Genomic DNA, 72,089 nt, shown 5'->3' on the forward strand with positions numbered 1-72,089 from the left:
TGCAAGAATACAAGAAATAAATAAAATTAGGAATAGAATTAGATCTCTCATTATAGAATTAGAATAGAATGAGTTGAATACCTAATAAACACAAAAAATACCTAATGCAGTAGGAACGGGCATGAGCACGGTAAGTTAATGGTAGAGAAAGGGCATGGAAGGACCTTCAAGGGCACAAGCATGGAAAATGGGGCATTGATCTATCTTATCTTCACTCTTCATAACTCTCCACTGGCATCTTGGATTCACAACTCTCCAATATCTCAATCAATAAAATGCATAATTATTTATGTCATGTTTTTTTGTGTGTAATCATGTGGGAATATCAATTTTGACACCAACAATGGTATTGTGACATCATTAGGGACAATTGAAAAAAAACATGAAAATCACCCACAATTACCCTGCCATCATAAATTGTCATCGCATTTTGACCCCAAATGTTGTAGTAAAAAGAGTATAGAATATGAGATGTCTATGTTTGGTGAGATCAAAATTTTCATTAGATTATAAGTTCATCAAATAAGGAATGGTATATATGTTACTCAATCTAAGTATGTGAAGGATATATAGAAGACATTTGGTATGGATGAGTCTAATCCATTCAATACACCTATGGTGACTGGAGTGAAATTATCTATGGAAGATATATCTGTAGAAGTAAATGAAACACAATACACATCCATGATTGGAAAACTACATTATGTTGTGGATAGGAGACCAGATATTGCACATGTTGGTATAGTTGCAAGAGTTTTATCTAATCCTAAGGAGACACACATGACTGTTGTGAAGAGGAAATGAAAATATTTGAAAGAAACTGAAGATTTTTGCCAATATAAAAAATATTATGCATTTAATCTTAAAGTCTACATAGATGTTGATTGGGCTGGAAACGTTGATGACAGAAGAAGCACAAGTGGTGGAGCTTTCTTTTTAGGAGAAAGATCAATTACATGGATAAGTAAGAAAAAAGTTGTATTTCATAATCTACTGCTGAAGTTGAATATGTTGTTGTAATCAATTGTTCAAATATTGTATGGATTAAGCAACTACTAGAAGGTATGCAAGAATAGATAATCGAGTCTATTTTACTATTTATTGTGATAACACTAGTACAATAAATATATCAAAGAATATGGTGATGCATGCAAAGACAAAGCATATATCAATTAAGTGTCATTACTTGAGGGAGCAAGTACAAGAGAAACAAGTGAGGCTTGAATGTATGAAGTCTAAAGAAAAAATTGTAGAAATATATACTAAGCCATTGCTTAAGGATGCTTTTGAGTATCTAAGAGCTAAACTAGGAGTCCTACCCATATCCAGAATTCACTAGGTGAAGATGCATGTTGCATCAATTAAGGGATGAACATAAATATCTTTTTGGGGTTGATTAAAGAGTTCACATTTTAGGAACATTTATGAAGTTGTGAAGATGATTGTGATGAAATTGATGTAAACTATACATGCATGGTACAAGGATAACTACAAGGTTTTGTAAGTTTCACATTGGAACTTATAATGATCTTTGGCATTGTTATCAAAGGGAGAGAGAATAAGCCAAAGGGGTGAATATCAGTAAGGAAGAGATGATCCAAAGGAGGAGATAAGAATCAATTCTGGAGAATATTAGTAAGGAAAAGAGTTATTGATTTCAAAGGGATGAAGGTGAAGAGAATCAGAGAATATATGAAGTGAGAGTAATCCTAAAAGAATCAAAGTGAAGTTTAATTGAAAGAAATCATATCCTAAAGGGGAGAAATGTTGGATATTGTTGTTGTTGAAGATACAGACTGAGATACAAAAAACTTGATGATGAAGACAAAGAGTTAAATAAGTTGTATTATTGTCAATGCATACATTTGATTTTCTTATGTAATGTTTTGTAATGTAAAATCACATGTTATTTATTTCCATCAATGTCAAAGGAGGATATTGTTAGCCCCAACTAATGATACAACTACGAATGCTATGAATGTATGTAAAAGAGTCATATCAATTCTTATGTTGTGATTGATATCAAATCTTAGTTGATTGGACATTATGCTATCTCAGTAGAGTGCTATATCAATTTGATTGATGAAGAGGATTTTAAGAAAGTAAATTGAGGATAGAGTTGATATTTATGGTATCCAATGGGCACTTGAATGAGTTGGACAATGATAATGTAATGTTGGTTAGATTGTTTTACAATAATGTAATATTGTATTGTAATGTGTTATACAAGCTACATCGAGTGAGTTTATTATTGACCGAGTGATATATTACTTGAGTAAAATGATATGTTCACCAAGTAACTATAAGAAGAACAAGTTTGTAAAAAAATGGAATCTGAAGTCAATGTTTGGTGGAATAAAGAATGCTCAAGATGTTCAAAAGCGTGAGTCAAAATTTGTTACAAGATCTACAACTAGAAAAATATAATGAAGATTTGATGATGGAGATTGAAGAAGGATAAGGATGAGCACAAATTTATATGAAAGTTTTATTTTATAAGTGAATAAATGCAATGAACCTAAGATCAACGATTGTGATTAAGCGGCAAGAATTGGAAGAATCTGGAAGCACAAGGAATACTATTTAAGTAGTAGTTGAACAAGTTTTTTAGTCATTGATTTTGTTGATGGAGTGGTTAAGCATACAAAAGTGTGAAGTTGTTGAAGGAAAGAAAAAGCTAGGTGAACCAAGTAGAGAAAATAGGAGATCAAGGAGAGTAAAGTGAAAGAGTGAAGATATGAATCAACTAGTAAGAGGTCAAACATAAAAGATTAGAAATAGAGTGTACAGAAAGGAGATCTGATTAAGCAATGTAGTGTTAAACCTAATAGATCAATTTATATTGTTACATTCTAATCATTGTAGCCAAAGAATCTCATTAATTGAGTGGACCCAAGAAGTCTATGAAATCCTATATGGTAACATCGATCAATGATATTTGTAAGTCCTTTAAAGAAAGCCACTCTTTAGATGGGATCAAGGAACTTGATGAGGTCTAGATGATCTTTTGGTGTAAATCCTCTAACAAGGTCACATTAAAAATGTGTATGTAAACGTATAACAAGGTTGGCTCCTAGCATAGCTCACTTTAGAAGAGTGAAAATTTTGGGTTGCCAGTCCTAGGTGGTTTTTCCCTTTACAGGTTTTCCACGTTAAAAATCTTGGTGTCAAATGTGTGATTGTTGTTATGTTGCAAGTTGATTTTCATGCTATTTACTTTTTACTACAACTCAATTAAAACTAGGTTTTATTACTGACATTTGATAATAATAGTAACAATGAATGAACACATCAGAGTAATTTGATTAGAAGTGTTAATTGTGAAGTTAAATGAGATCGTTGAGTGACAATTGCTTATGATGTTTATGAAGTTTTTTTGGTACTGAAGTGTTTGAAGGGACTATAGGATCACTAAACATAACTAATTCACCACCCTCTCTTAGTTATCTAACAAAAGATGCAATTTTGTTTGCAATAATAAAACAATAAATACCAAAGGATTGGAAGATAAGAAAGAGGAAGTACAATCCAAGGGAATTTGATTCTTTTGTCCTTGGGAGTATGATAAAGGAGAACCCATGGGACAAAGGTTCTAAGGAGTATTTTTACTTTATTTTTAATTTTATAAGGTCTATTAGACCATTTATGTGTTAAATGGAATCAACTTAAGTCATTTTGTGAGGCTAATAAGCCAATTTTACATTGTAAAGTCAATTAGGTCCTATTGTTCAACAATGATCAAAGTAGGTTGATTTATGTAAAAGGATTAAACTAATCATATTTGATATGTATTATAGTCATGTATCATGTTTAATGTCGTATTGTCAAGATAAATGAAAATTTGTCAATATGTAATCAAATATTATCATAAAAAGTTGAAAATATATAAATTTGTTGTAGGAAGGAAGGTGAATGGTCACTAGGGGTAGATAAAAAGTTAAAGAACTTGGAAAGGCATTAAAAATATCATGTATTTGTCATGATTTACATGAAGAAATTATTGGAGAAGCTTTAAAGGGAATAGAAATGAAAATAAGTTTTTTTTTTGTAAGTTTTGAAGCTAATTTTATGTGTTATTTTCTTTTTTCCATAAATTCAATTTTTTTTTATTGGTACAAACTCATATGAAAAGATATAGACTTGGAACTTATATTTTTGGAAATTGAGTTAGTTTCAATTTGGTTGCAGTGTGGTTTAATTCCATCATAATTTGAATAAGTTATGGCTCTTTTAGTATAAACTACTCTAAATCTATTTTTTGTGTTATCAGTTTTGGAAAAAGTGCAAAACTTGAATTCTAATCATTAGATAGGATTGTAGCTTTGGAAAAATGTGGTTAGCTCATTCCTTGTCACCCTCATTCAAGGAAGTTTTTATGTCTACAGATTTCTAGAATTTATGAGTGGTTCTTTAAAGAGTTTGGATTATGTGCTAGTTGGTAATTTGGTAAGAAGTTTCCAAAATGTGCAAAATTCTATTTGATTTTGTCAATCCTTAAGTCACTTGCATCACATGTCACATTGAGATGCTATACCTAGTTAACCTTAGCAAAAATGACCATTTTATTAGAAAAGTTTGAAACCACTTATGTAATATAGAGCATGATTGGACCTACCAAACTCTAAGAAATTACAATTTTTGGCTAGAGAATGATCACATCAAAAGTTGTCATGACAACTTTTGAGCAACTTTGTAACTTTGCCTTCTACCCATTCTAGGACCTTGACCACTTGACATATGACGTAAACATTATTAAAATGTCTCAATAGGCAAGGCCTAAGTGCCATCTCAAACATTTAAGCCCTTTGACCTCAATACAATAAAATCTCTAAAAGGTCCTAAATGTGAATTCAATGCCAAATTTGGCTTACAAACTTGTTTTCATGTTACAACTTAGACCCAAATGGCATATAAAACCTTATTGCAATTCTATACATGTATTGTGATCTCCCATGCATGAACTTTTCATCATGATTTGTGAGTTCTCTTGCACCATCATGTCTGAATTCTTAATAACTTTAGCTTGCATATGATGAGATTTAAAGAAAAATAAAACTTTTTTTTTGCATCATATGACAGAAAGATAATTGAAAACCTTGTGCTTTTTCCAAATATTAAACATTCATTAATCTAAAAATATTTGATAAGGAATTTTGAAGATTCTAAAGCAAAAAAAGATTACAATATTCCTAAGCCTTCTATAGACATTGCCTTCGTCGTTTCCTTATTGGGATAAATTGGTGAGGCTTTTAACAAGACTAGGTGGATGCATACATTATCTTCATTGTCCTCCATCGATTTCTTTCCCCTTGTCACTATCATCAAGATAATGAATAAAAGTTTTATAGAACAAGAAGTTAATTTGTCACCAACAATTACCTCATTGAAGGATTTAGGTCTTGGGAGCACCACCTCTTCTCTAGCTTGACTACCCTTGCTAGGGTCATCTAGTAGATGGGACAACCCTTCCATTATTATGCATAGAGCAACAAATCCAAGTACAAAGATAAAAAGTCAAAAGTCCAAGAAAATCCTCAATAACTATGAAAAGTATGAATGATTATCATTGACATGTTAATTTTTTCGTGTCCAATTTGAATGTCACTTGCATTTGTAGGTAAAAAGTATATCAATGATTGATGAACGCAAAAATATACACTTCGATGATATTTTTGTTCTTGTCATGAAGTGTTCAAACATCCATTAAGTTAATGTTGACATTCAAATCATTGTCTTAGTGGGCTCATGTGCTTTTGTAGTCACACATTTGGATTATTTTCATAAGTTCAATATATTTATTAGATTTTATATTGAAATAGTTGTATTTCTTACATTGTTGCTCTTGTCATCAATATTCAAACCTTGGTTGAGTTATTGTGACTATAGATTTTGTGCCCTCGTTGATCCAGTGTACCCATGGATTTGAACCTTTGCATTGGAAGTTGTTGACATTAAAACCATTGTCTTCTTGTTTGAGACTCATTTTGTTTGTGTGATCATGGATAATTGTGCTCGGGAGTTAAATTAGTCAAGTTAATATAGTATATTCATACCAAAGATGAGATCCCCATTTGTTCAAACTATGCAAATTAATACAATATGTTAATACAAAATATGAGAGCCCCATTTGTCCAAATTTTGCAAGTTAATATGACATGTTTATACAAAGACGAGATCCACATTTGTTCAAATTATGTAAGTTAATACGATATGTTCATACACAAGATGAGATCCCCATTTCTTCTAATTAAGCAAGTTAATACAATATGTTCATACAAAACATGTGATCTCTATTTGTTCATTTTTAGCAAGTTAATATGATATGTTCATACAAAAGATGACGCCCCTATTTGTTTGAATTTTGCAAGTCAATATGATATGATCATACAAAAGATGAGACCTCTGTTTGTTCAAATTATTTTAGTTAATATGACATACTAAAGACGAGATCCCTGTTTATTCCAATTAGCCAAGTTAATACAACATGTTCATACAAAAAGTGAGATCCCATGTATTCGAAGTTAGCAAATTAATATGATATATCCATACAAAAGATGCCATCACCATGTACTCTAAATTTTACAAATTAATATGATATGTTCATACAAAAGATGACACCCCCATTTGTTTGAATTTTACAAGTCAATATGATACTATCATACAAAAGATGAGATCTTCGTTTGTTCAAATTATTTTAATTAATATGACATACATACATACATACATACTAAAGACAAGATCCCCATTTGTTCTAATTAATACAACATGTTCATACAAAAAGTGAGATCCCTACATATTTGAAGTTAGCAAATTAATATGATATGCCCATACAAAAGATGTCATCACCATGTACTCTAAATTTTACAAATTCATATGATATGTTCATACAAAAAGAATGACATTTCCATTTGAATAACATTTTCATTTAAAATATTCAATTAAAATATTGGCATAAGAATTATAAAACTTGCTTACTTTTAAAGAAAATTCAAGATGTATAGCTTTTCTTTCAAATTTTTTTATTATAAATTATTATTATTATCAAGAAAACAATTCTATCATCTCCCGAAGCTTGTCACAAGTATCTAAACAAATGTCAAAAAGCTGAAGTAAAACTGTGAATGTGATTTCCTCAAGGATGTACCAAAACCTAAATCTTGGTTGTAATAAAGCTGGGAGTCTCTTTCCCCATTAGGTAGTTGTTGGGTCTCTTGACTGGTAGGTACTCATCTGCCTTGAAGGGAGGGCAAGTGAAGTCAAGTAAACAAAATTGAAGGCTGGTTAAGTGAAGAAAAGAAGAGAAGAGAAAAGGGATATGAAGGGAAAGGGCCTGGAAATAACTCCAGCAGTAACGTGTGTATGGATTCCTCGTCCTCATCCAGCCACCAGATGGTATTATAATTACCCACCTCCAAACAGCACAGATTTTCACTCTCTTCCTTCCTCTTCCTCTTCTTCACAACCAGCAGCTCAAATTCCAAAGGCGGCGTCGTCATCTCCATCTTCATCTTCAGCTTCACCATCTTCATATTCACCTTCAGCATGTCTTCCATATCTCTATGAATGCCCACCTCGCTCCCGGCGCCGTTCTGTCATAGAATCCTGGTTAGTACTTAAACTCTTTTAAATGGGTATGTTGTTCTGGTTTTTTTTCTCTGTTTGATTGTTTGCCAAAAAAAATTGCTGTGAAATTTTTTCAATCTAACATCAAATTAAGTTCCATGATTTCTTTGAAAAACACGAGGTTTTTTACAGTGGTATACTGAATTTATGGGGGCAAATGTGTAAAAGACAGCGTATTTTTTTTTTGTTATGCATTTGGGTTCAGAATTTATCTTTAGTTTACTTAATTAAAAATATCTCGATTATAAAATTTTATTGAAATATGTAAATCTGTCAATGGGTCTTTGGTCTAGTGTTGAACTTAATGGTTCGAAATGAACCCACTACAAATAAGGTCTTGTTGAGTGTGTGATTCCAACATCACGAGGGATGAGGCCGGGTGGACGGGTGAATTTTGGTAGAATGGATACCCCTCAGCCCTTGACAGTGTGTGTTTTTTAAAATGACTTTACGTTTACAAATAGAATTGCAACCAAAGAGGACCTAATCTTAGAAGAAACTTTGTGAATAAGCTTGCTTGAGCACCACCTAGATGTCTTTTAGGTCTTCTATTTTTTTCTTACAAGAGACATGCTATGATGAACCACTACTCACCAAACATGAATGATTAAAAATAATAATTTGAAACTTGACTTCTATTATAGAGGGAGAGGGGGATGTTTTATGTACCTAATTTACTAGTTACAGTTTTCAAGTTCTTTATTGATCTATTTGTGCACCACTACCCGATCTTGTACACAACTACTAGGACCTTTGTCTATAAGATACCAGTCGATTCTTATTGGTATTTTTGGTAAGTAGGTTCTTGCAGCGCTTTGAAATAATCATTTTTTGATGCATGACTTTTTGACAACATCTAAACAACAAACTAGAAAACAAATCTTACCAAGAAGAACATTTCAATTTTTTTCAAATTTCTCTCTCTTTCCTTGCTTAACAAAATCTAGAGTGAGCACCATTGACTTTTTATTTTTCTTACACGGATTTTGCTAACCTCATATAGGCCCTGTTGCCACCATAAAGCATATATGGAAATAATAACACTCATTAGTATAATAGTTATGCGATGCTTTGAAATATATTTTAAAAAATGTGTAAAAAATATTTAAAACATAAACAAAAGATTTTAAGAAACAAATAAGATAAAAAAAATTTAATTAATAAATGATGGTTTCTTGAATAGACTTGATTTGGACTCTTTAAGAACAGTTCAACTTCACAGTAAACCAACTTATAACTTATTGACATATTTTAAAAAATTGATTAAGTGCTATATATGAAAATATAATAGTATATTAATTCTTAATATTTTTAATGAAAATGGTATTTTTAATATTTATTTCATTTTATCAATCTATAAACTAAAATTTCAAAATCAATATGGTTTAGATAACTTATAATATTTTTAAATTATAATAAAAATCTATTTATTTATTATTGTCTAGAGTGACACTTTATTATAATATATAAATTTGATTAGAAATAAATCTTTGTAAGATTTTTATTAAATGTTTATTTTTAGTAATTTTTAAATGGATAAAAAAAATTATTAAAATTTTAATTAATATTGAAAAATTTATGTATTAAGGCAAAAAAGTTAGTTTCAGTTAAGTTCAATGTCTAGTGTTAGAATAAACGTTATTTTGGTCATAGTTTTCGATTAAAAGTACAAATTAAAACTAAATTTGATGAGATCTATAGGTTATCCAACTAATTGAGGTAGTTTCTTTATTCATTTGTCAAGAATTCTCTCTCCTGGCATGTTATATGCATGATAACATATCTAAAAATAAAATAAGAATTGGAAGCAAAGATCTAAGGTTGTGTGGCTTGAAAATGGTGATCATAATATAAAGTTTTTTCATCTTTCCCCTCTTAGACATCCACCTCTTTCAATGGGATGGTACTTCATAAGGAAGAAGATATTGTCTATCCCCTCAAACTTCTTTTCAAAGCATCAAATGAGGTATTAGTCTTTGGATTGTACCTCTCAAGGTAAATTCCTCAAGGTCGTACCTAAATTGATTGCTAATAATATGAATAGAGGTCTCGGTAGAATTCCTTCTGATGGTAAAATCCACAAGGTTATTTTTTGATTTCAAGGAAATAAGGCCCCAAGGCCCAATGATTTTCATATATTTTTATTTGAAACCCTTTTAGGATATCATTTCCAAGGATATGTCAAATATGGCTAAAGAATTCTTTAGAATGGGATTTTATTGAACTGTTTGACTACTACCTTCACTATTCTCATCACCAAAAGCTTGGTGCTTGATCATTTGGAATTTTTCATCCTATCAACATCTATAATTCTTTCTATAAGATCTTTTCCAAGATTCTAGTGTGTATACTCAAGGAGTTTATGCCTTATATTATATATAAACATCAAAATGTTTTTTCCTAGAAGATGAATTCTTGACTGTATCCCAATGGTGCATGAAAACATCCATTCTCCAATGGCAAACAAAGAACTTCTCACTAAACTTGGATCTAGTTAATTGGTAGTTCCTTCTTAGGGCCCTCTCAACCTTTGAAATTTTGGTAAGGTATTGTACTACACCTAAATTTTCTATCATCATCAATGGATTACCTACTAGCTTCTTTCTCAATTATTTTGGTTTGAGGTAAGAAAACTTGTTTCCCTCTTTTCTCTTTATTATTGAGGTGGAAGTTTCTAGTAGAATTATTAAGAAACTCATTAGGGATGGTTCTCTCAATAGATTATCTCCGTATTTAGGGAGGGTATGTTTGCATAAGTAGCTCATGGATGATATGATTATTATGGGTGAATATTTAGTTAAGGAAGATAAGTGGTTCAAACATATCTTGGAGTGATAAAGCTACTTCATGAAAATAAATGAGCCTCCCTAAAATTGATATCTTATTCCTCAATACTTTGGATTGAATGTGTTGGATAAATCAATCTCCCATCATTTACAATCAACTTAAATCCTTCACAAGGGAGAAAAATAGTTCACCAAAAGTAGTTGATTATATTGAGATGTTTTACAGTGTATAATATCCTTACTTAAAAAGGAAACAACAAAAATGGGTAGATGCAACTACCCAAACTAAGCATATACCTAGGTTACCCCCAAGTGCAACTTAAGGAAGAATATTATGAGAAATTGGCAAAATGAAAGATGGGTCTCGACTACTAGCTCACGTTAGTTACCCATGTACAATGAAAATACGGTGCAATGAATATCTCATAAGGGCCAAACTAAAGAAACAAAAAAAATGTAGAAACAATCACACCCACCAAAGACTATATACATCATGTATATATAATCAAATAAACATTGGAAAAAAGAAAGAAAGGAGACAACATGACCCACTCAATAAATAATTACTGGAACAAATGATGAGTGATTGGAGGAAAAATATAGTCCACCTCCTACAAACTACATTTCTTCTCTTGGGGAGAAGATGAACCAAGTACAAATATAGAAATGGCTCCCATTTTTTACACAAATTTCTAGGAAGTGAAATCCAAATGTAGGATAATAATGTCTCTAGAACCTTCTCATGTGTTGTTGAGTCCTTGTAAGATGATTCCACAAACCAATGAGGTACATACCCTATCATAAGAGAAGGTGACAATCAAAGAACCACTATAGATTAATCTTGAACAAGCTCCAAAGAAAAAGATGAAGTGACAATTGTTGCATCCCATAAAATAATAAAATTTAACCCTCAAAAGTGTTGTCAATTTCTAAAACATGAGATTCCAAAAAAAGAATCATTGTATAGAAAATAGGAATCCCATGACAATTGCATGTGCCCAATAGAAAGAATTTTAATCAAACTTTAGATAACTCTCTCTCTCTCTCTCTCTCTCTCTCTCTCTCTCTCTCTCTCTCTCTCTCTCTCTCTCTCTCTCTGAGTATGCTTGTAGATTCATATTTTGACAAAGTAGAGGATAAATGTAGCATTGTAAATTGTAACCTCACACAATTTACACCACTTTCGGAGCCATTTCCTTAGTTTTTTGTGTCCTAGATTATGTACAAGCTCATTTATGGATGAAAGACTAAAAATAGTTTTAATGACCGAATGGTTATTAGAATTGCTATCATGTACTAAAAAGATTTAACCTCTAGGAATATTGGCCTAATTTTCTAGGTTAGTGATGCCTAGGGAACCTTATATAAGAGAATTCTTCTAATTGATTTACATCATCTATCTACATTTAGGAAGCACTCCACAAATAAGCACTCAAGGAACAAGTTTCAACAACCTTTACACACTATTTTGTGATTGATTTCCTTTACGTCTTATCAATTCATGTTAGTGCACCAACAATGTATAGGATTCAAATACTAAAAACCCATATCTAACCTATGCTATATGACAACATGATTTCATTTTAATTTCAAGGTTAATTTTAAAACTAGGGTTTTACCTAGACAAACCCCTATCAACCACAAATTTTCCCTTTTATGTGTAAAGGTGGAAAGATCTGAAGACTTAGGTTTGGGATGAAACAAAGAAAAAAAAACACTGTATACATTAGATTCTTGTAATTTTCTAAAAGAAGGTTCAATGTCACTCCAAGAGACTAGTCCAATACATTTTTGCCATTTCTTTAGAGAAGGTTCTAAGAATTATACTAATTCTAGAGAGAATAGTTTCATCTACATCCAAGATTCTTGGATCTATGTCGCCTCGAGCAAAGTTGACCTCCTAATTTTAGCTCAAAGTTTAGACACAAGTTCCTTTTATTCTCTTCTTTTGTGACTGTTGTTTACATATCAGCTCTATAATAATTTCGTGAATGTCAATACACCTCATTTTCTTACCTTTGGCCCTAGATCTAGCATTCCACCACATACTTTGCTGTATCATTTTCAATTCAAATAAGGAGTGTTGAGTTCACTTTGTATCCTACGAGTCAAGTGGATCCACTCTTCTTTAATATAATTGAAGTGAAAGTTGGCCTAGTTTCCTTTCTTGCATGTATAGGCTAGTGAACCTAATTTCCCTACATTATACACCCCAAGGATGAAATCCAAAACTCACTTTTCTATTTGACTTGCTAAAGAAAAAAATTGATGCAACAATGAAAATGCCACCAATATTCCTTTAGATCTTTGTGCTCTAGTTTTTATGAAATGAAAAACACCTTTGACTTTCATAATCCTTTAGGTACGAAACAACTAAAAAAGCCACGAAGCTTACCAAAATGTTTGTAAAAGCCCAAATTTGTATAGGATATGCCATGTAAATCTTAGAACATTTTTTTCTCCAAATATTTTTTTAATCTTCAACTCATATGAAAATGTGAGAGAATAGCATATTGGATTTTTAGATAACCTATAGAGAGCTCATTAACCCCCCTAGTCTCTAAAATAAGGAAATAAAATATATTGTTGCACTAGTACAACTAAAATACCATGTTAGAACTAAAAGATGTATAACCTAAAATACATATTGAAAATGAATAGAAATAAATTTGTAATTATAAATGATAGAACATCAAAATTATGTAACATAGAGTTACTCTTGAAAAGTGAAATACAAATGTTGCAACAAAGCCCTAAAATAGTCACCATAACCTAAAATATGTACTTGTGCAATTTTCATTTAAATTGTTGACACCTTTTACTCATTGAAACTAATATTCACATTATTCACCATAGTAAAACTTAATTATAAGTAGAGGAATAACATACAAGTATGACAACTAAATAACCAACTATGAAATGAGAACCTACACTAATTTTTTTAATCATATAAAGCAATTGTAAATATATAGTTACATATAGGAAACCATGAAAAGAGCATGATATAATTTTGTAAATCTATTCTAAACTTGAAATGTATTTCCTAAGTTAAACAAGAGCTCTTGGTGAGTTGGAGTCCTTGCCTTTTGAAGAAATGATAGCAATGATGAAGTTGAAAAGTATCATAAGTTAAATTAAACCTGAAATGTAATCTTGAGAATATAAAACAAAAACTATATTATATGGAAGAGAGTAAGTAGAAGGTATATCCTGGAAACATTAATGCCAGATTGAATGACAAAGAGATCAGTGAGATTAAAATTGTTGAAACATGTAGTGGGAACTTAAGTGTTGTGAAAACAAGATTAAACTAAAATTTTATAGCTATATAAAAATATTCAAAAATCAATTGATTGTATAAAAATATAAACATAAAGATATATTGTATTTTATCATTTTAATTTGTGACATTAAATGTTGAATAATATAGAGTAATTAACATCTTACTGTTAAAATGAAAAAGAAGAAAATATCATTAAAAATTAAAATATAAATATGTAAATGTAAAAGTAAAAACTAAATCTATTTAAGAAAGAAAATTTATATAGTCAATATTAATTCATCTTTAAATTAACTTGAAATGAGAAAATAAATTTACACAAGCATATTTAGATTTATCTTAAAATAAATAAATCTATCTTAAAAAATTAAACTTACATAATTAATATTATAAATTAATTTTTAATTATTATAAATCTATCTCAAAAGACAAGTATACATAATCAATATTGTATAAAATATATTGGTCAGGAGTCTGATTTTGTTAGACAGTTGTCATGTATATGTCCTTATATGAATTTGGTGTCACAATTTTACAATATAAATAGTGGTTTATATGTATTTACTTCCTCTTGCACAAATGAGTGTCTAGTGATTTTTCTTGAAAATGATATTACACAGCTTTCACTATACATGTCAACAAATTCAGCATATTTAACAAAAAAAAAGAACTTACCTGCCAAACTTCCTGACAACAATAATTTACTTCTTCTTGCACAAATGAGCATCTAGTGATTTTTCCTGAAAATGATATTACACAGCTTTCACTATACGTGTCAACAAATTCAACATATTTAACAAAAAAAAGAACTTGCCTGTCAAACTTCCTGGCAACAATAACATTTGAAAAACATTTATTTCACTCTTATATTATCATTGGTCATTTTGCCACTTTTTTTATTCCAGAAAATATGATTTTTCCTTAGGAAATTGGTCTAGGCCAATTAGAATTAAGAAATTATTAGGGTGTAAATAAATTAAACTAGTAGTCGCAAGTTTTTGTGTTTGCAACAATAAGTCGATAATTGTTTACTAGTATTTTTTAAACTATAATTTAATGTGCATAAATTAAATTAAATTTTAATTTAAGTAAAATTGAATTCAACTTTAAAAAATAGTTTTTAATAAACTAATTTTTTTTAAAAAATTATTTATAATATTATTTATTAATAAATTATCATCTAAAAAATATTCCCATAAAAATATCATCATGAAAAATTAATAGAAAAATAACATAAAAAATAACACCTATCAAGCTAAGAGCAAAATACAAATTAAAATAATTATAAAACTAAAAACTAAACTAATTAAAGTCTACCATCTTAAATATATGAATAAAATAATCATTAAAAAAAATCTTCATACAAAAATCTATTATGAAAAATCATATATATATATATATATATATATATATATATATATATATATATATATATATATTATTGCCTATTTCTTTTGTAACCATGGGGTTTAAGGCACTCATTCAAAACCTATTTTGGTTACAGAAGTGTACTATGTTATCTGTGAGGCCACCTTGGTCACCTAATTTTGGTTGGTGTCCCACAAATATCCTATTGACTAAACCAAAAAATAATATTTTAAAATAAAACATTAAACTAATTTTAAAAATAATTTAAAAATTAAAACTTTAATCACACAAATATCCTATTAGCTAAAGCAAAATCAATATTTAAAGTGAAAAATCAATATTTAAAGCAAAAATCAATATTTAAAGTGAAAAATCAATATTTAATTTTTTAAAAATTAAAAATTAAAAGTTCAATCACACAAATATCCTATTCACTAAACTAAAAATCAATATTTAAAGTGAAAAACTAAATTTAATAAAAATCAAAAGCTAAATAAAGAAGAAAAGAAATCACTTAAAGTGAAGATAACAACTAATTAATTTTCCAAATAAATAAGAAAAAAATAAGTGTATAAAATGGAGATAAATTAAAATTCATAAATTAAATAAAATCTTATGTGAATAAATTAAATTATAAATATTTTCTAATTAAAATAAAATAAAGTTTTAAGACAAGAGCCTACAACACAATAGTAAATTGTGAGCCTCTTATCTGGGAGGTCTTGGGTTTGAATCTACTTAAGCTTAATAAATAAATATAATAATTAATCACAACACATAATAGCTTCGGCATCTTACCGATCAAATAATAATATATAACTAATTAAGTTACGCAAGAGCCTACAATACAATTGTAACTTGTGAGCCTCTCATGTGAGAGGTCTTGGGTTTGAATTTGCTTAACAAATAAAAATAATTAATTACAATAAGTAACAATAATTAATCTAGGCTTCGATCTTTTACCAATAAAAAAATAACTAATTAAGTTAAATAAATAAATAAAAATAAGAGTTAATAGTAAATATAATAGCTAATTAAGATAAATAAATAGAAATATTTAAATAATGTATCACATATTTTATTATTTTATAGTTATAATTTTAAATTAAATAAATAAGAAAAATAAAAAGTTAATTGTAGATAACAACTAATTAAATTAAATAAATAGAAAAAAATAATAGTTAAAAGTGGAGTGGGATGAAAACCATTCAGAAAATAGTTAACAACAAGGGTTGATAATTTTCTGATCAAAAAAATTATTTTACACATACAAAGTTCCCACACATAGCCTACAAAAATTTATATATTCAAAACATTAGGTTGAAGTATATTTCTTTCATAGAAAAAATTTATTTGTGATCATAGTAGGGGAGAGGGGAGGGAGGTAAGGAACATTAGCTCCTTGCCTTATAGAAGTCATGGACTAATAAAAGATAGACCTCAAACTTGAATTTCAATTATTTATTGCAATGGGTATTATTTATTAGAGAGTATTATAATATAAACTATTTAGATTTATGAGACAACCAAACAAGTCTTATTAAGCTCACAATTTACTGTTGTCTTGCAGGTTCTTGTCTCAAATTAGTCATATTTAATTACTATTAATTATGATAGTTTATTTTTCTATTAAATTAGAAAAAATGAATTTAAAATATATCTAAAAGATAAAATTCATCCACATACAAGAATATTGTTTATGATATTTATATATAATATTAAGGAGAAAAAATATTATAAATTATATTGCACATGATTCTAAGCATATATTTTTATTATCAAACATATTAATCCTTTGTAAACACTTAATTAGATATAATGTAACAAACTCAACAATATTTAGTTATAATCAAAATAATTTTACATAAAAATATTTAATAAATTATTTAAAAGTAATTTAAACAAATAAATCTATAAAAATTCAAATAAAATTTGAAAATTGTGATGATGGCTTATGGAATTAAATAATAATAATTACCATAATCATTAGAATATGACAAATTAATTACTTTTTGTGATATATTGAAAGTTATTTAAAATATATGATAATAAAAAATTAAAGTGTGCTATTATAATGAAAAAAAATGTATATGCTTAAGAAATTGATTTGCACCATTCAAATTACATAGCTTACAAATACATTTACTCAAAAGATCAAAATAAGATGATGATTTTCATGATTGTTTTAGAGTATGACAAATATTTTATGGTTGCATGTTGTTTTTTAATTGATTAGTTGAAATGGGTGCTTAATAATATTTTAATAATATTATTAGTAATTTGTGTTAAAAAGAATGATATAATTTTTTATTATGCTAATTGATATGTATTTGTATAATAAATATCACATTAAGATAGAAAATGTGCATGCTTCTTATTGGGGAAAAATGTGCTGATAATTTTTTTTTATTAGTAGAAAAAATATTACATCTTTTATGACGAGCCTTGTCAATTGTCTTTATACCTGAAGATCTCCTTAATCCTTCCTTGAGAAAGTTTGATACAAAATGACCTCTGTAAATGCATGGTTTTGAGGGAAATTTTGGATGTTGCCCCAAGTGAAGTTGACATCCCAATTTTGGTTGACCTCCTAATTTTGGCTCAAATTTTAGACACAAGTTTCTCTTAGCCTCTTCTTTCTAGGTTTGTGACTATTCTTTACATACCAATCCTGTAATTTTTCATGTATGTCAATAACCCTCATTTTCTTAACTTTGGCCCTATTTTTAGCATTCCACCCACACACAATGCAATATCATTTTCAACTCAAATAAGGAGTGTAAAGTTTGCTTTGTCTCTAGTTCCTACCATCCAAGTGGATCCACTCTTTTTTAATATAATTAAAGTGGGAGTTGGTATAGTTTCCTAGTTTACATGTATAATCTAGTGAACCTTATCTCCCTACATTACACACCCTAAGGACAAAATCCAAAAATCAATTTGCTATTTGACTTGCTAAAGACAAAAATGATGCAACTATTAAAGTGCCTCCAAAATTAATCTCAATTTTTGTGCTCTAATTTTTGTGAAATGAAAAATAAATCTTGAGCCTTTTGGATATGAACAAAACTTTCCCTCAATCTTTTTTTGTTCTTCAACTCAGATGAAAATGTGACAAATTAACATATTGAATTTGTAGATGACCGGTAGAAAACTCATTAGCCTCCTTAGTTTCTCAAATAAGGAACCAAAATATATTCTTGCACTAGAACAACTCAAATGTCATGTTAGAATTTGAAAAGATGCATAACCTAAAGTTTATAGTACACATGAATAGAAATAAATTTGTGATTGTAAATGATACAAATTCTAAAGTACTTAGCATAGAGTTAGTCTCCAAGAGACAATAAAATTGTGGACACTTTTTACTCATTGACACTAATATTCACATTATTAGGCACAAACAAGTTTAATTATAAGTATAGAGAAAGCATGTGAGTATGACATATAAACAAGTGCCACATAGTGGTGTGTATTTGCCTTTATAGTTAATTGTATTTGTATTGACCCTATTGAATATTAATAATATTTTTAATAAATTTAATATAACATGGTTCAAATGTTATACTAATAAATAATTATATTATTGTGGGCATCTAAAAAATACACCATTATTCATAAATTGAATGTGTGGTTGAAAAATTATTGTGGAAAGTTATAATTAATAAATTGTTAGTATAATAATAAATATATAAATAAAAGAGCTTAAAAATTTAAAGTTTGTTTTATGTATTCACAATATAACTAAATATTATGTAAACCATATAATATATCTCACTTTTCAATCGTATGGGATCATAAAAATAAATTAATTGAAAATCTAATTGAACAAGTTTTTAAATTCCTTTAATCAATATATGTTACAAAAGCATATTATTATTTTTAAAATTTGATATTATTTTTGGTTGGAACCAATATATTGACATGTAGTGTATTTTTGTAATTGTTTTCACCTTAATATTCACCTTTTCAACCATTCATATAATTTTCATTAAGGATATAATGTGTTTATAAAATACATAAAAAGCATAATTACTTAAAAATAATCATCTTATAAAATGTGTTTAAGCAATATAACCTAGAAATAAGAAAATAACTGCCTAGTTTAGCACAAATCTAGCCAAAAATTTTGGAATATGGCAAACCCTTCAAAAAAATAGCTTTGGAGAGAGTGAATGAAATAGTATATTGCCTACGAAAAATACAAGTGCCACATATTGGCATGTATTTGTCGTAAGTTATAGTTTAATTAGGTAGAGTAGTAAAGTTGAAAATTTGATAATATTTAATGAAGTAGAAATCAACAATTTAGTAGTAAATTTAATATTCTAATTTTAAAAAAATTTAAGTAGCAAAGCAGAGTAGAGTAGTAAGTACTTAATTAAACTACTAAGTTATAATATAGTTTAATTAGGTAGAACTTAATAAAGTTAATAGTTTAATTTTTTTATTTAGAAAGATAAAAAAATTATATTCTATTTTAAAAATGTATACATTTGAGAAATAAATTATTATTTTTTGATTAAAAAAATCTAATTAATCATATATATGTCATCCTACTATTTTAATTAACTAAATTGTATCTTAGAATATTAATATTTTATTTAAATATATAAAAATATTATATAGAATATTACTCATTAAAAATATAATCATGAGGGATACCACATTAAAAATATATTATTCATATGATATTTTGTGCTAAACAAAATATTTAAAATTGAAATACGTATATTTTCACGAAGTTAAATGATAATGTTTAATCTAATAACAAATATTTTTACCTTTTCATTTATTTATGTATATAGTAGTTGGTTTTTGATAAAATCTAACCTCTAAAAATTGAGTAATGCTTCCTCAAAATCCGCTCCTATAACACCTGGTTGCCCAAATTTTAGTCTATATCTTTGCTTTAGGGTTTTTGAGTCAAGTCAAAAATTAAAGTCTTGAGTTTGAGTCTAGATTTGCCTTAGAATGGTCTTTCTTCTCATCTCCCTTTGAGTTAACCTAATGCGAGAAATCATATGAGCAATACATTATTTCTTAGCTAGGTGGTTAGGTTTTGGGAGGGTTTGTTATGCATTTCCTAATGAGAAGAAGGTCTAAATATCTCTAATGATTCATATTTTTTGTTCCTAATCATGTTGAATACAAGATTCATGTTGAGAAGCAATTCTTTATGAAAACATTTCTTCATCTCTGAAAGTTTCTAACTCCACGGTCAAAGATCTATATCTAAAGAAGGATACATTTTCACAAATATATACAAAACAAATGCAAAACAGAACACTAAAGACTGAAGTTGAAGATTGATATACAGATCATGAGAATAGTTCAGAATCAAGATAAGTTAGATTCAATTCAAAATGGACATTCAAAATGCATAAATTGTGAAGGAAACACGTCAAAGGTGATACAAATTATTTGAAAATAAAATTGATGGTTAATATTTGATCTGCACATATACGTGACAAAGTTGAAAAGTTAATTGAACAAAAGAATGCATGTTATTGGCTAGTTGAAAAGTCAGATGCTTACTTGTCATAGTGGGTCCCATTCAAATATTAAACGAAAGTTAGATGCCTTCGGTCATTAGATCAAAGAAGATCTACGGAGGTCGTAATGTCACTATATAAAGATGCTCATTTGTTAATTTATGTGACAAAGCAACATAAAGACACATGTTTGGTGGGCCATTACATTTCACAAAGTGCAGTCAGAGTCTAGTCACGAGGTGCCAATGAGGCAAAATAGTCTGATGTAATACAATGAAATTTTGTCATTTGCCTACCACGGTGTATCTAGCTAGAAAGAGGGACCTGCACTGTGAAACAAAGAAACCTAAAATTATTTTGTTATCACCATTAGATCAGAAAGAGGTCCACATATATCACTATTTCGCTATGTGAAGTTGCCCAATTGTTACTCTATGCGGCATAGTGACGAGAAGACATGTGTATATGGAGGGACTTGCGGAGGAAGTTATAAAGGAAGTCATAACATTTTAATCTTGACTATTGATTTCAAATCAATGATGTGAATTCAAAAATGCAGTGACCATTGGAATATGAAATATATGGATTTGGCATGAAAAGACAGAAAATGAAGAAGAAATGATTTTCTGTAGGATTTTTTGAGATTGCATGAAGTTGAATAGTCATGGTGTGTTTTTAGGAATATCATGGATTCAAAATCATTAATATAAGAGATAGCACATGCTCATATCATGATACAGATTGGATATTTCCATATATTATTCTCTATTATATGACTGTTGCTTTGCCAAAATTTAGAAATGATAACAACAAACTATAAATGTAATCTCTTTTGAGATAACAAAGGTCGGAAAACTTAAGAGGGAACAATTCTATAATTCCTTTTACATTATTTTCTTTTCATGTTTTGTAGTCCATGCATTAGATAGCTTTGCACTTAGAGTTGAAAGACAATTGTGAATGAGCTTGTAAATAATCAGATGGATTCTACTTCGTTTTGATATTTGTAGTACAATAACTCCATTTGTTGCTTCATGTATGGTTTTGTTTCTTCTCTTGATAGTTTCATACATCTTAGATATTTCATTGAGGATTAAAGGATAATGTATATGAATCTATTGGATACTTGTTGAATTCCATTCCAATCAAGGCTCATAGCCAAAGCAATTCCACTTGCCCTCATATGTATAATCCTTTCTTTCCTACTACTTCATTTAGATGAGTAATTTGCATTTAGAATAGAATTAGAAGTCAAAAAATATCAAGATAATCTACTGCAATCATTCCATTGAGTGTGATATGTTATTCATATGCATCTTGCCTGAGTTGTTTGTGCCTACAAACAACTTGGTTATCCTTCACTTCTCTCAGGTTAAGAGTTTATAATATCAAGAATTTATGATCACATAAAGACATATTCATTGCATATTATTGCAGGAATCATAGGGAGTCGTACCTAATCAATTCATAGGGGAGTGATGGGATACGTACACTGACCCATTTATTGGTAAACATCATTTTGTTTTCTCCAAAGATTGGGTATCAAAGAGTCAAAATTATCAAATCTAATAGGAGAACAAACTGTTAACCAACTTACAAACAACTTGGTTATCCTTTATTGCTCTTAGGTTAAGAGCTTATAATATCAAGAATTTCTAATCACATAAAGACATATTCATTGCATATTATTGAAAGAATCATAGGGAGTTGTACCTAATCAATTCAGAGGGCAGTGATAGGATACATACATTGACCCATTTTTTGGTAAACATCCTTTTGTTTTCTCCAAACATTGGGTATCAAAGAGTCAAGATTATCAAATCTAATAGGAGAACAAACTGTTAACCAACACACCTAAAATATATGAGCCAATAAAGTTCAAGTAAAATAATTTTACAAATTTAAGAAATTAAAAATCTCAGAAATAAACATTACAAAAATTACAAGTTAAAATTAAATAAAAAATACATACTCTAATTGGTCGAGATAGAAAAGATTAATCAATAGTTAAGTGCAAGTGATTACAATAGTATATTGCCTACGAAAAATACAATAACCAACTAGAAAATGAGAACCTACACTAGTAATTTTTACATAAAGTGATTATTTATAAATATAGAGTTACATGTAGGGAACCATAGAAAGAGGGTGCTATTATTTCATCAATCTATTTCAAACTTAGTTATATTTCTTAAGTTAAATAAAAAAGATCTTCAACTTGATATTCAATAATTGTAATGGGTATTATTTATTAGAGAGGATTACACTATAAACCATTTTGATTTATGATACAACCAATCAAATCTTATTGAGCTTAAAATAAATTATTTATTTATATTAAAAAAAATTGCATTGCTTTTAATATTGTAATATTATCAAATTGGTCGAAAGATTTCTAAAATAGATACAGAAAATTCAAAATGACTCTGCTACGAAAAGCAAAAAAAAGTAGGCAACATTCTTTTCGAAAACCAAATATGCTTGTTTTCTCCCTCTGCCTACAATGAACTACTTTGACATCCTTTATTAACTCTCCTCGAAAGACTTAGCACCTAAGCACCATATTGGTCACACCCTTGATACAAAAAATAGAAAAACTTTACCTCCTCCAATACTGGTTTTCAAAACTAATCACCTTGAGCCTTAGGAACAAATGTTTTCCTACTAGAAGAAATCTATATTTCTTGAAGAACAAAGATGGGTTGATAAGTATGTACACAATCTGATCTCGAGACTCGATAAGGAAAATTTATCTTTTGATACCAACCAACACAAGCTCTCATTTGTGTCACTTGTCAAATTTCATGTAGCATCCAAGATAAAGAAGCCATCAAAGGGAAAGCCTAGCACTTCACGAATTTGAAAAAATAGAGGAAGCATGGGTTCATGTGCAAAATGGTAAAAAGCTTCAAAAACCAAGTAAACTGAAACCCAAGATTTGACTCATATTTCTGATAGATTTAGTAATGAAAAGCATTTTAGCAAGCAAACCAATATTTTTGCATGTACCTAATATGTTATTAACTTGGCTCTTCCATGTTATCAAAAGCTTTTATCTATTCTTTGTTAGTTTAGTTAGCTTTGGACAATTGTTTGTCCATTTGTTATTATTTAGCAAGTAATTGTTTTTCTAACTAATTGGTTAGGTTAGAGACAAATATTTGTTAAATAATTGACCACTTTTGGAAACATCTAGAAACCAACTTGGTTAGAGTTGTTAAGTTGTTTTAATCTTGACCGTTGATTGAGAATCAATCTCGACCGTTGATTTCCTGACAAGAGTAGTATAAAAGGAGGTCAGGACGGCATTTGGAAGAACAAAAACGAAATTTTGAGAAACATTTGCAGTGTTAGCAAATGAGTTAGTAAGTTTGTAGTGTTAGTAAACAATCTTGCAGTGTTAGCAAGGGTGCAGTGTTAGTGTGGGAATAATAGTTGGGAATATCAATAGGAGAAATTAGGAGGTTTTCGAAGTTCTACTAGTGAGAGGCAAGGAATTTTGTATCTCTTGATTTGCTGAAGTTTAATATAATTCCTCATCTATAGAACTGGTTTTCCCTTAGGGGTTTTTGCATAGACAATTTGTCCAAAATTATTGTGTTCATTGTGTTGCGCATTTCCTTTAGTATTTTATAAGTGAAGTTGTAGTTGTGTTATTTTTCAATATTAGTTGGGAATTTTTTTCAGTAGTTTAATAATTGTTTACGATAGGAGATTAATAATCAGTGACTGCAATAGTTAATTTTTCACATGGTATCAGAGCATTGTTAAGGGTAGAAGAGTTTTGCCCTAAGAAAGAAATTTTGATCTCTTTAGATTTATTATTGCTTTAATCCCTTGAGATGGCTTTAGCTAGTTTGAGAGATCAAGATAGATTGGATGATGCCTCAAATTTTTATGTCTGGAAGGCCAAAATTTCTTTATTTTTGGAAGAGAATGGTATCAAGGATCATGCTACCATTGTTGTACCTATACCAACAGATGCAACATAGCTTGCAACACATAAGAAGGATGATGCCAAGGTGAGGAGGATTATCCTTGATGGTGTCAAGGATCATATTGTTCCACATATCACAGAGCAAGATACAGTGAAGAAGATGTGGGACGCCATTCTAAATCTATACCAGAATGCTACCACCAATAGAAAGTTGATTCTCAGAGAGAAGCTAAAGAATACCCAGATGAACTAGGGAGAAGATGTCACAAGTTACCTCACCAGGCTCAGACTTGTCAAGGACGAGTTAGCAGCTATTGGAGATAGTCCTAGTGATGACGAGCTAGTGAGATTAGCCCTAAATGGGTTTACTAAACAATGGAGTTTCTTTGTTCAAATTGTCAGTGGATGAGATACTTTACCGAGTTGGGATTGACTACAGACTAATTTCACTCAGGAGGAGTTTAGACTAAGTCTTTTCATTGGCACCAACAAGAGTCAGAAAAATTAGGTGCAATAAGAGAACGTTGCCCTAGTGGGTAAAGGGAAGCAAAGAAGGGATCTAGCAAAGGATCGAATTCACAAAGTGAGAAGAAGAAGAAGGACCTTTCTAAGGTCAAGTGCTTTGGATGTCACAAGTTTGGCCACTATGTCAGTGATTACCTAGAGAGGAAGAAGGGTAAGAAGTAGGTGGTAGCTTCAGCAAGTGCGGAAGAACTATCCAGTAGAATGGAAGATGAGTTTGCACTCATAGCTTGTATGATTAGCTCAACCTCATAGTGTGTTTGGTATATAGATAGTGGGGCATCATTTCATATGACAGGAGTTAGAGAGTACTTCTCTAGTTACAAGGAGGAGGACACTAACATCCATATTTCTATGAGAAACTTCTCCAAACTCAACCTAATTGGGAAAGGGACTGTTTAGTTTCAGAGGGAGAATGGAAAGATAATCCCACTTCATGATGTGTTGCATGTGCCAGGCTTAGGTATGAATTTTATTTCTGTATCAGTTCTTTAGGATAGGGGCTATAATGTACTCTTTAGAGGGACAAATGTGTTAATTAAGCACAAGGATTGGAAATCACCCATAACTATTGGAGTTAAGAGTGGTCGCCTTTATAGATTGCAGTTTGATACTCCTAAGGCACTCATGAGTAGCAGTAATCCTAGAGATCTTGGAGAGCTATGGCATAGCAGGATGGGCCATATTCATCATGGAGCACTTAGATTGCTTTGTGAGATGATAACCGGTGTTCTAGAGGTGAGCACAGAGCATGATGATGTATGTAAGGGATGTGTATTGGGGAAGTTCGCAAAAGCATATTTTCCAACGAGTGACACCAGATCTAAGGGTGTTCTTGATCTAGTACATTCAAATGTTTGTGGATCGATGTCGAAAAAATCTCTTAGAGGATATGAGTACTATGTTACAATTATTGATGATTTCTCTAGAAAGACCTAGATATACTTCTCGAAGACTAAGGATGAGGTCTTCAGTCGATTCCAAGAGTTCAAGGCTCTTGTGGAGAATTTGATAAGAAAGAAGATAAAGGTTCTTTAGTCAAACAATGGAGGTGAGTACAAAGGAAATCTCTTCTAAGAGTTTTGTACCAGAGAAGGAATCAAGAGAGAATGGATTGTTCCTTACAATCCACAACAGAATGGAGTTGTTGAGAGGAAGAACTATTCTATTTTAGAGGCAGTAAGAGCTATGCTACATGACCAGGACATTCCCCATTACTTATGGGCAAAGGTGTGTAATATAGTAGTCTACATCCAGAATAGAGTTCCACACAAGGTGCTAGGGAAGATGACACCAGAGGAAGATTTCATAGGGAAGAAGCTAGATGTTGGTCACTTCAGGATATTCGGGAGTTTGGCATATTTTCATATTCCTAGAGATACACATACAAAGTTAGATCAAACTGCAGAGTGGGGGTACTTTGTTGGGTATAGTGAGACCTCAAAGGCATATAGGATTTTCATTCTGAGGACTAAAATAATTATTGTCAGACATGATGTCAAGTTCATGGAGGACAAGCCATTTAGAAGATCCAAAGATTTTCCAGCAAATGATTAGAGTGAGCAGCCAACAGAAGCTCCAAGACTGAGTCAAGGGCAACAGAGCTCAAGTACAATTACCAGTACAAGTGTCGACTCAGGTAGTGAAGATTCATAGAGTATGGAGCAATAGGTGCAACAAGAAATGCATCTAGAGGACTTAGAGGTTGACATTTCATCCTCTACAGTTGGCAGCAGGAACCATGAGGTTCTAGATACACAAAGGGATACTCAGGAGTTTGTGGGAGCTCCTAGGAAGAGTACTAGATAGTAGAGACAACCAGCCAAGTTCAATGACTATGTGGCATTAGTTAGTCAGTTGGTAGATAGTGAGCCTTCTAGCTATCAAGAGGCTGCAGAGCATCAGGTATGGCAAGATGCTATGGTTGAGGAGTATTCCTCAATAATGCAGAATGATGTGTGGGAGGTAGTTCCTAGACCAATAGATAAAGCAGTTGTTGGATCTGTAGGGCCCATTTGTCGTTGCACCAAAAGCCATGACTGTTAGTGAACATGGAACACCACATAATTAACCACCTGTGGGTAGGGGAGCACATCACATCACCCAAAAATATCCCCCTCGACGTGCATACCAGGTGCTTACGCGGGTCGGGAAGGCACCGGGGAGATTTGAACCCATGACCAAGCCAAAACCAGGCTCTGATACCAATTGTATGGCCCATTTGCCGTTGCACCAAAAGCCATGACTGTTAGTGAACATGGAACACCACATAATTAAACACCTGTGGGTAGGGGAGTGCATCACATCACCCAACAGGATCACATTGGATCTATAAGATAAAGCATAATGCAAATGGTAGCATTGAGAAATACAAGGTGTGGTTCGTGGCAAAGGGGTTCTCTCAGAAGGAGCGAATAGACTATGAGGAGACATTTGCTCCAGTTGCCAGGTATACTTCTATACAAGTTGTAATCTCACTTGCAACATGGATGGGATGGCAGATCCATCAAATGGATGTCAAGACAACATTCCTTAATGGTAAGTTGAAGGAGGAGGTATACATAGAACAACCAGAAGGCTTTGTAGCACACAGCAAAGAGACCCATGTGTGCAGATTGAAGAAAACATTGTACAGACTCAAGCAGGCTCCTAGAGCGTGGTATGAGTGCATTGATACATACTTGCAAAAAATGGGCTTTGTGAAGAGTGAAGCAGATGCTAACCTCTACTACTTGATGGTTGGGGGTGAGACTCTCATTCTTTTTCTTTATGTGGATGACCTATTTCTTACAGGTTCACTAGGGCTTATAGTGGACTGTAAGAGGAACCTTGCAAAAGAGTTCGAGATGAAGGATTTGTGACTTATGCACTACTTTCTAGGCATGGAAGTGTGGCAGATAGATGGGGAGATTTTTCTTGGTCAAGGGAAATACTGCATTGAAATATTGAAGAAATTCAGGATGGAGGATTGCAAAGCCATGTCTACACCCTTAATCACAAATTGGAGGAAGGTAGATACATCCAGGGAGAAGGATGTAGATCCCACTTTATATAGATAGTTGATTGGTTCCCTTATGTATTTGGTCAACACTAGGCTAGATATAGCATTTGTAGTTAACTCTCTTAGTCAGTTCATGGTTGAACCAAAGAGAATGCATTGGATAGTAGCCAAGCATGTATTGTGTTACTTGTGTGGTACAGTTGAGTATGGGATCAAATATGTATGAGGTAAAGGTATCAGGTTGATAGGCTATACTAATGCAAATTGGGTAGGAAGTACAACGGACAAAAGAGCACTTCAGGGTGTTGTTTCAGCTTGGGATCAAGAGTTTTTTCTTGGTTCAACAGGAAGAAGTCTGTGGCTTTGAGTTCAGCAAAAGTAGAATACATAGCAGCTAGCATGGTGACATGTGAAGCTATATGGCTTCGGAAGTTATTAGTAGTTTTATTTGGTCAGAAGGTTGAGACTACTATGATACATTGTGATAATCAGAGTTGCATTAAGTTGTCGAAGAATCCAATGTTTCATGATAGGTCTAAACATATAGATATCAGATATCACTTCATCAAAGATTTTGTACAATGGGGAGTTGTCTAGCTACAATTCATACCTACAAAGGAGCAAGTAGAAAACATTCTGACTAAGGCATTGGGGAAGGCAAAATTTATCTTCTTCAAAGATAAGTTAGGTGTCATGAAAAACAACTTCCTCGCTAAGAGGGAGCGTTAGTTTAGTTAGCTTTGGATAGTTGTTCGTCCATTTGTTATTATTTAGCAAGTAATTGCTTTTCTAACTAATTGGTTAGGTTAGATACAAATATTTGTTAAATAATTGACCACTTTTGGAAACAACTAGAAACCAACTTGGTTAGGGTTGTTAAGTTGTTTTAATCTTGATCGTCGATTGAGAGTCAATCTCAGCCGTTGGTTTCCCAACAGGAGTAGTATAAAAGGAGGTCAGGGGGGCATTTGGAAGAACAAGAAAGAAGTTTTGAGAAACATTTGCAGTGTTAGCAAATTACTTTGTAAGTTTGCAATGTTAGCAAACAGTCTTGCAATGTTAGCAAGGGCACAATGTTAGCGTGGGAATAACAGTTGAGAATATTAGTGGGAGAAATTAGGAGGCTATCAGAGTTATACCCATGAGAGGCAAGGAATTTTGTATCTCTTGATTTGCTAAAGTTTAATATAGTTCCTCATCTGTAGAACTGGTTTTCCCTTAGGGGTTTTTCTAGGGACAATTTGTCCAAAAATATTGTGTTCATTATGTTGCGCATTTCTTTCAGTATTTTATAAGTGAAGTTGCAATTGTGTTATTTTTTGATATTAGCCGGGAATTTGTTTTCAGCAGTTTAATAATTGTTTACAATAGGAGATTAATAATTAGTGATTGCAATAGTTAATTTTTCACATTCTTTAGCAAATCGAAGTGTTAATCCTAGTTTGATCAAGCCTGCATTGGTTTTCATAGAAAATAGCATTCAAGTATGTGCCCTAAGAAGCCTACCCATCCAAATGCCCCAAGCATATGTCCCTACCCTAAGGAAACCCAATTATAAACTCAATTCTTGCAAATATTTCAGTACCTCTATATCTCATCCCATCAACAATTCAACCATATGTACACCTAAACCAAGACAAGATGAATTAAAGATTTCCTAATTATTAGCAATGAATATTCTGAAGAAAGATGGAGGGAATGCCAAGAATTAGGCATCTTTTCAATTTGGAATGGACCTCAAGACAAAGCTAAGAATCTAATGAGATGGTTGAAGAATTAATGTAAGGAGCATGTAAGTATTTAATTGTATCTACATTGTTAAAATATAAAAATTAGAAATGATTTAATTGTGGTTTCATATTTACTTTAAAAAGGACATTCGGTAAAAGTTTTAGCCTGGGAACCTAACTTTAGCTAAGTAAATATAGAAACAATTGTATTTCCTTCATGGTATGAATGCAAAAGTATTCCACTTGAATTAAACCATAGTCAGATCCTGCATAAAATTGGTTTAGAACTAGGTATTTTGATAGGAATAGAAAATAACATCAATCAATCTAACAATGTCAGCTTCCTCATTAACATAGAATTTGGGTTTATGGAATCTAAAACCAAAAAGATCATCACCAATAGATCCATGTATATTCTTACATTTAATAGGTACAGAGGCAAAATCAATAACATTAAGGCCCTATTTGGTTGTTGGAATATGAGTGGAATAGGAAAAGGAAATTAGAATATGTTTTATGTTCGCTGTTTGGTAAGCTCAATCGGAATTGGGAATAGGAAGACATATTCCAATTTTGCCTCTAAAATGAGCATATGTCTATGTCAAAAAATATCTGTTATTGGAATAGGCCATTTCAATTCCCATTCTAATTTTCCATTAAAAACAAAATTGTGTCTTTTTTTTTTTTTTTTTTTTTTTTTTAATTTTTAATTTTTATTTATTTTTTGAATTTTTTACTTTTATTTTTGAATTTTTTTGTTAATTTTTTTTTTTTGAATTTTTTTTATATAACATTTTTTAAAATTATATCTATTTGTTTAAAAAAATGAAAATGAATTAACAAAAAAAATAATAAATTTAAAAAAAATTAGGGGAAATGTTTTTAGAAATACAAAACTTAACCTTATTCCTATTCCATTTTTGTACAACCAAACAATGGATTAACATATTCCCAGTCGAATTCCAAGTGCACCAAACACGATTGGAATTGCCCTTTTCTATTCCCATTCTCCATTTCCATTCCCATTCCATTTTTCTATTCTAATTTTCTATTCCTATGCTAGCAACCAAACAGGGCCTAAGAGTTGCATATCTAATAGGACATCAGATCATATTGAAAGGACTTCCAATCTTAATAATATTATAAAGAAGATAAATAGACTAAGTAAGAGTTTTGAGGTTAAAATATCTAAGATATCAAAAACAAGAAGGGAAGTCACAAACATTGCATACCAGCACTAGGATAGAAACATTGGGAAGGGGAAGTCAATGGCATCAAATGTCCAAAACAAACATCTAGCAAGAAATTTACCTCAAATAACTATGACAATACAAGAGGAATTGATGATTTGGAAAGAAAGTGAGCTCAATAAGAGTAATGGGGATTTAATCAATATTCTAAGCACCTTTAATCAATGTAATCTCTATTAGATAAATAAGAACTTTATCAATGACTTAAATTCTAGTCTAAAAAACTATCACATATTATCACATGATCTACTTCTAAATCAAAATTATATATATGATCAAATATCACTAGGACATGAGGAATATATGGGACATCTTATCCAATTCCAAGAATCAATGCTTGAAGAGAACCACATTAAGAAAACCTAGAGCTCAGAGATTTTAGCAGATTGTTAGAAGTCAAGTGGTAAATATATTGCAGTACAATTTATTGGATCAACAGATAATCATAAAGAGGCATTAAAATTAGACAAAAACATAGACAACAACAATGTGCATCTAATTATGGAAGAATAATCAACACAAGATATTAGATAAGAATATATAAAAACTAACAGAGAATGGTTGAAAGCTCAAAATCGTCCAATAGAGAATTTAGACAATTTTAACAAGATCCAACAAGTAAATCAGACACCAATCCATGGTAAGGATAGTCAATATCCCTCCAACAACATCAAAACATTGGGGTAATATTACTATTTGCACAAAAGCCCTTGAAAAGATCACTAAAATTTTGGAAAACACTAGATAATGACAAGAATTCATTTGAAGATTTAGATATGGGGAAGAAACAAGGAGAGGTCTACAAGGGATGTTACAAAAACCTTAACATTCTAGTGGAAGTTGAATCCATATTAAATAAAATGAGTTCAATAGAAACAAAAGATCAAGAAAACATCAAAACATTAGCATGAGAAGAAGAGAACGAACTTGAAAACAATCGATCTTGGGAAGAATTTGGAGTGCTAGAAGCTCCTAAACAGGAAATAGAGGATGATGGAACCAATGAAGTAGTAGATCATTGTTCAACATGATTTATATTAGAAGTCTTTGAAACAAAGGTGGGAGATCAAATCATTTAAGAATTGGAAGATGAAGAAGAAAGCGTGAGGGAAGAACTCTCTCCCTCAATTATTTGAAATATTGATGGGAACACAAATAATCTGGGTATTTCAATGAATCAACATGTTCTTAAAGTCTTAAACTATGGAAAACTTAAAATGAAGTGAGGTAGAAAGTCTCTAAAAGAACTAAGATATGCAATAGGGTAAGCTAAAAACCAAAAAAATATCAATGAGGTTCTAAATGTAGGGAAGGGGAAGGTCCTTCCCATGAAGCAATGAGAATCACTTCATGTAACTCTAGGGGTTTCAATGCCCCTAGCAAGAATCACTTATTAAAATGCAATCTAACCTTATTTGAATCAGACTTAATACTAATCGAAGAGACCAAATTAAATAAAGAAGAAGGGAATAAATTGGAAAAGTAAGTCAAGAAATTGGAAAACATATTACATTTAGTCAAATGGTGCATCAGGGGGAATCTAAATTATATGGAACCCAAGAAAAATTCAATTCAGTAAAAAAAATTCAAGTAGAAATTGGATAGGATGTATGATCAAAAAATTAGACACAATATTCAGTTAACACTTATTAATTTTTATGGACCTATACGTACCATGGATGAAAAGGAAGTGGAAGGAAATTAGTAGGTTTGTAGAAGATAATCTTAGAGGGAACTTCCTATTAGGAGGAGACTTCAATGAAATTACAAGCCTAGAGGAAAAATCTGGGGGATCTCAAAATGTCTCTCAAGCAATTATAGACTTCAAGGAGTGGTTGGAAACTAATAATCTTATGGATATTCCTAACAACAATGGAGCATTTACTTGGAACAATAGAAGAGTAGGTTTCTACAACATAGCTGAAAGATTAGATAGATTCTTATTTAAAGGTGATCTCAATACATTAGGCCTAGCCTTTCAAGCCCACGTTCTCCCCCTTGCTGGAGTAGACCATTATTCGATCAGATTAGAATTTTTGGACTTAGTTAAACCATCCAAAAACCCTTCAAATGTGAAAAGATGTGGTTTTTAGACAAAAAATTTATGGAGGATATAAAAATATGGTGGAGTGAATTCTCATTCAAAAGTTCCAAAATATTTTGTTTTATTTCAAAACTAGAAAGGCTAAAAGAAAATATTCTAAAATGGAATAAAATACATTTTAGAAACATACTTAAACATACATACTTAAACATAAATTAGATAACGAAGAAGAGCTTAAAAAATTAAATGAAGAAATTATTAAACATGGTATGGATAATGACAAGTATTTAAAAGAAAAAGAACTATTATGACAACAAGAGAACATACTAGCAAAAGAAGAGATATTTTGGAGACAAAAATCAAGGGAGACATGGCTATCTAAAGCAGATCAAAATACCAAATTTTTAAACAACCGTAACATCAATAGAATTACTAAAATCAAAAACTCTATAGGAATCATTGAAGAAGAACCTAAAAGAGTAGCAGCAACTTTGGTAAAATATTACAAGAACATCCTTAACAATTATGAGAGCTCTAATGGGACAACGTAAAACAAAATGCTTGGTGTTATACCTAAAATCATTACAGATGAAGATAATAAAATGCTAAACAAGCCTTTTTCAATGACAAAATTAAAATAACCCTATTTAAAATGAATCTGGATAAATTTCCAAGCCCAAATAGTTTCCAAGCCTTCTTTTTTCAAAAATGTTGGGATATAATCAAAGAGGATCTATGGAAAGAAATAAAGGCAACACGAAATGTTGGTTCATTATTAATAGAAATCAATCATACTTTCCTAACTCTCATACCCAAAAAAGAAGAATTTGATGAACCAAGTCATTTTAGGCCTATAGCTCTCTCTAATACCATATATAAAATATTATCAAAATCCCTAGCTCTCAAACTAAAAAGAGTCCTCCCCAAACTCATATTAGAAGAGAAAATAAGTTTTGTCCCTAGAAGATCAATTTTGGATGGTATTATCACCATACAAGAAACTATCCACTTAACCTAATGTAATAAAAAAGCATGTATGCTCATGAAACTAGACATCCAAAAAGCATACGATATGGTAGGCTAGAGATTCTTATGTAAATCCTTAGAATCGCTTGAATTTTCACATCAATGGGTAAATCTCATCTTTAATTGTCTCTCTACTCCCAAAATATCTATCCTTGTTAATGACACTCCTGAAGGTTCCTTTAATATCTCTAGGGTTATAAGACAAAGAGATCATATCTCATATTTCTTATTTATTATTATGGCATAAGGAAGATGTTACAAGCTAGAGTTCTCATTGCACCAAAAGATCTACCTATCAATGCCTAATACAACCACTAGACTTATAGAACACAAGAGGCATTTAAGTCGTCTCATGAATCTCAGACGGGAATGTTGGCAATTAGTCCAATAATCCCCCCCTCAGCATTACCCAAGGAGGTTTGAACTTATGACCAAGCTCTGATACCACTTGTTAAAAGCTAAAGTTATTGTTGCACCAAAAGATCGACCTATCAATGATCAATACAACTACTAGACTTATAGAACATAGGAGGTGGTTAAGCCATGTCACGAATATTGAAGGGGAACATTGGTGGTTAGTCCAATAGAAGATGTATAAAAAATCATAGGAAGAAGGGATAATTAAAGGAATAAAGGTAACAGAAAATATCCCCAATATCACCCATCAACAATTTGTAGATGATACTATCTTGCTAGGTATCAGCTCATTAGTAGAAGCCCAAAGTTTCAAATAAACCATTCTAAACTATACATAAGCTTTGGGGTATAAGGCAAACAAAAAGAAACATGAATTTGTTTTCATCAACACAACACCTAAACTAGAGACTAATATCTATAATACAATAGTATATAAGAAAGGTACATTCCCATGCAAATATCTAGGTATGCATGTAGAAAAGCATAAAAGGAATCCCAATAGTTAACACCCAATAGAGAGTTAGTCTCCAAGAGGCAAATAAATTGTGGACACTTTTTAATCATTGACACTAATATTCACATTATTAGACACAAACAAGTTTAATTTTAAGTATAGGGAAATCATGCGAGTATGAAATATAAACAAGTGCCATATAGTGGCATGTATTTGCCTTTATAATTAATTGTATTTGTATTGACCTTATTGAATATAAATAATATTTTTAATAAATTTAATATAATATGGTTCAAATGTTATATTAATAAATAATTATATTTTTGTGGGCATCTAAAAGATACAGCATTACTCATAAGTTGAATTTCTAGTTGAGAGATTATTCTAGAAAGTTATAATTAATAAATTGTTAATATAATAATAAATATATAAATAAAAGAGCTTTAAAAAGTAAAATTTGTTATAAGTATGCACAATATAACTAAATATAATGTAAAACATACAATATATCTCACTTTTCAATTGTATGGGATCATAAAAATAAATTAATTGAAAATCTTATTAAACAAGTTTTTAAATTCATTTTAATCAATATATGTTACAAAAGCATATTATTATTTTCAAAATTTGATTTTTTTTTTGTTGAAACCAATATATTGATGTGGAGTGTATTTTTATAAAAAAATTCACCTTAATATTTACCATTTCAACCATTCATATAATTTTCATTAAGTATATAATGTGTTTATAAAATAAATAAATAAACATAATTATTTTAAAATAATCATATTATGAAATGTGTTTAAGTAATATAACCTACAAATAATAAAATAACTCCTTAGTTTAGCACAAATATAGGCATAAAATTTAGAATATGGAAAACCCTCGAAATAAAGTATAAAATTTACCAATAAATTAAAAAACCATAGAAATATTTGAGTTACTAAAAAATAATTGGTTTTTATTGATTAGAATTAATTTAATTTTGAGAGAGAGTGAATGCAATAGTACATGCCTACGACAAATACAATAACCATCTAGAAAATGAGAACCTACACTAGTAATTTTAACATAAAGTGATTATAAATATATAGTTACATGTAGGGAACCATAGAAAGAGGATGCTATAATGTTATCAATCTATTTTAAACTCAGCTATATTTCTTAAGTTAAATAAAAAATACCTTCAACTTGATATTCAATAGTTGTAATAGGTTTTATTTATTAGAGAGTATTACAATATAAACCATTTCGATTTGCAATACAACCAATCAAATCTTATTGAGCTCAAAATAAATTATGATATTGTAATATCATCAAATTGGTCATACTTAGATTATTATCAATTATTAAAAATTAATTTTTTTATTAGATTAGAAATGTTAATTTTAAAAATATATTTTAAAAGTAAAATTCATTTATGTGGAAGAATATTGTTTATGATATTTATATATATAATTAAAAGAAAAAAAAAAATTTCTTCAAAATTAAATATTGCATCTAATTTTAAGCCTATTTTTATCATCAAACATATTGATATTGTTGTATACATTTTATTTGATATTAATTTTCTCTAAACATATGTTTTAAATTTGATATAGTTTGGAGGCATTGTGTTGTTGTTGGATCATGGAACTATGTTGGCCTTAAGGTATATGAGGTATGAAGATTCTTTTCATCCATTAATATGAGATGTTCATATCAAGGAACTATGTTGGAACTATGTTAGTCTTGAAGAATATGAGGTGTGAAGATTGTTTTCATTCATTGATATGAAATGTTCATATCAATGAATACAAGATGTAATTTCATGTTGACCATATTGTATATACAGATGATCCTATCTAGAGAAATGTCTTTATTATATCAAGGTTGTGTGTAGCATGGTGCTTAGATGCATTGATAATTTGTATACATTCATTATCCATTAATAATACATACACATGTGAGACACAACTAATTCATTTAAAGAAATTTTGAAACATACAAATATAATGATTAAGAAAAGTAATTTTATTTTAGTATTGCCATTACCATTATATACCATTATATAGACAAGACAAAAAATTAACTTAATTGAAATAAAATAAAATGAAAGATATTCATAATACCATTAAAAACTCAACAATGTTTAGTTATTATCAAAATATGTTTGTGTTATAAATAACTTATAAGATCTAACATTTCCTAAAATATTTAAAAGTAATTTAAATAAATAATTCTCTAAAAAAAATCAAGTAAAAGTTAAGTTGTAAAATATGATTTTTTACCTTCCCAGAGCAATACCAAAAAAATAGAGACAATATAGTAGTGATTGCTATATGATAATTTTAAAATTGTGATTTTTCTATGAAATAAATACTACATAAAAAGATAATAGTTGAAAAAAATTAAATTATCATAATCATCACAATACTACAAACTAACTAATTTGTGAGACATTTAAATTTACTGAAAATGTATAATAATAATAATTAGAGTTTATATTTTTGAAAAAAGGGTATATGTATTTTTAATTTATTTTTTGCCTCATCCAAATTATATAGTCTAGAAATACACTTTCTTAAGAGATTTAAAATAGGATGATGATTTTTTACTAACATTTTTTTGTGTTGAAAATAATGATATGAATTTTATTTATTATGCTAGTTGATATTTTATTTGTATAATAAATATTATATTAAGATAGATAACATGTTTGTCTCTTAATTTTTATATAAAAATAGTTTAGGCACAAGGAACAAAGAGAGAATGTCCAGAGAGAAGGCAGGAAAAGAGAAAATCAGCTCCCCCACATATATAAACACTTACAAAAATTGGGGGAGGAGACTACAAGAGAGCATACCAATTTCTTATTAAGCCTAAAGACATATTCTAAAATATATATTTTTACATTAAAATAGGGTATTTATATCCATCACAAAAAAATATTGCATGAGTGAACTAGCTTTATTTCTATCCTCCTTGTGTTGGGCAAATTGCAAAGCCAACATTAATACTTGAACCCCCTAGATTAATGAGTCTATTTTGTTAAGTCATTTTCCAATATTGATGGCTAGATTCTCCTCTGTTGTTGTCTAAATTGAGATGACACATCTCTATTATTTTTCTAAAGTCATCTACTTCCTCTTGTGTTAGAAAACTCTAGTACTGGTTAATAGAACTGGTAGCTTTCACATAAACCTTATAAATTAGCATGGATCCCTCATATATTAGTTTCTTGAATTTACCACTACTACATATGGGGTCAAATTGTGATGGCAAGACATCATAATTGCAATGGCCAATCATCGCCCAAGAAACACGTACAACAATTGGCTCTCATTGGACTTTTGGCATCGCAAATTATGATGACAAGGGCTTCCATCACAATTAAGATGCATAAAGTTGTCATGTGTTCAAGCCAGACATTGTCACAATTGTGATGACTATACGACAAATATTTCGTCACATGTGAGACATTTATGTGACGACTATGTTGTGGGTCTGATGATTAGCCATTCGAACCTATTTGTCGCAATATAGACTAATTTGTGGCAGCAATGATGTGGAACTGACAGCTAGGTGTCAAAATTGCGACAATAATGTAATAAAAAAAAAAGGGAATGTGTTACATTGGAGAGAGTGCTTTCCTAACAAATCTATTTCTAAAATTCAACTTTGGTTATGAACATTATCAAGAGACTATAACGCTCTTACACCTATAAATAGATTTCCTATTATTTTTATCTTTTGGGAGAGACTGGACGATTCTTATGACTATCAAACAAGAATCATCCAGTCTCTTCGAAAATATAAAATTACTAAGAAAGCCAGTTATAGGGGTAAGAGCATTGCAGTCTCCTCATAATGTTCATAACCAAAGTTGAATTTTAGAAATAGATTTGTTAGGAAAGCACTCTCTCCAATGTCAGACATTTATTTTTATTTTTATTTTTATTATGATTGAAAAATTTAAAGTTACTAGATTGATCCTGCTAGCTGGGAGCAACTGATTGTTCATTTTATTGTACTTAATCTGATGATGGTTCTACAGGAATTTGTAATCAACCCAGCTAATCAACAACTAGGCATAAAATTTGTGACTGAAGTCCCTAAGAAAAGAGATTCAGACAATGAATCATTTGAGAGGGTACCAGAAACAAGGGAGAAAAGGAGAATATATGATCCTGACCATGATAGTGAAAATAAAAACTATGGACCTACTGGAATGAATTCAAAGAAATATAATTGAAAGTCTACACAAGGTTTTGATCATAGGAATGGGATTTATGGAGGTACGAAACACAATGAAATTATATATGATGTAGAGGGAAAATACAAGAATAGAGATATGGAAAAGAATTTTTCTGATCAGAGAACTACTAAGCATCATACATGTGTAAAAACTCAAAATCATATAGAGCCTAGAAGGGTTGAGACAATGGTAGAAAGAAGTAATTGGGGTAGAGATGTTGAGGGTGATAGGTAAAAAGCACAAGGAAGAGAGTAATAAATATGATTGTTAAGTCAATAAATATAAAAAAATAATAGTCAAAGAATGTTTGCACGATCATGCAAGCTCCTTGAGATATTAATTTGTATAATTTTTTGGTATATTTGCATGAGCCTACAAGATTAATTTTTTTCTATATTTCAAAATAGATTTCCATTTGTAAATTGGCCAAACAATATTTCAGGGTTCACCATTTTGAAAATAATTAGAAGGTTGTTTGATTAATATCAACAATGTACTTCACTTGAAACTTCATTTTACCTTAAATGCGTCATGCAACAAGAAAATCTGTTTGAAAATATTTCTTAAGTTATTCAAAGTTAACTTCTTGTTGGTTCATGGTGGATTAGAATGTATCTAAAAGGAAATAGTGAATTTTTCAAGGTTTCATGTCAAACTACTTGTTACTTGTTACATATAATGTCTTAAAATGTCCAAGGTGTTTGCATACTGAAGGCATACTTTTCCTACCAAGTTGTCTACATATCCATATCCACAGGATCAAGACCCTTGAACTACTCATTCTAATGAATATGTAGTTCTAGTTTCTAATTATTTTGATCTAGTTGTATTCCTATAACCACTAGTGAGCTTTACTCACCTAATACAACTCTTCACCATCATACACCCACTTGAGCAAATCATATGGTTTTCTATAATTACAATACTATAATACCCCGGTGCAGCCTTTGTGTTGAATTTGCAGTTACTATAAGGTTAATCTATATATGTCCTAACTCACTCCTTATATGGTTATGTTTAAAAGCTTGTGACAATAATCAATGTAACAAAAGCTTACAAGTATAAAAGTATATATTATTTTTAAAGTATATATTATTTTTATTAAATGCAAGGTTGATTACCTAAACATCCATACATGTATAAGCATGGTAAGTTTCCTAGAATTTCATGAGATCAATCTTTAAAGTACCTAGAATGTCCTCATCACCTTATGCTACTCTCAGGGGAAGTCCATATTCATTGCTCATGAGAAATTCATCACACAGGTACATCCAAGAATGTCCTCATCACATCCTACATAAAATAAATCCAATATTACAAAATGCCCCCTAAGAAATAATAGTTCAAGTGAAATAAACACATGAAAAATGAGATATAGAAAAGAGGAATCTACTTAACAATAGGCATTGCCATTGCATCTATGGCCATGCTACCTGTTGAGTTAGTTTTATTATTTTTCTATTGTATCAAGATCTTTCTATTTATACACACACACACACACACACACACACACACACACACACACACACACACACACACACACACACACACACACACACACACACACACACACACACACATATGCATGCATATACATATATCACAAGGGCATGGAAGTGAGGTGCAAAGATCATAAGGGCATGACAACAAAATCCTAGATCTCCACTGATATCCACCAACGTTCAAAGCTCTCCACCCTCTTTTGCACACAGCTCTCCACAATCAATAAAAATGGGGAATGATTAATATCATTTTTTCTTTTCCTTTTTTTTAATAATCATATGCATACATACGTGCATATATACATACATACATATATACATACATACATACATATATACATTCATACATATACATACATACATACATACATGAAAACAACAATGCACTTTCTAAGAGTTTACAGTTGTTCAACAAAATTAATGATTTACAAGAAAATCTTGTTGAAACAATATAGAAGTTGCTTGACATGAGAGGTCTGCAAGTAAGGGTGTTGACCAATCTTGAAAACTTGAATGCTGAAATTGATTTTGATAAGAATATTATAGGAGCCACTCAATAGAATCCAGGAAAGTGTTGTGGTAGGTACTATGACATTGGAAACACCAATTACATTAGCCTAGTCACTGATTAATTGGGTTGATTACTTCATTATTATACGATCCAATGGTAATGTTAGTTATTATTTTAACATACATGAAAACAACAATGCACTTTCTAAGAGTTTACAATTGTGCAATGTAATGCACATATTCAGATATTATTATAATGCACATATTTAGATATCATTGACAATGATGAAAATAATATAAACAAATGACCATATAGTAGAAATTGTGTACAAAAAGAGAATAGGGCAAAGGAAAGTCAAAGAATAAATAGCAAGTATTAAATTGATGATATACAACTTTAGAAAGAGACAATCAATAGAAACAATGATCATACAAATGAAGACAAACATCAATAATTAAAATGGATATACTATAGGTAATGAAAATAATTTTGGATACCTATAAGATGATAAAGGAATAAGAAAGCAAAGGCGTCATTAGTATGTGTCAAACGATATATAGCATCTCAGTCGTCTATGAGAAATGCATCTCTTTTATCACTAGCAACTTATAATCAAAGAGTTTTGGCAATGATAATTATATGCTATTATGGGTTTCTAGTTGGCATATGGGAGTTATACCACAATTAGAAAAAATCATTTTAGAAAGCATAAAAATGAGACATGTTTAAAACATTAGTATCAACATTACATAGCAATGGAGATTTAGCTTCAACATCAAGCAACCACATGAAGGCAACAATGAGTATCACAAAAATAATTATGAATCATGGATACCACTATATCACACATTGATGGAAGTTAGTGACAGTTCAAAGAATGACATCGTACAAGTGTTATATAAAAAGGAAAACAAAACCAATAGAAATCTAATGGTCAATTCTTTATCAAATAATGACAACAATGACTTAGCAAGGAGGTCATTAAACTATGTGCATTATAATGACAAACAATATTTTCTTCGTGAAGGAAAAAAAGACAAATTTCTTGAACACATGGTTTTACCAAAAGAAAAAGAAAAAAATAGCCAACAGTGCTTTATTTTATTAATAATTTTTAATTTTTTTTTCTAATTGGAAACAATCTTTAAGTTTACAAATCTTAAAATTATATTTCCTAAATTATTTGTAGGCCCTAGATTGAGATGCATCACAGTACACATCAGACATTGCGGGGAATAGATCTGACTAATTCAACCTTGTTTTGTCTGGTCATAGAAAATAGTTCACTGAGGAACTATTAATTTGCAAGCAATCAATCTTTAAAAAATGATTTTTAAAAAAATCAATAGTCAAGATCCAATTAAATGAAGAAATACCATGCACCCAAATAAATATAAATAAAATCAAAACCTAGAAATTGTAAACCTAACAAAAGGGGAAAAAAGAAAGCAACATAGAAAAAAATGATTTAAAGCTAATCATTGAAGAGGCATGTCAATTATACAAACATATTCTATAAAATGTCAATCATAACATTGGTATAGTTGCCAGAGAAGCAAAAATAAAAAATTGGTGAAGAAAAGAAGAAAAATACAAAGATATAATGTGGCAAGCAGGTGCCCAAAAAAATGACATCAGCCTACCCTCCATTGTTATCATAAGGACTGCATGTAGACTATCGTTACATGATTAGTTCTGTAGCACCCATTTCTGCAAATAATTTGACAAATAGTCCATAAGATGTAAAACTATGTAAAGACTAAAATTCTCACAATTAAGCCAAATAAATGTGGATCTAAATAAACAAAAAAGTTGAAGTACAATGAAGTATAAGACATAGGGGTTTTACATTGCAATTTACTTTCTAAAGTATAATGAAGACTATACTAGCAACTATTCTTTGATCTGCCTTTTAATGTATACAAAGGTTGTAAACAAAACATTGATATTCTTCCAACAAAAGAAAAGTAGAAAGTTTTTTAACTTCAAAAACCCCATTCCAAACCATTTTCTACCATTCATATGTTTTGAGATGGTATATTAAAAAATAAATTGTAGAAAGAAATTAGACAAACCTGGATTTTCACCAAGCCATGAAATATTGAGCATTAACAAAATATAAATCAGCTTCAAAATAATCCATACGCAAGGGGGTACTGTATAAACTAGATAAGAAGCCAATATCTACAAAATTATATGTGAGGAATCAAAATAAATGTGAAGCTTCTAATCTAAGAACACGTCTTACTGACAACTCATCAATCAAGTAGTATAGACAAGGCAAATGAACTATTTGATAGAATGCTACTATGATATTTGTTTAAAATATTATCTAAAATTTCATTCAAAAGTCAAACATTGGTAGGCATCACATTGGAACTAGAGGCCATCATGCTCACGTGGAACAGTGAAAGCTTGCAGAGGCACCATAGTGAAGGGAGGCATGAATCGTTTGTTGCAATGTGTCAATAGAGAGGTCATCCAATGAGATGGATAAAAAGTGAAGTGGTAATTACATAGAATAAAATAATCATAGAATATGCACAATGTGGAAGCATAGACAAGCACATGAACAATTGGGCAAGAGACCTCAAGAGTGTAAATTTTGGAAAATTGATTGGTTTTATGAGCAATATTCATACAAAATGTAGCTTACAGAAATACCATACTATAATGTGGCTTGTAGAAATACCATGGGAAAGTGTATTTGATCCTTCTAGATGGGAATAGATGATTGTTTGTTTTATTGTACCTAATCTGATGATAGTTCCACAAGAATTTGTAATCAACCCAGCTAATTAGCAACTAGGCCCAATTTACTGGGTTATGGCTAGTTTCTCTCTAATAATATATACTATCATGTGTTTTTGTAAAATTTCTTGTAAAATCTGCCCTTTTTTCTTGGTCTGCATTATTTGTGCGGAGGATCTTGAGGTAAGTCACTTAGCATGGGTTGAGTGAGTTTTATTGTTTTATTATTTGGATTATGGAATATGTATGTAGCTAGATCAATTTTTCTATTGTGCTAAGATGTAACAAGCACCTTAAAAAAGATCTCTAAATATACATATATAGAAGGAAATATAAAGAGATAGTTATTTAGAAGGAAAAGAAAAGAAAATTTACATAGCCCTTGAAGAAAATGGTAGAGCTAGGGCATGGAAACAAAATTGTAGAGTAAGGGCACGACATGGAAAAAAAATTGCAGAGTAAGGGCACAAAGATCACAAGGGCATGACATGGAAACAAAATAAAAAAGCAAAGGCATGACAATGAAATCATAGGGTAAGGGCATGACAATGAAATGTAGAGATCACAAGGGCATGACAACCAAATCACAGAGCAAGGGCATGACAAAAAACTACAAACATCACAACAATGAAATCATAGACCAAGTGCATGGCAACAAATTGAAGATATTACAACAACAAAATGTAGATCATAACAATAAAGGGTAGAACAATGTTTATAGCTCTCCACCCTCATTCGAAGCTCTTAACCCTCTTTCCTCTGCAGCTCTCCATAATGAAAACAAATAGCGAATGATTTATGTCGTGTTTTCTATTTTATTTTTTGTTTATAGTCACAAGGTGTCGCAAATATGACTTTGGCATCAGTATTGCAATGGCATTGGTGACAATTGCAAAAAAAATGAAAATCAGCACAAATTACACCTTCATCACAAATAGTCATTACAATTTGACCCCAAATGTTGTAGTGTACTTTAAGGGATCTCCAAAGACATAGAGACCTATGACATTATGTAAAAATGGATGAGTTTGAGATTAAACTTAGTAGGGCATCTTCTAATATGTTGAAATAACTCTTTGTTCCTCTCTTTCCAAAGAAGCCATAGAATTTCACTAATTAGCACAAACCAAAATCTATTCTAATAAGAATCAAAAGACTCAACATAACCAGCAAGAATCTCACTCCATGACATCTCAGGTTTTTTATTCCAATCAATAAGAAAACCAAGAAAAATGGAGCATACTTTGTTGGCATAGATGCACTCAAAAAGTACATGTTCAAAACTTTTAGTTTTATTACACAAACCACAAGTAATAGGTTCAACATCAATGGAAGAAAGCACAAACTTGACTGAAAGTTTTTTAAGAAAAAGAAGCCATCTAAAATGAAAAACTTTTCTCTCACAAGGACCTTTCCAAAAATAATCAAAAATGAAATTTTATTTAGAAAAGGAACACTCAAACCCCCAACACTAGGACACATGTATTTTGTAGAGAAGTCTTTAAGAAGAGTATCATCATCACACTTAACAATTCTACTATAATCTTCACGATTCATTATATTAACCATTCTCTCTCTATTAATCACTTTGCATAGTAGGGTAAAAGTTTTTTTTTGAAAGACAACAATGTTAAATTTGGAAGAAATCACATCCCATGATGCAAGATGATTGTTGAAAAAAAAATCACTGATAGTAGTTCAATGCCCATTTTATCCCATTATTTTGTAGAATAACTTTGGGTTAAAGCCAGTGGCTTATTATTCAAATGCAGTCCCCACCAAATAGATCTATCAACAATAATATAATTAGGAGGGCTACCTACAACATTCCTTAAAGAGATAAATTCCCATACTTGAGACTAAGAATTCCAAAAGGAATTGAACAACTTAGAACCAAAGATCTTAAGTTTGAAGTCTCCCATAATGATATCCCACAGAAGTATATTTGGCCATTGTTTCTCTTTCTTTACAAAAGATTTTTCAATATTATTTCGTACAAGAATCTTCCAAGGTTTATCTCCCCATATGGCATTTTAAATACATTCAGACTTCAGAGCAACCCCATGGGCTTTGATATCTCTCAATCTAAGACCCTCGAGATATCTAGGTAAGCAACACCATTCCCACTTAACACATTGTCTGCTCTTAGAGCCCATACCATTAGACCATAATAATTCTCGTAGAATATTCTTGAACATATTATTCCTATACTTAGGAAATAGTCATGTAGAAGCAAAGTAAAGTTGATGAGAGGATAGCACTTTCTGAACAACCTAAACTCTTCCTACAAGAGAGAGGGGGTGAGTTTTCCATTTTATGTGTTGTCTATTAATATTACCATAAATCAAATCCCACATATCAGAAATAGATGGTTCAACTGTAAAAGGAATACCAAAGTATCTTACAATAGCTATGGGACCAACTCATTTCCAACCCATATTTTTCAGCCATCTATGCGAAGAATCATAACAACCAAGGAGAAAAGATTTCTAAAGAGAAATCTTCGCACCGTATGCCAAGAAAAAAAAATTAAACCTATACATGGCTCTAGAGAAATTATCCTTTGAGAGCAAAAGATATAATGGTGTGTCATTAGTAAATTGGGCATTAATCAAAATCTCTAAATTGGGGAGAGAAATACCATTAATAGGACTACCAAACATGTTATCTCTAAGAATATAAAATAGGGCATTAGCAATAATCACAAATAATGAGGGGGCAATGGGACACCCCTGCCTAATAGATCTTTGCAAAATGATGAGCTTAGACAATTCTCCATTCACATCAATGACTATATAGGAGTATTTTAAAAGGATCTCTATCCATTTATAGAAATATGGTGGGAACATAAATGCCTTATGCATGCCAATGATAAAGGGTCATTCAACCCCGTCATATGCCTTCTCAAATTCTAGCACAACCATGGCCACATGCTACGCATCTATTTTTTCCCAATGCATACCTTCTCAAAATTGTAATTAGATTTTCTAAAATATATCTACCCTTAATGAATCCAGTTTGTGTAACTGAAATAAAGTTCTTTAGGATACATGCAACTCTCCTAGCTAACACTTAAGCAATTATTTTGTAAGACAAGTTAAGCAAAGTTACAAGTCTCTAATTTTTAACCTGAGATTTATCTCCATTTTCAGGAAGCAACTTGGTAAAACCTCTATTAACTTTACTACCCAAAGAACCATATTCATAAGCATCATTATAGAAACTCAGTAGCTCCTCACCTACCCACTCAACATTTTCTTTGTAAAACTCAACTATGAGACATCCAACCCTGGTGATTTCTCATTTTTCATGGACATAATGGCACCAATAATCTAATCAAGTGAGATATGTCTGTTAAGGTTATCTCTATCCAAAGCATTGAGTTTCTCTGGAATAATGCTTAAGAAACCTTTTAGGGCTTCCTATTGTTCTTGTCCAAATTCAGATGAAAAAAGTTTAGAGTAGAAACTATATTATGTTTCTCTAATTAGTATAGGATCTTTAGTATTACCTTCCTCAACCTAGATTTCCTCAATCAATTCTCTCCTTTTTTTAGCACTTATAATATTTAAAAAAAATCTTGAACCTATATCCCAATCTTTTAACTAGTTCATCTTAGCTTGAATTCTTTGACCTTGAATTCAGGCTCTTTGCAATGTTCTAAGTTGGTGCTTAACATAAACTAGCAATTGATCCAGGAAAGGATCATCTCCCTTATTTTTTAGTTCTAACTCAACTTTACTAATCTTATTTTGTAGTTTAGATTCATCTTTTTTTCTATCACTAGTAAGTTTTTTACCATTTGTTTGATACACCTTTTTCCAAGCTTCAACTAACATGTCTCATTGTTCAATAGTTCTCAAAGACTAAGCACACCTCTTGGAAATAAAAGTCACCATTCCAATAGCATCCTTAGTATTAGAGTCTTTGAGGAAAGAAGAATTCAACTTAAGAGAACTCCTTCTGAGTTTGTAATTGTTGGTATCAAAGTTATTATTGAGTAGAACCAAGGTATAGATAGGAGAGTGATCAGAAAGAGAGGTCAGAGATACTACAATAGGGGAGTGTCCTCCATCACTATGAAAGGAAAAGATAGAGAAATCTCCATACACCCTATCAAGCCTACAAAAAACTCTATTCTTTCCCCCCTAATTATTAACCATGTAAACCATATGTCCTTAAAGTCTCTTCTTCTCTTCTCAAGGGGATCTAGGAGATTGGGGCACATTTTTAGCTTAAGCCAAAAGAATTTAACATTACCTTTCCACTTATGTTTCAACCTGCCTTTATTATTACAACCAAGCTCCACCATGTTAAAATAACCTACAAATATCTAATGAACATTGGGAAGGAAAGAGGCACACCAGTCCCAAAGTTTAGCTCGCTCTCTCTCTCTCTCTCTCTCTCTCTCTCTCTCTCTCTCTCTCTCTCTCTCTAGTGTCATTACTAACATAAATATTATAGACACCACACAAAACCTCATCCAATTTAAGGGTCATCAATAGAGCTCTCTGACATGGTGAGCATCCATGGTCCATCCATTTTGGACTAATACGGATAGAAACACCACATTTTCCTTTTTCATGATTAGAATGAAAGCCTAAGGCTTGATCCAACAAAAATTTCAACACACATGAGGTTTGAAAACCAACAACTTTAATATTGTTGCAAGAAAATTAGGTTTGTATCCTTTAGTTTACGGCACCAATTCTTGACCACATATTTCCTATCAAACATTTCAAGTCCCCTCGCTTTTTAGCTATTTAGGTGTGGCATCAGAAACTTTTATTTGGGTGGAGGTCTATGGTTCTTATATCACCTATTAAAACAATTAGGAATATCACTCTTGTTCCTATCATTATTGGACAGAGAATTTATTTCATTTTCTTTCCTTTTCTCCCTTACAACTTCAATAAATTGGTTTCCTAGGTCAACATTCACTTTCTTTGAGGTTTCAAATGAGGGAATACAAATATCTTTAGGATTAATTATAGCACTTTTAATCTTGGTGGATTTCTCATTAATGGATTTGATAGCCAATTGTTGAGCATTCAATCTAGTGGGGATTTTATTTGAACCTAATTCATCAACCTTAGCTTACTTTTGAACAACAAGGATCATGGGATAAGATCCTACACTATTAGGATTATGATCAATCAAGATCACAAAAAAATCCCTATCCTACAAAAGATTGGAGAGTAATAAATTCTCCTTTATCAATATTCCCAATCTCAATAGCATGTTTTGAATTACCCATATTAGTGTTATATCTACTAAAAACATTCGCCTTGTTATTCAAATGATCAAAGGAACCCTCATTCTTTTTCAACTTATGGGCATCACCATTAGATTGTTCAAAAATCACTTTAGCATTATCAAACCGAGTTTTAATCATCAGACAGTCTTTTTTGACGTGCCCATTATGCTTACAATGGAAGCAAGCATGAAGATTTCCTAGTAGTAAAATTTCCCAGGAGAAGTTCTCTCCTTCCATATCTAGTGCAATGATTTCTGGGAAATCAATATCAGGGGATAGTGTTATAAGAACCCTAGCATTAAGGTTTGTTAAAGCAATCCTTGATTCTTCAATGTGAAGAATAAAGCCAAGAGGGCTAAGAATTTGGGAGACAAAATGTCAGAATTCATCTTGAAGGTTTTTAATTTCTACCCAATTGGAGACCAATAAAATGCAAGGAAGAGAGAATTATCCACATTCCAAAAGCCTTTTTAAAGAACTCTTTCCTGCATATTGTGGATTTTCAAAAAAAAAAAACAAGCCCTTTTGTATCATTCTACAAAAGCTAACATGAATGCCAAAAAAATTCGCCAAACTAAATTCAACTAGTCATCAAAATATTTGTGAGATGGTAAACCTTTATGATCTAAACACACAAAAAAGATAGCTATATTTTTCAGACAATTTTGTACTTCCCTAACTGACTTAACCATATCTTCATTTTGGGACAAGGTAAGAGTTTTCAAACCATTAGATGATGCCCTACCATCTTCTCCACTTTTGGGTTCACCTCCATTTCCCTATCTATCTCCATCGGTTGCACCTCCTCCCATTCCCCTAGTGTATCCTACAACAGACTTCCTTTCAAAAATGTCATTAAAGTTACCAGAAACTAGGCACAAAGGTAAAGATTTCTTGGCCAACACTACCATATATGAGGGCTTCACACTAATATCATTACTATTATGTGGGATGGATTTTCCATCATTTTTAGAAATCCCCACGATCTCTACATTTTTATCATTGCATGAAGTATCATGATTGCAATGCCTTCCATCATTACTAGGTGCTTCAATCTCTCCTTATTAGGAAGGATATTCATCTTCATCATTACCCATTAACCCTCACTCACATGAGCGAGCCAAAGCCAAGGTCGGGTACCCCTTTTACAAACTGGCAAGCAAAAAAAGACCAAAGAAATCACAAAGAACAAAGGCGAGTAATGAAACAAGACTTAAAAAAAGAGAAAAATCATGCAATAACAAAAGGATGATCAAAGGACATGTAATTCCCCCAAATGAAGCCAACAAGCTCACACTCACTCCAACCTTTTAGAGACATATGGGGTTGCAGAGCATTTTTTTGTTAATAAAATCCCCATTTTTGTTTCTTGTTGAAAAAAATAGTAGCAAACATATATATTTTATTAATAGAAAAAACCTAACATCTAAACTTTCTTATTTTTCTACCTCTATAAGGAGCCTTGCATCTGGAATAGGAAACTACCCTCCTTATAGTTCTTACCATGTCCCTATTTTCCATGTTCAAAATACATACTATTAATAGTACTAGTGAACCTAGCACTCACCCAATCACTACCTTCCTCCATTGCATGCCTAACACCTAAAATGTCTTAGCAATTAAAAAGATGAAGTAAAGACCATACTTCAAGCCAAGAAGTAGACAGTGACACCTATATTCACTTTTAAATTGGCGAATAAAAACATGGAAATTTTAAATCAAGCACAATTTAGAGGAACCCCACCATGTCACCCTCATCCGTGTGAAACTCATTCTCCTTCCTCATTTGATCTTGTTATTTCCTTGGTGGTCATGAATAATAACATGATTATGTACCTATGGTTTGTTTCCATATATTTCACACCCAACAACTCTTCAAAAAAATTGCATAAGTTGGTTTTCCAAAAGATCCCCTTTATCTTTCCCTAAGAAAGTTTTTCATAAAACAACCTCTAAAAATTCAAGATTTTGAGGGAAAAATTTTCTTCTATAGGGAAACAATCCAACAGCCACCCACGCTAACTTTATGCACCTACAGTTCCTAATCCATATATCAAAATTTGTTGATTTTTTCAATGAACCTCTGTAGGTGAGTGAATATCTTAAAGCTAACCTTTCATATTTTATGCATTATAGAGCTATTTGTAGAGCTTGTAGAGCATGAGGTGGTCTAAAAGTGTCATTTTAAAAATTCTACCCAATACCCACCACTAAGATCCCTCAATAGCCACTATGGTACTTTTTGCACAAATGCACCAATCAACAACCAAGAAAACTAAAAAATGATCAACTATTAGTACAAGCGTGATCGACTATTAGTACCTTTTTATGGAAGTAATTGGGGGGAAGGTAGTGATAATTAGAGGTTTGGATGTGGCTACAATGCGTACATTAGTGGTAACTGCTCGTTGTTTCCCCTAATAGATACCACAATCGATCACTCTAGCAAGGTCAGGCTTGACTGACACACTCAAATCATTGACCTCTTTGGTGGCCAGGCTTGCTCTTAACCTATTGTACATGGTATATTCACATACTCATGAAACCTTAATGTAGAGTGTAGATAAAATGACAACGAACTACACTAAACCTAAGAAATCATTGTCAAAATGTAAACTTTACGAGCGTCCCATGTTTCTCTAACTAAAACCACTAAGAATGCTCTTAGACTAGCATCTCAGTGAGAGTTCTAGAATGATAAGTATGCTTAGAATGCAGATCTACCAGTATGTATGCAAGATCTGAGATGAAAATGTAGATTACATGTGAGTAACAACTCTTAGAATACTATCAAATTGAATGTGCAATGAGCAAAACATGTGTTAAGATGATACTAAATAACATTAAAACAAAGCTAAAATGCTATCAAAATGATATAAACTTGCTAGAATAACAATGCTAATATGCTCAATATGAAAACTTTGAATATGCCTATAATGCAAACACTTAAAACTTGGGTCCCTTTGCTCTTGAATTCTCCTTCTATTTATAGGATTTTAGAAGGGTTGGGGTAAGAATTTGGGTTTTACCTTTAACTGGTGGATAGAGGCGAAATTGAAAATGTCTCATAAGAGACAACAAGAGGAGCCCAAAAGTCTTGATTTTGAGGATAAATTTAGATTTCTTTTCAACTAAAATGTCTCATAAGAGACAGGAGGAGGAGTCCAAAAGTCTTGATTTTGAGGATAAATGTGGATTTCTTTTCAACTAAAATGTCTCATAAGAGACAAGAGGAGTCCAAAAGTCTTGATTTTGAGGATAAATGTGGATTTTTTTCAATTTTTTATATAAAAGGAAGATTTTCATTTTGTGAGGATAAATGGATTTATTGATTTAATAAAAGTTCCATTTATTTTCAAAATTTTGTCTTTTCCCTCTCCCATTTTAATTTCATTTTATGATTTTGAATTTTTTTTCTCCTTTTTTGTTTTGAAGTTGGTTTAGGTCTTATTAATTTGATAGATGATTTAATCGATTAATGACCTGATGTAATTCTTAATTTGAAAGTTTTGTTGTTTTCTTCTTATTTCCTCCTTAATTTGCATTGATTGATCAACATTGTGTAATTAATGTCTTTGCCAATTTTGGTTGTCTATAAATGCCCCTCTTTGAGCTAATATAGGAAGCATATTAGTTCAAAGACTATCTTGATTTTCTATTTTAGGTCAAATTCTGATGATTATATGTATGTTCGATGATATTTTGACATTTTGCAGTTGTCATGGTGTCTGTTTGTTGATGGCTTGATGTCTAATCATTGATGATTTGATGTTTTGAGTCATTGATTTTGTTGATTGATGTTGTGACGTTTTTACTTGGATACCCTATTTTTGGTTGATTTGATGTTTGAAATTTTTGGTTGGGGGAGAACATTTTTTATTTTTTAGAAATTTTTTATTCCCCAGTTTGGATGCCTCAGTTTGATATGGATATACTGCCCCCTCAGAAATGAAATTGCAAAAATTAAGGAGGTTCCAATTTGATTTCTGAAATGTTGGATAAGTGACAGATAAAGATGATCAAGTGGATTTAATACAATACCCAATTGGCGAAAGTGAGAAAAAAGGTTACAATGTTGGGTAAATAGAGTGAAAAAGTGATATAAATGACCCTAAGGAGGGTTAAATAGGTCAAAAGGTTATTCACCCTTGTCATTTTCACACTCTCATTTGACCTTTTGCATTTTGGAGCTTCGAGCTAACAAGGATGGTGGTCCCTTTACAAGAGCACATATTCGAGAGGGGTCACAAGTACAAGCGTCCAACGAACTACGGTGCCCTGGTAAGTCATCGAGATCCTCCATTGTTAAGATTTTTCATGTGTACTTGTGTTTTTTAGAATTTCGTGTGAATTTCTATGATAAATGTGGTAGTTTAGGTATTGTAGTGCATTTAGGTTTTCTTTTAGTACATATGCATTGTTTTAGCTTATTTGAACACTCTTTTAGTGCATATGTGCAATGAAATATCGCATTTAAAACCCTAGGTTAGGAGCAAAATAGTGCAATCATTAGGGAAATAGTGCATTTGTAGCTTTAAATACCACATCTAAATGTTTAGGCGCATTTAAAGAATCTTGTAGCACATATTCGTTGTGCTTTAGTGCATTTGGTTATATAGCACTTTTTCACTATTAAACAGTGCATATGAGCATTTTGATAGCGCTTATGTATGTCATAGAACATTCGATCTAGGAAATAGTGCATGCAAATGTTGTAATAGCTCATATGGATGTCCTAGCGTATTTGATGGATCTTATAGTGCATATGTCCTAGGAAATAGCACAAATGAATCTTTGAATAGCTAAAATAGATTGTAAAGCCGTAATTGATCATAAGATAATGGAAAAGGCTAGATTCCAAGTTTGTCAATCAAGGATGCGTCATAGTGAGTAAACAATAAAAATCATGTAGTTAGGAAGTGATGTCTTAGGATCAGTCTGATGATAGATAGGTAAAGAATGATGCCCTAGCTTAGGATACAGAATAGAGAAAACAAACATGTCTGGCTAAAGATAGAGAAGGACAAGTAATAGGTCCAAGATAGAACTAGTAGTTGATTGGCTAGATATAGATAGTAGACTGATGTATGATGATCACTTGGGATGAAAACTGACATTGTCGTGTGTTTGTTTGATGCAAACAGGTATGTATGCGCAAGCTCATGGTGCGAGGATTATATCCCTGGCCTCTAGATGTAGTAGGATGATTGTTAGTTGAGGAGCAGTAGGTGATTGACAGATGCGGGTTTACTTATTTACTACAAATGCCTCAGTTCTGAGTGAATAGGGGGCTATTGACAACTATGGCCAAGCGATGGCACTTGGACCACAACACTTTTCATTTTCCAATGGGTGAGATGATGGTGACTCCAGTATATTGAATATTGCGGATCCCGACAGTAGGGCATTTAGTGTACTATGAGTAGCCTACAGATGGCACTACTTTTAGAGATTTGTTTGGAGATGATAGCATCAAGGATGACAATGTATCGTGGTTCCAAATGTTGCAGTATGATCCATTGTTGGCAATGTTGGCTAGATTGATAGGATGATTTTTGTTCCCAGATTGATGAGGGTGAGGATGTCTAGTTGGATGGGGTCAGTTGATACAGGATATGATAGATCGGCTATAGAGATTTGCATGGGGCAACTGTATATTGGCCCACTTGTACCATGACTTGCATCAAGTTGTATATTTGGGAGCCTTGTCACTATTAGCAGGAGCGATTTTGTTATAGCTATGGACATGGGAGCATTTACCTATTACTCATCTGGTATGTGTGCGACAATGGCCTCAGGGTATGCCTTACATGTATACTTTAGTGTGATCATACAACCCCATTTGGGCAAGACGGAGTATGGGCGACATATGGTGGATGATATTGACGAGGTTGTGTGGAGACCATATAGGTTCATAGAGCCATGGGCTGAGGATGATGATGAGATGGTATATTTCTTTGGTCCAAGATATTTGCTTGGCCAGGTACCTGCAGTGATAGAGTGATTTTTTTTTCAGCAGGTGGTGAGACAATTTGGGCGGTAGTAGGGCATGCCACAGGGGTCAGCACATTATGCTTAGGTGTAGTCAGGAGGGTAGTGTGGGGACCAACCTTGGAGTATGAGGCTTGTCTAGAGGCCTTTTTGCAGATGATAGACACACCATAGCCATGGGCTTTGCAGGATGCAGAGGTAGATGCAGGGATGGAGGGGGACTATGTACAATGGTTTCAAGAGCATCCCTTAATTATGAGATACATGGATCCTATAGAGCCTATTTTAGGGATTGATGAGCCATCAAGTGGGGGGGAGGATGAGGATGATGAGGGTGGTCCAGGGAGAGGGAGAGGGAGATGACGGGTCAGAGGGAGAGTGAGAGGCTTGGTTAGTGAACAGGGGAGATATGGAGGGTGAGGACGTGTAGATGTGGTATTACAGTAGAGGGGTGTGGCATGAGGTCCAATGCAAAGACCAGGAGGTACAGGAAGAGTTGGAGGGATCCGAGGTTGCAAAGGTGTGAGGGTGAGAGGGGGAATGGGTGGTGGAGTGGGAGTTAGTCAATGGGATGGGGGTGTTGAGTAGATGCAGGCTAGGTTGCTCGATGATATAGAGTTTATCCAGTGACAAAGGCCATAGGTACAAGCTTTGATCAGAGATCCATAGGATGTATAGCCATAGGGACAATAGCAGGTGCCACCAGATGCATAGCCACCACCAAAGAGGCCAAGGGGATCCACTGATTTGGAGGGTTAGATGAGTGCCATGGAGGCTTGGATGGGTGAGTTGATGAGTACACCACAGGCATTTATAGTCGCGATGACACCGAGGCCACCATTGCCACTGAGGATAGATGGGGCGTTGACTAGTCAGACAACCATAGCTGGACAAGATATATCGATAATAAATGCGACTAAGTAGGCACCATGAGACGATACGAGTGCCTCCGACGAGTAGGGACCTTTGGATTAGCTACCTACATAGGGATGAGTGGACATCATGGGTTATGGCATTACTCAACATTATGTATGATTATTCTTTTGATTTTTAGTTGATATTCATGGTGATGCACTTGGTGATCTTTGTATGTTTGTGTAGATAGACATTTTGATCTATTGAGGTTCATGTTATTTTATCATTTACCATCTATCTTATATTCATGTTTATTTTATCCTTTGATGTATTGTGTGATCTTTTACTTTATGAGATATTTGAGCTTGTTGATTGTCAGATGTGTATACTTTTTATATCATGGACTAATGTATGCATGTGATGGTTTGATTTGATAGATACAGTCGTAGTAGATAATGATATGGAAGTGAATGAGTAATGTAGCATGAAATGTTAATAATGATTGAAATAATTAAATGGAAATAATAATGTAATGAATGAAAATGTGATGGGATGGTATAAATGTAATGAAATAAAATAAAATGTGGTAAAATGAAATGTGATATAATGCAATTAGATGTAATAGAATGTAATGGAATATAGTGAATTGCGAAATGTGATGTATTAAAAAGTGATGAAATAAGCATGAATGAAATGTAAATGTGTAAAGATGAAATTTGATGTAATGTGATCTAATGAGACGAATTGTGATAATGGAATGTAATGAAATGAATTTAAATAAGAATAGAGCGAAAGGAATGTGATAAAATGTAATGACATAAAATGATAATGGAATGAAAATGTAATGAAAATGTGATCATAATGGGATGACATGAAATGGAATGAAATGTAGTGAAACAAATGAAATGTAATGAAATGAAATTTAGAATGTGATGTAATGAAACAAGATTGATGTAATGGAATGTAATAAATGAAATGTGAAAAATGAAGTGTAATAAATGCAAATGAAATGAGATGCAATGCAACATAATGGGATGATATGAAATGTAATGAAAATGAAATTTAGAATGTGATGTAATGAAACAAGATTCCATGTGATGGAATGTAATAAATGAAATGTGATAAATGCAAATGAAATGAGATGCAATGCAGCATAATGGGATGATATGAAATGTACTGAAATAAATGAAAAGTAATGAAAATGAAATGTATAATGTGATGTAATGAAACGAGATTTGATGTAATGGAATGTAATAAATGAAATGTGATAAATGAAAATGAAATGAAATGGGATGTAATGGTACGAAATGAAATGGAATGGGGATGAAATGAAATGGAAATGAAATATGAAATTTGTAAATGAATGGAAATGTGACAGAAATGGAATGAAATAGGGGAAATGAAATATAATGAAATGAAATGCACCGTGGGATGCAATGAAATGAAATTGAATGTAATGAATTGTGATAAATGAAAGAAAAGGGGAGGAAATGAAATGGGATGAAATGAAATTTTTTGAGATTTGAAAGCCACATAATGCAGTAGATGATGTGGTGTAATGAGGAGTGAAATTTGATAAAAGGGAATAGTGACTAGAATTGTTTGAGATTAAAAAGCCACACAATGCAATAGGTGGAATAGATGATAGGCGAGAATGGAGTGTGAGGCAAGGTGGCTAGTGTTGTGATTAGATCGAGTCCACAATAGTAGAGTGTTAACCATGGACTAATATGTTGGGTGGTGACCTGTTGTTGACTAACCTTATTCATTGTTTTTAACCTTGTTTTTAAGCATTGTTTATGAGATCCGTGTGTATGTTATCATGATTTATGTGCCAACCATGTGTTTGCAAGAGACTCGAGATTAAAATGAAAACTAAATGAATGCAACTAACTATCACTTTTATTGTAAAGAGATGTAAATTAACTGTCATCATAGAGGGTTTAATAAAAAGTGACCAAGTACAACCACCACTAGCTCAACTATGGTGATATGAATACTATGTCACGATGAGAAGTACCACCAATCATGGATAATGTACATGAAAAGTATGACAATTAATTAAAAAACAAATGTTATAGTTGCAGTAAATAAAAATAGGCATGTAAACAATCAAATGTCAGATAAAATCCTCACCTAAGGTATCATACAAAATTGATCGAGGTACACGTGGCTTTCCAAATGAGAGGAGGTGCTTACAAGTGGACACCAATAATGCATTAAATCAAAGGATCACTGGAATTGAACCGTGAAAAAAGTCAAAGGCCAATAAAGTATCATGACTTCATCCCAGTAGCTCTAGTCAAGTACATCATCGAGGTACTAGAAGTGCAATCAATAGGAAAACTAGTAATTGCGAACTAGTAGTGTAGACAGTAGTGTGCAGTAGTGTAAAATTTGTTCAAACCATGGATAAAGTGGTTGTAATAGTTGGGCAATAAATTATGAGATGTGTTAGTGGCAATCATTAGCAGAATGCATGGAGTGTGTGTTGGCAGAGGCGATCAACAAAAAAATATTTGGTGGTAATTATGGCATGGGAATGGTGGAAGTGTACCTGGTATGGGTGTGGCAAGAAGCAGATGCATGGTAAATTTATTAAATTAGTGAGTCCAGGTGAGTGATGGCCATAATTAGGTGTATAGCAAGGGAATGGAATGAAGCAAGGTGAAGAGTAAAACATGGTCGTTAGATTGATTGAGAAGTCTGAGGTAGTGTGTAAGTGAAAGCATGTCAAGCTAACCAAATTAGTCGTAGTAGGAGGGTGATGCTAGCTAGGGAAGGTGGATTAGGCAAGGGCAAAGAGCAAAGCACATTTGGAAAACCTCTGAGGAGCTAGTGTATTAGCCCAAACTACAAGGTGAATCAAGTCAAGTGGGATGAGGGTTAGCACAACCTAAAGATACAGAGATAAGGGCAGAAGAAATGCCCTTGTCAGTGTTAATGATTTTGTTAGGACTACAGCACAATAGGCATTGTAGGTGGTATTGGATGACAATGAGCCGATGATGTAGGCAGAGAATAATCCACCTAAGATGATGGAGAGTATTTCCAAAGAAAAGGAGGAGGCAGGGGAGATAAAATCTCCTGAAAAGTCTATGAAAAAAGTTTCGAGGGATGTAGGAGACATTAGTGTGGGTGAGGGGATGAGTGGAGTAGGTTGGTTGATTAGCCTCAGAATTCCAGGACAATGATCAATGGAAGGGGAAGCAAGTAGTCTAAATGTGGAGGAATTGCAGCTAGAGGTAGGGGTGGAGATCAATCATCAAGTGACGTGGAAGAATTATGGAGAATGTTGGCTGTAGAGAGATTTTGGGTAGAGAACACTGAACAAGAAGTCGAGTTTCTACTAGGATTGACAAAGAAGGCATAGGAAGATGGAGTTCAAATAGAGGAAACATAGCTCCAAGTGATAGTGAATATGGAGTGGGCATGGGTGCAATCACTAGAAGCAAAACTATGTGTGGAACAATAATGTTTAGAAGGGAATGACACAGGGATGTAGGTGGAGCAGTCGTGAGCTCAAAGATTGTAGGAATCCCTAAAGATGGTGCCAATGGGATTGGAAAGTGCACAAAATGATTTGGAGTTACTACAGTCACAATATGAGCCAATCAGGGAAGCGATTACAAAATCGAACTCCTTATCATTAAAACTACAGGAGTGGTTAGCATTGAGTGAGTTGTAGCAATGGTCGAGTGCGACAAAAGTAGACATGAAGCATTGGCGAATGGTGACTGATCAAATGTAGTAGGAGCATGATGTGGCCCAATGAGCAATCACTGTACTAGGAATAAACAAATTGGTGGAGAATGTGTTCATGGATATGCAACAGACAACGAAGGTATACCAAGAAGCTGCCTATTATATGAGACTTTATCATCAGGCATTCCCAAATAAGAATTGGCGAGAAATGTAGTTTGTGGATAGGGAATTTGTACAATTATTAAATGCATAAATATGCGGTGGTAGGTTTTCAATTCCCATGGATGCGGTGTGGATACATAGAGGATTGATGCTAGGGGCTTCTTCTTCAGGAGTTGGGTCTGAAAAAATGCCATTGATTGGCCACCCTGTCTTGCCATCTCCCCCAAGGATGCTAGAATAAATGATCCATCAGAGGACATTTGAATGTAATGTTGTTGGTGCCATCATAATAGAATAAAATTTGTGTTTGTTTTTGTGGCAAGAAAAAGAACAACTGGTGGAAATGTTGATGTGTCAGATGAATATTTTTGTGTTTTCTTTAAATATTTTTGGAATGTATTTGGATGATTTTAGCATTTTTAGGAGTTTATGGATTTTTTGGAATTTTAAGGAATATTCAATATTTTTTGGAATTTTTAGAAGTATTCAAATATTTTTGGAATTTTTGGGAATATTGAAATGTTTTTGGAATTTTTGAAAAATGTTCGAAAGGTTTTAATCTCTATAAAAGTGGGACAATACAATTCGTAGAGTAAGGAAAACCTTTACTTGTATGCAGGGAATTGAATGTTGGTGTGGGCTCATAATGAAAGATGAGTACAAATTTGCATAACATTTGGAGAGCTATGATGTGTAAGGCATCATTCTATGTATATTAATTTCCTTTAAGATGATTACAAGGCCAACATGGGGATGTTTGTCTAGGTGTGTGCCAAGACGAACACTCTCAAGGCCTATGAAAAGGCGTTTAGGGGCCCAAAAGGATACTTGTGCCTCGAGAAAGACAAAATAGGGCCTTCAAAAAGGCACTTCGACCCAAAAAGGGCACCTAGGCCTTGAAAAAGGCAAAACAGGGCTTTGAAAAAGGCGCATTGGCCAAAACAGGTGTTTTGGGGGCCCAAAAAGTACACTTGGGCCTTGAAAAAGGCAAAATAGGGTCTTGAAAAAGGCATTTGGGCCTAAATAGGTGGTTTGAGGGGCCTGAAAAGGGCATTTTGGGCCTAAAAAGGTGCTTGAGGGGCCTAAAAAAGGTGTTTGGGCTTCAAAAGGTGCTTGAGGGGCCTAAAAAAGGCATCTAGGCCTAAAAAGGTGCTTTAAGGGGCTTGAAAAAGGTGTTTGGGCCTAAAAAGGTGCTTGAGGGCCCTAAAAAGGCATCTTGGGCCTAACAAGGCACTTGAGGGGCCTAAAAAAGGCATCTTACATCTAAAAAGGCGCTTGAGGGGCCTAAAAATGGTATTTGGGACTAAAAAATGGCACTTGAGGGGCCTAAAAAAGGCGTTTGGGCCTTAAAAGGTGCTTAAGGGGGCTTGAAAAAGGTGTTTGGGCCTAAAAAGGTGCTTGAGGGGGGCCTAAAAAGGTGCTTGAGGGGCTTGAAAAGGGAATCTGGGCCTCAAAAAAGGTGCTTGAGGGGTGGCAAGCTCTCATACTTATGCTTGCTTATTCTGTGCCCCCGGTTACGTGATGATGAAAGAGTCCAACCGATATCTAGGCTTCCGGGATAGCATTGATATATTTGTTGAAGGAGTTTAGATCAATCGTGGCCACTACAACATAAATAAGACTAATAATCCATTGGGAATTGTTGTTCTTGAGAAGAAGAAGGTAAAGGGGACTCTGCTGGCACCTCTTCCATTATTCACATTGTGCCAGATTTCCAGAGCCCAACAAGATGTTTTAGAACATAACTACATTGCTTCTGAATGTCATCGATGCACTTGTATTGTTTTGTCATAGTTAATAGAGCTATAAAACATGCCATAAAATATTTAAATATTTTTCAATATGATGCACCTCACCATTGATTTCATATAAAACTAGTCAAGGTACGCAAACCTATCCCAAAGGAGTAGCAATTATAGACGGACACCAATTTGACATGAAATCAATGGATCATCAGTTTGAGAAATACATCAATAATTTATCCATGGTTAAATAGCTTATTTGAGCTGAATTGATCCACATTTGATGGGAATTTTGGGGTGTTGTTAATTTTTTGGGATTTTGCAACTATGTTTGGCAATTATTGCCCCCTTTGGATGTTTTTGGCAATTTTTAACAATTTTTGAATGTTTTTGATAATTTTCAACAATTTTTGAATTTTTTTTTATAATTTTATATTTTTTTGATAATTTTTACCATTTTTGAATTTTTTGATAATTTTTGAGATTTTTTTAATAATTTTTGATAATTTTTGATAATTTTTGAATTTTTTTGATATATATATATATATATATATTGATAATTTTTGACAATTTTTCAACTAGTTGGGGTGAAGCGAGGATGTGAGTGAGATTTGTTGGACTAGGGAGATAGTCAAGACCGTGTTGAGGCACCTAAAGAGTTAAGGAGACCAAAGTAGGCCGAAAGGACTAAGAGTGGGCTCAAGGAGCTATATTAGGGATGATGAAGGCAAAAAGGATCTTCGAAACAACAAAAGGATTGAATAAAAAAGCTAAAATGGATATTGGAAATTATTGGCCATGGCGGATGGCTGAGAGGTGTACTAATTTTCCAACAATTCATGTCTATAATATCTCAACACATAATCAAACTCCTTATTTCTCCTGATCTGTTGTGCTTCACTTTGGTGTTGTTATACTGACTGTCTTTGCTGCTTTGAGTTGTGTCTGATGCCAAGAAACCATAGAACTGGAACCCACAAGTGTTTTTCAATTGGGTATGTGTGAAATTAACTCAATTATGCTAGGTAAGCAACAAACAAGAAAAATTTGTCTTTGCAGAAGTTGCTTGAGTTCTATGTTGAGTGTCTTTCAGCATTGAAGGACTTGTCTTGTTTAAGGAAGTCCAAAGCTGTTATTTTCTCACTCCTTTTGAAACCAAAAGTGGCATTTGTCATCATTTTTTTTTGGGTGATTTTCAATTTTTTTGGTATTTTTGGTGATGATATGTCTCCTCAAAGTCTTAGACATAGGACCAATCCAATTGGCCTCCCACTTTGCTTTCTTTTCCCTAGCAGCTTGGTTTTTAGGGTTTTCTCGGAGCACTAGGTCACTAACTTGAAAGACATGGGGTTTGACCTTTTTGTTGTAATGTCTTGATAATCTATTTGAATACACTTTGAGGTGTTCATGTATCATACATTGATGTTCTTCTACTAACTCCAACTTCTCTAGACAAACCAATCTATAGTCCTCATCTGATAGGATATCACAAAGAGTAACTCTTAAAGATGGAATCTCAACCTCTAAGGGAAGAATGGCTTCGCAACCATAAAGCAAGGAGAAGGTTTTGCACCTATAGGTACCCTAACACTCATCCACTATCATTGATAGTTCTCTTGAGAATGTTGATAATGGTCTTGTTGATGGCCTCTTCTTGGTCATTTCCTTGGGGATATTGATGAGGAGTGGTGTATAATGTGAATTTTTTCACATAATTCATCAATTATTTGATTTTTAAAGTACAAGGCATTGTCAGTGAGAATGGCATGAGGTATTCCAAACCGACAGATGATATGGTTTAGGATGAAGGAAGAGATTTGCTTTCCCATAGAGTCAACAAGTGGCACCGCTTCAACCCACTTGGTAGAGTATTTTGTGGCGATAATAATCCATTTATATCCACCAAAGGAAGGTGGGTGGATGGATCCAATTAAATCAAAACCCCATTGATAAAAAAGCCATGGTGTGGCCAAAGGGTTGAGTTCTTGGGCTGGTGCATGAACAAGGTTACCATGGATTTGACATTTCTTGCAAGTCTTAACATAGTCAATATAATCCTTTTCCATGGTTGGCCAAAAATAATCCATCCTAAGAATCTTCTTTGCTAATGTAAAACCACTAGAGTGTGACCCACAAATCCTTGCATGGACTTCTTGCAGAGAAACTCTCAACTCATCCTTCTCAAGAAATCTAAACAAAGTACTGTCAAGACCCTGCCTATATAGCGTATCAACCACCAAAGTGTAGTGCAAGGTCTATCAAATGAAATTACATTTTCGGTTGCATGAAAGGTCAAAGGGGATGTTGTTATCATAGAGCTAAGTGATGATGGGGTTATACTAGAGGGAATCTAGAGCGTCTAAATGACAAATGATAAGGGAATCAGGGTGAGTAAATGCGGGTTGAACCACCTCTTCTACTAAGAACTCATACCACTTGTACTACTCTGGTAACTAAAGCAAGTAGACCAAGGTAGCCATGGTGTTTGCTGCTCTGTTCTTGTTTTTGGGAATTTGTTGAAAAGTAATATGAACAAAACATACCTTAAGTGTGTCAAACATATGTTTGTAAGGCAATAAATTTTCATCCTTGGTCTGATATGTGTCAGTGACTTGATTGATGATCAACTGGGAATCTTTGTAAACCTCAAGCACTGTTAGTTTCCATTCTAAAGCTAGCCTGAGGCCTAAGACCAAGGCTTTATATTCCATGATGTTTTTGGTGCAGGGGAAAAGTAGTTTGTAGGATTTGGGGATGGTAACATCTAGTGGCGTGATGAACAAAATATCAGTGCCTGAACCATGGTGTGTGTAAGAACCATCAAAATAGAACTTCCAAGTTACCAACTCTGTTTCAAGAACATGCATATCTAGAAAATAAGCTAAGATAGGATTTGATCTCTCTATAGGTGCATCTACCAATGGGTTGTTGATGGCCTATCCTTTTATTGCTTTCCTATTGACATGCTCGATATCAAATTTGCTTAGGATCATCACCCACTTGGCCAATCTACCTATTAATGTTGTTTTGCTGAGAAGATATTTGAGGGGATCAATTTTGGAGATGAGCTTGACCTTATGTTCCAAAAGATAATGGTGTAGCTTTTGTGAAGAAAAAACTACAACCAAACATACCTTTTCAATAAAGGAGTGATTTAGCTCATAGTTCACCAGGGTGCGACTGATGTAATAAATGGCCCTTTCATTTCCTTGGTAATTTTCTTGTGCTAAGAGGGCTCTACTTGATTTTTTAGTTAGGGAAATATATAGCAATAATGGTTTATGTGATACTAGAGGCATCAACACTGGAGGAATCATCAAGTACGTTTTGAGTAAATCAAAAGCTTTCTAACACTGATCATCTCATTTGAAACTTATGTCTTTGTGTAATAAGTGGGTGAAAGGCACACACTTCTCTGCTAACTGGGAAATGAAATGACAGACTAATTGAAACCTTCCTTGGAGAGAACGTAGGTGACTCAGGTTCTTCAGCAGTTGCATGGTAACTATGGCTTGTACCTTTTTAGGATCAACTTGTATTCCTTTGGCCAAGACAATGTATCCTAGAAGCTTGCTAGATTTGACACCAAAAGCACATTTCTTTGGATTTAGCCTAACTTTGAATGCTTCTGAGTGGGTAAATATCTTCTCTAAGATGGGGAGATATTCTTCTCGAGTATAGGATTTGGCTAGAATATCATCTGCATAGTCTTCCATAAAGATGCGCATCATGTCATGAAAGATAATGGTCATGGCCTGTTGATAGGTGGCCCTTGCATTCTTCAGCCCAAAGGGTATCACATTCCAACAAAATTTGCCCCATGCACAAGTAAAGGTTGTTTTCTCTTGGTCTTCTAGAGCTATCCTGATCTAATCATACCTTAAAAATCCATCCATAAGTGAAAACATGGAATGGCATGCTGTCAAATCTACAATCGTGTCTATGTTGGGAAGGGGAAAATCATCTTTAGGACATGCTTTTTTGACATGCCAAAAATAATGTAGATGTGTATATTGCCATCCTTCTTTGATATAAGCACAATGCTTGATATCCATGATGCATTTTCTAGGGGCCAGATGAAGTTGGTACTGATCAATTTTTTCGATTCTACTTTGAATAGTAGTGCTATGTGGGGATACATTTTCCTTAGTTTTTGTTTGACTGGCTTCACCTCTGGAGAAATATTGAGGTGATGGAGGATTAAAGCTGAGTCTAATCTTGACATGTCTGCGTAAGACCATGCAAAGTTTATTTTCCTATCTTTTAAGAGGTGAATGAATGTTGTTCTTTCCTCTGTTCTTAAAGACTATGCCAAATAGATGATCCTTGGTTCTTGCTCTGTACCAATGTTGACTATTTTGGTTGGTTTAATTAAAAAGGGTGATCTTTCCTCGGAGTGCACAAATAAGGTATCAATCATCTCATTTGTGGGTGCCATAGTTGGGTTTTCACCATTGGATGCATCATTTCTATTTATTTCCATTTTTTTCTCAAGAACAGCTACAACTTGGTAGTGCTCTGTAAGGCTATGAACTGCTTGCAATGTACTAGTATGACTAAGATGATTGATATCAAACCTAGCTATGTGCATTTCTTTGGTTCTTCGTGGATGAGATGGTTCAACTGTGTTAAGGTAGATGAAGACATCTTGGTCAGTGTCAAAATGGGGAATATGGTGAGGCTCAGTTGTATCCCAGCTAATGAGTTCAGGATGGACTAGGGAAAGTAATTTGTAATATGGAAAGGGTTTCGTGGGGTTCTGTTGTGGTCCCACAATACATCCCATTCCTTGCCAGGAATGGGGAGCCCCTAGTTTTTTCAAAATCCCAAACTCACAGTTTGAGATTCAAGAAAAGATGTTAGAGTTAAAATCATAAAAAGCACAAAAAAATGAAAAAACTCAAAAAGGACAAAAAATTAGAAGGTTGAAAAAATAAAAAAAATATCAAAAAATATAAAATATATTTTTTTTTTATAAAAGTCAAAAGTCAAAAAAATAAAAATAAAAATGAGCATCGTACAAATGTGTAGGCATGTGCATGGGTGTGTGTTGCACACCCGCATGCCCGCACAAGGGCATGCTGCGCACCACACTCGGTATTTTGGCAAGGTGTGTTTTTGCACACACCCATTTTGTTATGCGTTGCACACACCTTCTTGACTATGCCATGCGCACCTTCATAGCAGCACCATGACACCCCTTCTTTTTGGCCGTGCCACTATGTGCCTTATTGGCCATGTGCTATGCTCTACCTTTTAGGTCGCAACGCAATCTGCCCTTTTGGGCTGCACCACGTGCGTGCCCTTTATGGCAGTGTCATGGCACATTTTGAGCAGCAAGCGATGCCCTTTTGGCCATGTCACATGCATGCCCTTTATGGTAGTGCCACAACACCTTTTGGGCAGCGAGCGATGCCCTTTTGGCCACACCACACGCACACCCTTTTTGGCAGTGCCACAACCCCTTTTATGGCACATGCCTTTACGGTAGTGCCGCGCCCTCTTCGTCGCACCTCACATGCGCCCTCTTGACCACATCGGTTGTGTGCCCTTCTTGGCGACACTGCACCCTTGCCACGAGCTCCGCCCTTGCGCACATGCACTCCCTCGCCACACACCCACACATTTCTAATATATATATATATATATTAAAAATAATAAAAAACCAAAAAATAAATTAATAAAATAATTTTTAAAAAATTTAAAATAAATAATAAAATATTAAATATTAAAAAAATTCAAATAATAATAAATAGTAATAACAAAAATAAAATAAACCAAAAGGACACATTTTTTTATTTTATTCAATGCTCATTTTAGACATGATTTAAAAAAAAATCTTTTGCAATTAATTTTTATCATTAAATTGATAAACATTTTTCTCTCATGATGTGCAGGTGATGAAATGGCATCTACATCCAGAATGGAAACTAAGCCCATCGTATTAAAGTTCCAAGGCATACCCTTGAAGTCAAGATTCCATGTCGATTACATAGAAATTAGAGATACCAACCTAGGACACGGATTTGGGAGAATTCCTAAGAATTTGCAACAAGCCCACTAAGAGATCAGCTTTGATCTCCTCATTGATTCATTCCAGATTGGTAAATGCAACGTCGCATCCCATATCGGTGCAATGAGTAGAATTATTTTTGGCCCTGGCACAACATTTTGTTCCTGAAGAAAGGGTTGTCAAGAGTGTCACTAGAGAGGTTGTGTTGGATCTACAACCTAACAACATTGAGAGGGTCTTCCATCTCCCAAGAGTAGATCAATTCATTAGGCTCTTGTATGAAATAGCTTAGAGATGGTATAGGGAGCACTAGCAGGATGTGATTGACATCATTCAGTCCTCTTACCTCATTGAGAAGCCTCCTCAAGGAAGGATAACAGGCAAAGTAGACATGACTCAGGGATATATGAAGGAAGACATTGGATATTCTATCATCCTTTTGAGCAAAGTTATGGGTTTACCTGTAGCAGGCCACCTCAAAACTTTCATGGTCAACTTCATTGAGACCATCAGAGTAGAAAAGATACCACTGGACTGGGCCACCACACTAAGTGAAAACTTGTGTGAGCAATTGAGGACAATAAAACACAAGAAGAAGCTCTATATCACAACTTACATGGTATACCTGCTTGTAGCAAGGGAAAAAAACTATCCTAGTTTGTACAAGATGCTGCAGTGGCAGAGAAGAGAAACGCTATAGGAGGCAACATTGTTGAAAATGTAATAGGGAATTTAATGTTATGTTTTAAATTCTTTTAGTTTTTGAAGTTTGTAATAACGTCCTACATATGGTGGCATACCTAGAGTAGCAGTTCGATAAGCTCTCCAGATATAGCCACCTAGGACCAGGTGTGTGGATCTTAAATTAGAATAGTTTTTTTTTAGTTCATAGGTGGAGTGTTTAATGATTTTTAGAATCCAATAATAGGTAGTAGGCAATTTTTTGGAATATTCCTGATTTAGACTGTCTAATATTGGTAGGAAAAGAACGTTTCAGATTCTTATCCTTTTTTTGGATAGAAGACGTTTTTCTTTTCTAGATAGAAAGAAAACGTTTCACATCCTTTAATTAGAAAAAGAGAGTCAGTTTTAAATAAAGTCAGTCGGCTATGTAAGAGAGGCATTCGAATTTGGGTAATAGAAAAAGTTTCAGTTTTTGCCTTAGAAAGGATATAGATAATCGACTATGGAGTTTGGCAGGAATTCGATCTTGGTCTTTCTTGTCAAAGTGCAAATATATTTTCTTTGAGGACATTCCGGGTTAAAGATCTTGGTGTGCGGGTGAAGATAAACTATGGAGATTTATATATTTGGATTAATCCAATCTTGAGTTTGGTTCGAGTTCGATCTCGACTGATTGATGTCATGCCCTTGAAGTAACTCAATTGAGTGAGTATTCCTCCTGAGCTTTCGAAGGTGTGGCTCTGCATCACAAGAGAGGTCGTATGTGTTTACACTAATTTAGTATGCAAGTAAACAATTAACTTAATGAAACAAAAGCATTAACATTAACTAAATTAACATAAACCTTGAGATAGACAAAGAGAAGCCCTCAAATGAGAATATGAACCATTAAGGGGCTCTCTCAATGAGATTGTTCTCGTGATTTATAGATGTGTCTAATTTGGATATAGATTTAGGATGTATGCTTAAGGTACTCAAACTAGCTTCAATGGATTCTTGGAATTTGGATGTGGATGGATGGATTTTTTATGTAAAAACTTGATCTCAAAAATGGCATTATGGCTTTACTTCATGATCAAAATGGCATTACTTTGTTACTATGGGTGATTTTGTTAAAATGGCTTGGGAGAGGATTCCTTAAATAGGCAAAGGGCTTGAGGGATCAAGGGCTAGGATGCAAGGATGGGAGAAAGCTTATGGAAGGTTTAGATTGAATGAGAGGAGAGCACATGGATTGTGCTTTCTTATAGCCAATTAGGGAGTGACACATGTCATAGGGTGATTGGTTAGAGCAAGAGGAGTTGAGGGGTCAACAAAGGAGACTCAAAGCTCATAAAAACCCTTATAATGGCTTGTAAGAGCAATGAATGGGCTTGTAAGAGTCATTTATGGCTTCATGGGCTTCATAAAGTTTTATGATTGGGATATTTGTGAGAGAGTTGAGATATTTTGACTTGGGTTGGATTAAGAAAGTCTTAAGCTTGACTTAGGAATGTCCAAATGATTAAGGCTTGGATTAGGCTTGGGTTAAGATTAGATTAGGCTTGTTAGAGATGGGCAAGTGGATGGCATTTAATGAGGGTGGGTGAAGGAGGAGATATTTGTTGGCTTTGGCTTGGGTTAGCAAGTCTTAACCCATGTTTAGGGAATGTGACAAGGTTAGGGGGGGGATTAGGATTAGGGTCAAAGATAAGGATTGACATCTTCTAGAAGAGTCTAGGCTTTGGATGAGGATGAAGACTTTCTACAAGAGTCTAGAACTTCCTAGGATGAGGATAAATAAGGTTTTTAGGAAATAAATAAAGTTTTATTTATTTCAAGGGTTTGGGTTGAGGAGATATTTATTAAAATATTTTTAACAAACATGAGGATTAATATTTAATCTTAATTAAATATTTTGAGTCGGGATTAGGGGTAGAAAATTATGGGATTAGCCTTTAATCAAAATTAAAGAAGGATTAAAAGATTTTGGAAGAGGTTAGTGGTCTTAAGTAAATTGGCCAAGTTTTGGTCAAAAAATAAATAAATTATTTATTTTGGGATTTTTGGTCAATTTAGTAATTAAATAATTAATAAATAAGAAAATAATGTTTAAATAAGATTTAAATATTTTTGGGAGGGATTCCTTAATTAAATATTTTTAATTAAGATAAAGGCATTTAATGGCATAAAAATAAATAAATTAATTAATTAATTAATAAATGATGATGTCGTCAGGGACTTTTTCAGAAAATAAAAAATACTTTATTTTCTAAAGGATTTAGGTGTCTACAGTATGCAGGACCCTAATGCCTATTCATACATAGTCTACCCTTAGCTAGTGAAGAAGAAGCTCTTGGCACAGAGCAAGGAGTATAGAATCATGATTGATGCATTCATCTTTGTGATCATCTGATTCATTGAGGGGGATTATATAAAGAGGCTATTTGATGAAGCTAAAGCACATATTATAGTTCTCAGAGCCTACTTCATCTAGTTCAAAACGTTCACATATCTGTGGATTGCTGGTGCTTCCATCAATCCTAAGAAGCTCTCAAGATATCCAAGTAACAAACTGGTGCTATTAGAGATTGCTCGACAAATTGATTTGTCCTATGAGAAGATAAAGAGACAACAAAGACCTTGCTACTCATGGACATTGGTCATATGACCATATTAGATGAAGTGGAAGCAAGATATTTTGTCATTTGAGTGGGAGTGGGAGAATCATCCCCTGGAGGAATACAACTCTCCCTGACCTTATTTTGATAATATTGGGAGACTGGAGAGTCTAGTAGGAAAAGACTTCCATCATGAGGATGTTGTTGAAGATCATTGGATGAATGCAAAAAATGACTATGATGTTCGCATAATAGATTATTGTAGGATGACTTTGTATCTAGCAAAGAAGACTCTCCAATTGAACATCCCAGAGGAGATAAGGCAATAGGATTCAAAGGAGTTACTTCACCCCCTATTCAACTAAGATAAAATAGGATAAAGGCCCATTATGAATGATAAGGTTGATAGGGAGGAGGCTGATGATATTAATCATCAGGTGAGGCATGTCATCAGAATGATGAAGGATTGTATCAAGAAACCTTTTCCACTTGATCCAATTCCTGATACAGTGATCTTTCATGCATATGCCTACCCAATAAGAGGTAGAGGGAAGAAAGTAACAATTCCTACCTTTGCAGCCTAGTCTCCTATTAGGCTAGAGACAGTATACTAGCTTGATCACCTGGCTAGATACTATCACCCTCCAGAGAGGAGGGGAAAGCACAAAAGGAGGAGGACGTCCCCTCAAAGAATTCAAATAGAATAGGCTATAGAATAGGCATCTCCACAGTAGCAAGAAGAGAGTGCACAAGGGTCTAAGGATACTGGAACTACTCAAGTCTAGAATAAACCTAAATTGCCTCTTGTTGTACTAAGCCAACCAGAAGAGGGAGAGATTCCACAGGTTTCCATTCCTCCTACACAACAAGAGTTAGCTTATCCTTCTACCTCCAAGAAACAAAAGAAGAGGATTAAGATCTGGATGAAAAAGAGGCAAAGGATCAACAGAAGATTGGTGACTTCCCCATCTATTCTTGAAAGCATTCTAGAGGGAGATGAAGAGGAGGAAGAAGAAGAATTAGAAGGGGAAGAGGAACAAGTTCCCATACAAGGAAAAACTCAACTAGCAAGAGCTATAGAATTACAAAGGAGAAAGAGTGTCATAGGTACCTCACTATACACCCAAGTAGAACCCTTAGAGCTCC

The 72,089-nt window shown here is 32.8% G+C and overlaps 1 protein-coding gene across 2 annotated transcripts; it reads left to right on the forward strand.

The window, feature by feature from the left end:
* The first annotated feature begins 7,224 nt into the window (after positions 1–7,224).
* Positions 7,225–43,844, forward strand: LOC149539568 (uncharacterized). 2 transcript variants are annotated; one of them, XM_089800804.1, is made up of 2 exons: positions 7,225–7,605; positions 43,535–43,844. In XM_089800804.1, exons 1-2 carry the CDS (start codon positions 7,316–7,318, stop codon positions 43,653–43,655), a joined length of 411 nt encoding a protein of 136 aa, XP_089656930.1. In that variant the 5' UTR covers positions 7,225–7,315; the 3' UTR covers positions 43,656–43,844. The 2 variants fall into 2 exon arrangements, with proteins under 2 accessions (XP_089656930.1, XP_089656931.1); XM_089800805.1 differs by lacking the exon at positions 43,535–43,844 and adding an exon at positions 36,535–36,803 and having other exon boundaries at positions 7,241–7,605.
* The last annotated feature ends 28,245 nt before the right edge of the window (positions 43,845–72,089 follow it).

The sequence above is a fragment of the Cupressus sempervirens genome, chromosome 9 (assembly GCF_028749045.1).
Source record: "Cupressus sempervirens isolate cs-2001-9-10 chromosome 9, ASM2874904v1, whole genome shotgun sequence".
In the NCBI taxonomy this organism is placed as follows: Eukaryota; Viridiplantae; Streptophyta; class Pinopsida; order Cupressales; family Cupressaceae; genus Cupressus; species Cupressus sempervirens.

Coding starts and splice junctions, on each gene's coding strand:
- LOC149539568 (XM_089800804.1), top strand. CDS start 7,316: ATGAAGGGAAAGGGCCTGGAAATAACTCCAGCAGTAACGTGTGTATGG. Junction 7,606..43,534: donor CGTTCTGTCATAGAATCCTG/GTTAGTACTTAA, acceptor TTCATTCAAAAG/TCAAACATTGGTAGGCATCA.